The 71,359-nt window shown below is 35.3% G+C and overlaps 4 protein-coding genes, 1 long non-coding RNA gene and 1 pseudogene across 10 annotated transcripts; 3 read left to right on the forward strand and 3 right to left on the reverse strand.

The window, feature by feature from the left end:
* Positions 1–4,037: 4,037 nt before the first annotated feature.
* LOC136200404 (protein translocase subunit SECA2, chloroplastic) lies at positions 4,038–28,010 on the forward strand. Of its 3 annotated transcripts, XM_065990789.1 has the most exons (36): positions 4,038–5,806; positions 6,015–6,070; positions 6,150–6,422; positions 6,504–6,740; positions 7,143–7,262; positions 7,367–7,495; positions 17,016–17,150; positions 17,242–17,311; positions 17,413–17,477; positions 17,635–17,755; positions 18,510–18,601; positions 18,713–18,778; positions 18,913–18,977; positions 19,073–19,160; positions 19,337–19,402; positions 19,523–19,638; positions 19,989–20,079; positions 20,198–20,281; positions 20,380–20,472; positions 20,587–20,682; positions 20,761–20,846; positions 21,983–22,061; positions 22,190–22,303; positions 22,506–22,601; positions 22,679–22,742; positions 22,848–23,137; positions 23,986–24,041; positions 24,569–24,686; positions 24,786–24,866; positions 25,216–25,295; positions 25,673–25,727; positions 25,802–25,871; positions 25,980–26,169; positions 26,269–26,392; positions 26,520–26,594; positions 26,669–26,852. In XM_065990789.1, exons 1-36 carry the CDS (start codon positions 4,192–4,194, stop codon positions 26,831–26,833), a joined length of 5,421 nt encoding a protein of 1,806 aa, XP_065846861.1. In that variant the 5' UTR covers positions 4,038–4,191; the 3' UTR covers positions 26,834–26,852. The 3 variants fall into 3 exon arrangements, with proteins under 3 accessions (XP_065846861.1, XP_065846858.1, XP_065846859.1); XM_065990786.1 differs by lacking the exons at positions 4,038–5,806; positions 6,015–6,070; positions 6,150–6,422; ... (1 more) ...; positions 7,143–7,262; positions 7,367–7,495 and adding exons at positions 16,563–16,928; positions 27,878–28,010 and having other exon boundaries at positions 26,669–26,851; XM_065990787.1 differs by lacking the exons at positions 4,038–5,806; positions 6,015–6,070; positions 6,150–6,422; ... (1 more) ...; positions 7,143–7,262; positions 7,367–7,495 and adding an exon at positions 16,563–16,928 and having other exon boundaries at positions 26,669–26,858.
* Positions 27,543–34,939, reverse strand: LOC136200405 (uncharacterized). Its single transcript, XM_065990790.1, has 4 exons — positions 34,799–34,939; positions 32,660–33,267; positions 29,209–32,566; positions 27,543–28,592 (listed from the first exon to the last, which is right to left on the reverse strand). The coding sequence occupies exons 2-3, from the start codon at positions 33,215–33,217 to the stop codon at positions 32,003–32,005; spliced, it is 1,122 nt and encodes a 373-aa protein (XP_065846862.1). The 5' UTR covers positions 33,218–33,267; positions 34,799–34,939; the 3' UTR covers positions 27,543–28,592; positions 29,209–32,002.
* Positions 34,940–36,573: 1,634 nt separating this feature from the next.
* Positions 36,574–49,869, reverse strand: LOC136200458 (amino-acid permease BAT1 homolog; annotated as a pseudogene).
* On the forward strand, positions 38,930–43,828 carry LOC136200919 (uncharacterized). Its single transcript, XM_065991424.1, has 7 exons — positions 38,930–39,189; positions 39,876–40,775; positions 40,950–41,344; positions 41,444–41,567; positions 41,694–41,768; positions 41,849–42,038; positions 43,194–43,828. The coding sequence occupies exons 1-2, from the start codon at positions 39,013–39,015 to the stop codon at positions 40,005–40,007; spliced, it is 309 nt and encodes a 102-aa protein (XP_065847496.1). The 5' UTR covers positions 38,930–39,012; the 3' UTR covers positions 40,008–40,775; positions 40,950–41,344; positions 41,444–41,567; positions 41,694–41,768; positions 41,849–42,038; positions 43,194–43,828.
* A 2,439-nt stretch (positions 49,870–52,308) lies between the features above and the next one.
* LOC136200920 (uncharacterized) lies at positions 52,309–55,546 on the forward strand. 4 transcript variants are annotated; one of them, XR_010673604.1, is made up of 6 exons: positions 52,309–52,434; positions 52,608–52,729; positions 54,103–54,347; positions 54,825–55,016; positions 55,088–55,202; positions 55,409–55,546. It is a non-coding gene; the product is annotated as an uncharacterized lncRNA (long non-coding RNA). The 4 variants fall into 4 exon arrangements; XR_010673603.1 differs by lacking the exon at positions 52,309–52,434 and having other exon boundaries at positions 52,507–52,729; XR_010673605.1 differs by lacking the exons at positions 52,309–52,434; positions 52,608–52,729 and adding an exon at positions 52,828–52,944.
* Positions 55,262–59,478, reverse strand: LOC136200918 (amino-acid permease BAT1 homolog). Its single transcript, XM_065991423.1, has 7 exons — positions 59,235–59,478; positions 58,974–59,153; positions 57,705–57,824; positions 56,635–56,826; positions 56,247–56,552; positions 55,944–56,126; positions 55,262–55,862 (listed from the first exon to the last, which is right to left on the reverse strand). The coding sequence occupies exons 1-7, from the start codon at positions 59,340–59,342 to the stop codon at positions 55,371–55,373; spliced, it is 1,581 nt and encodes a 526-aa protein (XP_065847495.1). The 5' UTR covers positions 59,343–59,478; the 3' UTR covers positions 55,262–55,370.
* Between the last annotated feature and the right edge of the window lie 11,881 nt (positions 59,479–71,359).

Raw genomic sequence — 71,359 nt, forward strand, 5'->3', positions numbered from 1 at the left:
GCGTTTCATCACTTCAACGGCAGCGTTTTGAAATACGCGGGCTGAGTGATCTTGGGCTTGTTTGACTTGGGCCTTGACTTCCATATAGGGCTTGAGCCTTATGATCTTTATGTCTTATAATAAATTATAAACTCAACATTGAACAAACACATTAGTAACAATAAATCAAAGCATTTAAACTTAGTGTGTTGTAGAATATTTAACTTCACTTAATTAATTTTGTCAAATCAAAATCCTGTGGAAAGGTGTTTCAACAAACACCACCCTAGACAATGCATCCGCAACTGAATTATCATAACCCGATTTATACTGAATCTCATAATCATAGCCCAACAACTTATACACCCACTTTTGCTGTTCATGAGTGGTAATTCGTTGCTCCATGAGATGCTTCAAACTCTTATGATCTGTATAGATGAAGAATTTTTGACACAATATATATAGTCTCCAGGTTTGAACAGATTGGACTATAGCTAGCATTTCTTTTGCATAAATGGACCAATATTTCTTGGAAACTCCTAAGGCACAACTCATATAAACAATATGATGTCCTTGTTGGTTGAGCACTGCCCCTATCCCCACATCAGAGGCATATGTTTCAATCACAAAAGAGTCATTAAAATTTGGCAAAGCTAATGTAGGAGTAGAAGTAATGACCTTTTTGAGAGTTTCAAAGGCAAGGCTAGCTTCCTCATTCCACCCAAATTGACCTTTTTTTAACAGATTAGTAAGAGGCCATGCAATAATCCCAAAATTACAAACAAATTTTATGTAGTATCCGGCCGGACCCAAGAACCCACGCAACTCAGAAGCTTTGGCCAATTCAAAATGGTCCTAATTTTCTCTTGATCAACTTTCACGACATCAGGTTAATTATATGACCAAGATACTCTAACTCTTGCTGCCCAAAAGCACACTTGCTGAACTTGATAAAAAATTTATGTTGATGCAATATCTCCCAACGTTTGTTGAATATGCTCCATGTGCACCTTCCAATCAGGGCTATAGATTAAAATACCATCAAAGAAAACCAAGATGAATTTCGAAGCAAGGGTTGAAAGATAGAGTTTATAATGGCTTGGAATGTTGATGGGGGCATTACAAAGGCCAAAGGGCATTACAAGGTATTTTGTGTGTACGGAAGGCAGTTTTCTATATATTAGGAGGATGTAGTCGTACCTGATGATACCCGGCTCGAAGGTCTAGTTTGGTGAAGTAACGGGCTCCATTGAGTTCATCTAACATATCGTCGATAGTAGGGATTGGAAAACAGTCTTTAACGGTGACTACATTTAAGGCTCAATAATCAGTACAAAAGGCGCCAGGTACCATCTTTCTTTTTTACTAAAAGAATTGGTGTTTGGTTGTATTAGCCTGATTGAAGCATGTTTCACATTTGTTTCTCAATTTCAGACTTTTGGAAATAAGCTATGAAGCACGGACACGGGTGCGGATACGGGTGCAGACACGACAAACAGCATTTTTAGAAAATATGAGACACGGGTGCGGCGGGGACACGGCAAATTTTATATAATTAATTATATATATATTAGATATAAAAATATATAAAAAACATGCTAAATCACAAATCGGAATCGTAATGTTAGGAGAAGAACCCAGGAGAAGAATCGCAACGCATGAGAGGAAAAACCCAGGAGAGAAGAAATTGTTTCTGATTATTCCCAAACAAAAACGAAATCGTGATGTTAGGAGAACTGCGATGTACGCAGCACAGGGGTTGAAATCGCGATTTGCGCAGGAAGGAGAGAAGACCCAATTCTAATTCGTGCGATAGAGATTATAATTTAGGATTTTTGACAAATTGCATAATTGATCCTTAAATTTTATAAAAAAATTTACAAAAAACCCTAATTTTTAACTTTTTTTTTTAGCCAAGCCGTGTCCCTAGCCGTGTCCCCCGTGTCCCCATCCGTGTCCCATTTTCCGGCTGTGTCCCCGTCGTGTCACCACCGTGTCCGGCCTTGTCTCGCCGTGTCCCCGCTGAGTCTCCGAGTCCGACTCGGCCACGGCGACCCCGGGGAAGAGTCCGTGCTTCATAGGAAATAAGCATACATGTAGGGTTGCACGTTTACTGCCTTAGTTCCTTCTTTGAGGATGATTTGATGTTCAATTTCTCGAGCAGGTGGCAAACACTGAGATTCTTAGAATAGATCATTGAATATCTTAATTAACTTCAGCATGTCCTCAAGAGTTGTTGATTTATCTACATTTTCTTGGTTGTAAGTGTCAATAGCCAACAAGATACTTCCTCTATGAACATCTCGAGTGAATTCCTCCATTGCGGTAAGCTGCATAGTATTTTCATCAACCCCTTGTATGCGTTGTGTCTGCTTCTGCCAAATAAACTCCATAGACAATTAATTCCAATCACACATAACTTTGCTAAGTAAAGAAAGCCATTGGATACCTAGTACAATATCTATGCTAAGAGAAGGAAGAGAATATAAAGTAATTGTGAATGGGATACCCTGAACATGAATATGTACTTCTCAAACTTTTCAGTGCATTGCAAAGGATTGCCATCTGCTATTTTTACATTGAAGGCTTTGGTTGACACTCTAGGTAAGTGTAATGATCCTGACATTTTGTTACTAACAAAATTATGAGTCGAACCACTATCAAGGGCTATCACCTCCGTTTGGCCAATCTTAGCCTTTACCCGCATGGTTTTGCACGCACCCCAACCAGTTAAAGCATGCAAACAAACTTCAAATCAGTCTCTCCTTTAGTTGAATCATTCTCTTCGATCTCTTGACTTACCTCTGTCTCCAACAATGGTAGCTGAGGCTTTTTACACCGATGACCTGGAGCAAACCATTCATCGCAATTAAACCAAAGGTCTTGGCTTCTTCTCTTTTGCATCTCATCCCATGTGAGCCTCTTAACTTGTGATCTGGCTTGTGGTGGTATACCCATTGAATGCGTAGTGTGGGCTGCCAGGATAGATCGAGCAAATGATTGTTGTTTGTGCACATTTTCATCTTGCATTCGAGCCAAACCAATGGCATCCCTAAGAGATTTTGGTTTAGACCTCCCATGGATGTTCCAATAAGAGCCTTTTGAGTCCAGCCCCTGATTTAGTTTCCCACAGGCCCAAACCGTGCCCACAACTCATCTTGGAAGATATCCCTTGTAATGTCAATTACATCTTCCTTGTATGCTTCTTTGAGCCACTTCCACCGGTTGTTAGCCTATCCTTCCAAGTGATAGGAAGCTAGAGGTACCATACGATCTTCTCATATTTGCTGGAATTCAAAAAAACTGATCGGCCTTTGTGAACCACTCCGTAGAGTCATCTCTAGAAAAACGAGAGAAATCTAGCTTTCCTGTTTTGGATGAGAACCAAGGCTTTTCCACCTTACAGCTATCATGACTTGTTTCTATGTTGAATTTTGCATGTTTAGAGGAAGTAAAGTGTCTAGTTCATGCTTGGCCTTAACGAATTTTTGTTGTTCCGCGGTATATCCGGAAGTTTGTTGATCAAATCTTCCAATCTCAGGAACTTATCGGCCATGCTAGTGTCCATATGTTGCAAAGGCTTCCAAATCCTTCTCTAAGCTCTTGTTTGGGAGGAGGTTAATGAGAGTAAATGTGAGTAATGGAAGGTTAAGTATTAAGTTAACCTTGTTTGAGAGTTATTTTTTGAGAGTAAATGGAGGTTAATGAGGTTAAATGTTTACTTCCTCTAACCTCCAAACTCTAACCTCCAAATTGGGGGTTAATGGGAGTAACGTAAACTTTTTTAAAATTTCTTATCTCTGCAGAGTAAATTTAACCTTCATTCCCCTCCATATTTAAACTCCCAAAGTTAATTTTTAACTTTCCTTTCCCTTCCATCACTTCCCTTCCCTTCTTTAACTCTCACCTCTATTAACCCCCAAACTCCGAAGGCTAAAGGTTTGATTCTCAACTACTTAGTTGTCATGGTAAAAAATAATAGGTCCCTGTCAGCACCTAAGAACAATTTTAATAACAACTTAACAAGTTCCTACTTAAGTGAAGAAGACCCCATTTGATTAATTTCCAAGAAAAAGGAAATAACTAACTGCTTAAACCACCACCCACTAACCCATGATCAACCACTTCACACTACATATTCATCCCCGATAGAGCTTATTCTTACGGGATGCTCTTTGAGATTTTCGTGGTCGATCGTATCGCTAGTTAGGAATGGAGTTGACGGACTTACCGGAGTGTCCGGTGTGTTTGCAGACCTATTCCGGTGACTGCACTATTCCACGCGTACTCGCCTGTGGACACACAGCCTGCGAGTTATGCCTTAAAAGCCTTCCTCATAAGTATCCACAGACGATTCGCTGTCCGGCGTGTACTCAGTTGGTCAAGTTCCCATCTCAAGGCCCTTCTTATCTTCCCAAAAACATCGACCTTCTCAGACTCATCCCCAATTCGACTCAGCCTCATAAACCCCCAAAATTACCCCACAATAACCTCCATGTTACTAGTCAACATTTTGACTCTGTCTCTCCTTTGTGGTCTGATGAGTTTTATTCCACCTGGAAGAACTGGGTTCTCCCTGAAGACGGTGTTTTGGTTGAAGCGGAAGAGGAAGGGTACGGGTTTCTGAAGGAGAGCAATAGAAAGGTGAGGCTTTTTTATGTTGCTGATGCTTTGTTACCTAGCAATGGAAGTGAGTCTGTTTTTAAGTTGAATTATGTTGCTAGGGTTATGAATTGTTTGTGGACGATGGAAGAGGCAGTGATTGAAGAATTGAGTTCCATTTTGAGAATCTGCTCGAAACATTATAGAATCTGTAAAGCTTATGGCTTGTGGCTTGATTTGAAAGATGGGATTTTATATTTAATTTGTGAGAAACAAAATGGTACTATTTTGAACCAATTGCCCCAATTTGAAAACGGTGTAGGCAAAGAGTTATTGTCTAGTTTTTCAATGATGGGTATGGAGATGTGTGAATCTGTGATTGCTTTGCATTTAGAAAACTTATTTTTAGGGTGCTTAAGTCTTTCTTGCTTTGAACTGGATGATTTTGGACATGTAAATATAACTTTGAGCGAGATTTTGCTTACTGGAAGGAGTGTTCATGAGGCTGTTATGGAAGCTGGTTTTAATGGGAGAGGGATAAGTGAAAACGAAATGGGAATATTACTAAGTGAACTATTTAGAAAAGAGATCTTTATCAGTCCTGAGCTTTTGTTCAAGATGTCGAAGAAAGATGGAGTTGAGGTAGACTGTAGTAGATCAGATGTTTGGTCACTGGCTTCTGTTTTGCTTAGACTTCTTATTGGTAAAGAATTCATCGACGAGCTGGTTGATTACGTGGTGGGATTTACTTCAAAACTGGCTGAAGAGAATTGTTCAGATCTTTATACGGGTTTGGTAGAAAAAGTGAGGTCCTTATTGGGAAGTAAATTAGGTGAGGAATTTGAACCATTGCAGCAGATTCTGTGTAGATGTTTGAATTTCGATCCGAAGAATCGTCCACTTGTGATTGATGTGTGGAAATGTGTTAGGGGATTAATTTTTGGACTGCAGTTTGATGCAATGCTCAGGTTAGATGATTCTATTCATGAGAAGAACAGTGGACATCACTTGGTTCTTGGTGAATCGCCTTTAACTTTCAAGGGAATGTCGAAAATGAATCATAAGTATGGGGTGCAGAGAGCACAAAACGGAAGTGGTGAAAACGTAATTCAAAGTGAGGAAATAGGCGTTAATAAAGATTTTGCTGAGGGGCTTTTCAATGGAAATGTCAAAGTGAAAGATATGAAAGGCCATCTTGATTGTGTTACCGGGTTAGCAATTGGAGGTGTGTTTTTCTTGTTGCAAAATCTACTTTCTTCGTCACAAACTATCAATTGACTGTTTATAATTTACTCAGGTGTTTACCCTTTTCCATTACTTTTGATTTATTTGTTTTTACGATCTCGGAAAAAATTATGCTATGCTCAAAGAAAGTTATGATGCATCTTAGTATTTCATCAACATTTTTCTTAACATATTTGGTACTCTTTTAGGGGGATTTCTCTTCAGCTCCTCATTTGATAAATCAGTTTATGTCTGGTCTTTAGAGGTATGTGCTAAAAAGGCGATGATAAAATTCTCTGCTCCCGTATCTTTTACTTGAGCTTCTTGTTTCAATTTCTGCACAGGATTTCTCTCATTTGCACACATTTAAAGGTCATGAGCATAAAGTCACAGCCGTAGTTTATGTTGATGAAGGAGAACCATTGTGCATAAGTGGTGATAGTGGAGGTGGCATATTTCTCTGGAGCATCACTACGCCTTTGAGGCAAGAACCGTTGAAGAAATGGTTCGAAGAAAAAGATTGGCGATATAGTGGTATTCATGCATTGACCACAGCTGGGAACGGATATCTTTATACCGGAAGTGGAGATAGGTCAATTAAAGCGTGGTCATTGCAGGTAATGACTTGAACTTGTTTATCTAGCTCATGTGTCAACATGGATATAAATGACCGTGTTTATTTTTCTTTTTCCCATTAGGAGGGCATTCTATCGTGCACTATGCACGGCCATAAATCAGTAGTTTCGACATTAGCAGCATTCAATGGGGTTCTGTATAGTGGGAGCTGGGATGGGACCATCAGACTGTGGAGCCTAAGTGATCATAGTCTTTTGACAGTGTTAGGTGAGGACATTCCCGGAACTGTGACTTCTGTCCTGTCTCTTATCGTTCACCAAAACATGCTTGTTGCGGGGCATGAAAGCGGACAAATAAAGGTTACATTTTCTCTCAATCTCTTCAATTTTCTTTTATATATCTCATGGTGATGTGATATCTAATTTGTTATGATTTATTTAGATTCTCATGTTAGGCATATGTGGATGTATGCCTGAATGAGTAAGGTCATATGTATATTGTGTTAAAAAGCAGAAAAGAAGTTGTGCTCGAAGTCGAATTGATGTGAGATTAGATTGCAAATCCTTCATATTTGGTCCAAAGTCATCGAACAATAGACATAGTTGAATCAATATCTAAACGTGTTAGTCGAGCTGTGGAATGATATTTCTTGCTGCTTTTTTCGTGTCTTCTTTATATTCAATCCCAAAAGTCAATGCAAAGTGAACGAGTTCTCTTTCTTGGAGTATAAATTCACCAACAAAATCATTCACCATCTGCAGATATGGAGGAACGATGTATTTATGAAATCGATCCAAGAACACAAGGGTGCGATTTTCGCTATTGGCATGGAGGAGAGACGTCTGTTTACCGCAGGTTTGGACAAGCGCATCAGTGTACAGGTACATGGCAATAATTTTGCGCTGCTATTTCAAATTATTAAATCGTCCAAAAGATGTAGACTTTTCACCTGCTTACAATCTGACGATCTTAGCACCAATGGTAGGAATTATCGGGGGATGATTTTGAAGTAGATACCAAACCGATTGGATCAATAACAAGTAGTTCTGCTGTGAGCTGTTTGGTGTATTGGGAAGGAAAGCTTTTTGCAGGTTACGGTGATAGGACTGTCAAGGTATATTATTATGGAGAGTGATCAAGATCTGTCCAGGTGTTTAATGCACTAATCATGTGGATTTGTTGTTTGTTAATTGAGATAATTTAATTTTTCGATCCCTGTTTGACCTCGGAATTGTATGTTCGACAAAGATCAAACACTCTCTCGGGCTTCAGTTGAAACAAAGTTTCCAAGTACCTGGCTGCAGATAGTACAAATATGTTCAGCATAATATCTGTGCTTGCTGGTTGCTTTCATCCTGCTCTGTAATTTGACTTTGTGTCAATGTTATTTCACATTTTTTTTCTAATCTTGTATCTTGTAAAGCCTTATTTCTTTCTCATTTTTTATAGTGTTTTTTTCTTATTGTATAGCACTTTTAATTGGCATTCAGCCATTTCAGTATAGTAAAAGTGACTGTAAATTTGATGTATGGCAGTATAGAAAGGTCTTTTAGCTTATTTATATTCCATTTTCACCAGGTTTACTAAAATGTAACAAATCAAATACCAATTTGACTTTGAAGTAAAAATTTGGTAATTTTCTTTTAGAGTATAAATTTAGATAAAAATAAGAGTGAATTTGACTGTTTTGGGACTTTACGGGCTTGATTGGATGAAAGGGAGGAAATGGTAAATAAAGGAAGGGCAGAGAAGGGTAGGGAAAGGTAAAGAAGGGGAAGGAAGAGTAATTTCTAATCCTTTAAAACCCACTTAATTGGTGGGTTGAAAATTGGATGGAATTTCTTAAAAACAACTTTCAAAACTCCTCCATTATCTCACCCTTTTAATTTTTTTTTTTGGTGTTCCAAACATGGGTTTGTAAAAACTCTTACTAACCTTTACCCCTCCCAAACAAGGGTTTCTCTATCAACCCTTATTAACCCCTCTAAATCCCCAATCAACCGCTCAACTTGGACCATTGTTGACTTTCTTTGTATGAGTCATTTTAAAGTTTCACTTAATTAATTATAAGTAAAAGCTAAAAAAAATTAAAATAATAAAATTGCTCTTTCAAGAATAAATTTCAGGATAAATATTCTTTTCAGCTGCTTATCTCTTTAGCTAAAATATTTTGTTGCATAGAAAAACTATTCATATTAGAGGTTTAAAAAATAAAATTAAAAGCAATAAAAATAGACTTTATAATTTTACACATTTTTAAAGACATTTCTGTGAATTTTAAGTTTGTAAATATATATTTGAAGTTTTATCCATTTTGAAAAATGGAATTTTCAGTAAACCTAAAATAAACTGGGAGAATATATGGCTGTGAGAAAGAAAGTTGAAGAATGTTAGCCTATTTATATATAAAAAAAAGCAAAAAGTATTATGTGATCTCTTTTTTTTTTTTTTAACTTGTTTGTCAAAAAATATTATGTAGAAAAATATTTTCCTGATTTTTCGTTGTTTGTTTTTTTTATGAAAAATTTTAGGTTAGTCAACAGAAAAATTTATAAAAAAATTGGAGAAAATGTTTTACTTTTTTTTAAAAAGAGTAAATTTTTGGAACCCTACTCAATTTCTTCTTACCTTTTCTAAAATAATTATTTTCCAACACAAAAGTTTTCTTTACCCAATATTTTCCAGCAAATAAATGGACCCTTAGTTATTTAATTTTTATTTGATAATAGAGTGTCAAATTCTGTCTATAAAGAGATCTAAGCGCAAGTCAAGAGAGGTTCCCGATACTCTTGTTATGCATTGATGTAAGGACACGAGGATAATACTTGCTGAATCCCCAACAAGAGGATCTAAGCGCAAGTCAAGAGAGGTTCCCGATATTCGTGTTATGCATTGATGTAAGGACACGAGGATAATACTTGCCGAATCCCCAACAAGAGGATACTTTGATGCCCACGTCAATTTTGGCTTAGATATATAAAACAAGCAGAAAAAAAGTAATTTGTGCTTATAATAGGTAAAAGATAGTGATTGTGGTTGTATCTTCATGAAGGAAATTAAGTCCATTTACAGTAAAACCTTCATAAATTAATACTCGATAAATTAATAACATCTTTAAAATAATAATTTCTTATGGTTCCAACTTAGACCAGTTCATTAAATTAATACTCGATAAATTAATATCTCTATAAATTAATAAAATTTAATGTTCCCAACATTATTAATTTATAGAGGTTTTACTATGTATATGAGTGAAGGCTCCTAGTTTAATTATAAGTAAATTGACTCTCTGTTTGAATCGGAGAAGCACCGAGAATGTAGACTTTCCTTATCTGTTGGCTTTATATATGTGCGCTAAAAGATTCATGTTTAGGAAAAGCTTCCTTAAGCCATGTTAGCATAGTTGAAACTTCTAGAAGCCCGGACGAGACGTCCAGATAGTGTGAGAAGAGGATTTAGATCTGCTTAAAATCGAGTCTCAAATATTCGCTTATATTATCAGAAGCCTCCATAAGCCGAATCTAGCCTTTTAAGGTTAAAGCAAACACTTACTATTCCCTAGGCAACACACAATTTCACTTTTAGGGTCTATCCTACAATAAAATCGCAACACATGCCCGATGAGGGTTCGAGAATGCGAAGTTGTCAAGTCTTTCAAGTTGAAGAATATAAATCAACTTCTGAAAAGACAAATGGCATATTTCTAAAGCAAGCTTTAGGAGGTTGAGGAGATCAAAAGAAAGTTGAAAGAATAAGAGGCTATCAATTTTAAAGCTCGGTAGGATCTGGTGATGCGCTTCGAGCTAACACTCAAAGACTCATTAAGAGATAGAGATAATATATCCCTATCATTTAGCAAGTCTGGGGAAGGAGTTGGTTGACCAAGACCATGATTATGGGCCATAAGAGCTTATTTTCTTCCCAAGGAGTATGCTATGAGATGAAGTTATCTAAATACTCCAGCTCTCTCCACCCTAAAAAAGCTTTTGACTCTATGAATGTTAATCTTCTTTGTCCTCATGAAGTGCAATGATTCTAGAATTCTATTGGAATGGCTTATTTTGGGGCCGTTTCAAGCAGTGCTTTACAGGGCTCACACCAACCATATCCTTCCAATCATGTTCCTTTAACTATAGATTCAATTGGTGACAAGGGAGACCAACCCGAAGCTTAAAAGATTTTTTTCTTTGTATATATACTCTTTTATATATAAAGAAATATTTTTGCTATCTAAATGTTCTACACCCCTCATAAAGTTCACTCTAGAACTTTAGTTCCATTTCTGTTTTTACTTCAAACGAGTTGTGTAGTTTCTTGAAACTTGTGAGAGCTGTTAGAAATCTTAGATTTCATCATAATATTAGATAAACATTAATTGCCCAAATGTTCGAATAAGATGATTTTCACAAACACTTAATAAAAGTCAGAAGAGCGTACCCTGATCCATAAGGATTATAATCGAGTTCTTCTGGAATCACAAGAATTGTGTTTCTCTCACTTAACCCTTTAGACTTTACAGATTTTTTAGATGGAGAGAAAATGACTTTTAGATAAGTTAGAGAGAGGACCAATTCAGATTTATATATTCTATAAATATACATTCCATCAAGGTATCTCTTCATCCATAAAGTACCTTTTTATTAATGAACCAATAGGATTCAACATACATTTTCATTAATCAATCAATATGATTGATCCTACCCTTTCGTGAATTGACCAATAGGATTTATTGTTTTATTTTATCAAACATTAAGTATATAATATACTAGGACCATATTTTAACTTGAAGTAAATTATGAAAAATCCAACATTCTCCCACTTGGTCCATGTAAAATAATATATACGGTTTAATAACAAACATAAGGCGCACATTAAAAATAAATCCATTACCATACTGGTCAAAACATAAAGTCATTGTTAAGCAATAAGACTAATAAGGATCATAGCGGTTGTATGTCAGTTCATCGACATAGTCCCTTCCACGTATCACAATATAAATCTTATACTTAAAATGAACTATAATAAGGTTTTTCATGATGGTCCAACAATAATGTCTTTGTTAGAGACTATATCCTGTTTAATTCTCATAATGCATTCATGTATATATACTATTCATAAGAAACAGGATTCATAAAAATTTATATCAGAAACAATATGTAAATGAGCTCAGAGTGTCAAATACATTATAACATAAGATATAATTATAACATCATTAGTGATATCCGATAAACCCCACTCTTTCAACATGTTCACTAAATACCTTAGGGGATAATCCTTTTGTCAACGGATCCATAACTAAAATATTTGTGCTAATATGTTCGATTGGCACTCTTTGTTTCTGAACTACTTTTTTAACAACAATGTATTTGATTTCCGTATGTTTAGCATCTTGAGAATACTTGTCGTTTTAGAAAAGAAGATTGCTGCAAAATTATCACAATAAATTTTCAGCGGCATGGCAATACTATCGACAATTCCAAGTCCTGAAATGAAGTTCCGCAACCATAATACATGAATCGTGGCCTCAAAACATGCCACGAAGAATCCCTTTAATATATGCTTTCTGACGCAATCCCAATAATCTTTGTGATCTGTCATGAAATATTTCTATTCCAATCACATAAAATGTCTCACCCATATCTTTCATTTCAAATTTCTTTGGTTTGACGTAATAAACCAAGATCGTTAGTTGCAAGTAAGATATCATCAACATACAAAACTAGAAATATAAACTTACTCCCACTGATCTTCAGATATATACATCGATCAACAATGTTTTCCTTAAATCCAAAAGATGTGATGGTATCATTGAACATAAGATACCATTGTCGGGAAGCTTGTTTTAGTCCATATATTGCCTTTTTAAGTTTACATACAACATTTTCCTTTCCTTCAACCACAAATCCTTCTGGTTGAAACGTATAGTTCATATGAAATGGAACATACTCGGGAAGTAAGGAATTAAGAATAAACGTTACTAGGAAATTTTCATTCACTTCCATTCCCATAGACTTTAGTCTTGTAGCAATATTAGACATTTCAATAATATCTTGATGCATGGTACAAGAACCATCAAACTTAATGGTGGTTAAAGTACCCATTAACGTCCCAGCAAGAGACTTATCAGCAGACTTATACTGGGAACATTCTTCCACAAATTTCATAAATTCCTTAACACTTGCAGTTTTATTTATTGTGGACTTGATGTTGTTTGCTACTGTCATTCGCATAAACATTAAGCTTAGTCTATTAGATTTTTCCCGTGCTTTATAAGGAGATCTCTATTCGGCACTACTAGTATCGGTAAGTGCATCAATTAATAGTGCTAAATCAAGAACTAAAACACCAAGGTGAAACTGGATTTGTTCACACCATTTAGAGAAATTAAGCCCATTGAATTTAGTTACAGACGTAGCTTGCGAATGAAGAGAAACATGAACAAATGCTTTAAAGATATATAAATATACCCATCCATTAATGCTTTGAGTAATAAATTTAATTTCAATAATATAGATCCATAATTTTACCATCATCAAATGTATATTGAAATTCTCCTTTGGATAAAATAACAATATACAACAATGAAACAAAACATAATTTGATGCTTAATTTAATTACACGTAATTTGTAATTAATATATTCCAATTAGATATATTTGTTATCTTTGGATATACTAAACATGTCTAACCAAGTATATCAATTAACACGTAATGCTCATAAAATTATAAAATAACTAATCAACCTTTGGGTGATCCATAATATTTTATAACAATGAACGTCAATATACTCAGGATAAAATGTTTTGATATATCATAATATCATCTCAGTTATAAGCATCACATACACTTGAGTAATTGAAATTATTTTGTTATGATACCTACGAAATCTTTCTAATTTGGCCACTTTGGTGACTAACAAATTACACATAATATAGATATCAAATTACACATAATATTATACAATTAAATATGTATAAGACCTTAATATTTAATCACTTTGGTGATTAAATTTATTACTGAATTTCATAAAGTTTAATAAAACAATTTTACTTTAAACTACTTTAATTCAAGTTCGCCTGCCATTAGATATATAAAGACATAATATATATAAAATTATGTGAATGGCCATTTAATCATTTACTTATACAAACTGACTTTTGTTCAGAAACTTGATCCTTGCAAAATAATTCAATTGATAAAATAAGGAGTAAAAAACAATGGCCCATTAACATATTGATTCACAATGGCATGTTCAAAATAATTTCTTTAAGTTTTTAATGGGCAAAACAACATATATTCAGAATCACTGTTAACATATGAAATATTCAATGATTACGAATTCAGCAGCGGCTTAAAACATGAATAAATACATATGAAAAACATTGATTCATAAATTACTGAAACAGTAACTGATATATATATGTTCAATCATAAACGATAATCTAGCATATGTTCATAATAATTTCATTAAACTTGAATTTGCATATGGAGCAAAACATTAATGCAACGGATAAAAACTAAAACATAATCGGAAAATCATCCATTCAAAACCAGGCTCTGATACCACATGTTAGAAATCTTAGATTTCATCATAATATTAGATAAACATTAATTGCCCAGATGTTCGAATAAGATGATTTTCACAAACACTTAATAACAGTCAGAAGAGCGTACCTTGATCCATAAGGATTATAACCGAGTTCTTCTGGAATCACAAGAATTGTGTTTCTCTCACTTAACCCTTTAGACTTTACAGATTTTCTAGATGAAGAGAAAATGACTTTTAGATAAGTTAGAGAGAGGACCAATTCGGATTTATATGTTCTATAAATATACCTTCCATCAAGGTATCTCTTCATCCATAAGGTACCTTTTTATTAATGAACCAATAGGATTCAACGTACCTTTTCATTAATCAATCAATATGATTGATCGTACCCTTTCGTGAACTGACCAATAGGATTTATTGTTTTATTTTATCAAACATTAAGTATATAATATACTAGGACCATATTTTAACTTGATGTAAATTATGGAAAATCCAACAAGAGCTTGTTTCTGGATAGCTTCTATCTTTACGATTTTTAGTAATGTATGTTTTGATCTGATCCTTTAATAAAAAATTGGTCCAAATTTTAAGACCTCAAATTTGACATCTAAAGTTTTGATTGTAGATATACTCAGTTGAGGGGTTCTGTTTTCCCCATTTTGCCTCGAAGTCATCCTTGAGAGAACCCATGAGGGTTCATTAGCTTTCTCATGAGTCATGGCGTTTTTGAGTCTCATGAATATATATTCATTGGTCTCAACCCTCGGGGGGATGTTTCCTATGGCCCGTTGTGATGAAGAAGCACCCGTTTTCCCCTAAAAGCCTCTAGAAGCACTAATATCATCAACTCCCAATAAAGAGGTAGAGTTCCCCCCCTTATGGGTTCAAGGGGGAAGAAAGAAGTGTTGGTGGTTGTAGTCATATTCGCTACATTAGTATCCAAGCCTTAAGAACTTAATGATCTCAGATACCACACTCACTATACTAATGATAATAAGGTATTAAATTATGTCTTTAAAGAGATCCAAATGCAAGTTAAGGGAGGATCCAAATACTCGTGTTCTGCACCGAAGCAAGGAAGCGATCATCGAGGTCTTGATTGATGATGGTATGAGTTCTTGCAAAAAAGAATAACACTTGATCAGATCCTCGATGGGGGATAATCCGACACTTAAGTTGCTTTTGGTCTAGAGAGAGAAAACAAGTAGAAAGAGAGCAGTTTGTGCTTATAGTAGGTAAAAGATAGTATATGCGATTGTACCTAAATGAAGAAAGTTAGATTCTTTTATATATGAGTGAAGACTCCTAATCTTTTTTTTTTGTTACATGAAGACTCCCATCCTAATTAGGAGTAAATCGACTCTTATTTGATAAGTAGAAGGAACTAAGAATGTAGGCTTTCCTTATCTGGTGCCACTATCTATGTGCGTTAAGGATTCTTGTTTAAGGGGAGATTCCTTAAACCGATGTTATGGGAGTTGAAGTTTCGAGAAGCACGAGACATCTAGATAGTGTGAGAAGAGGATCTCGGCTTGCTAAAAAATGAATCACAAATATTCACTTATGTTAGTACACATTAAGTCTCTAATCTTTTATGTTTAGTCACATTTAAGCCCCTGGTGATAAAAAAAAAGTCAATTTTGAACATAAAACTCACTTAACACAATGTTATTCATTTCACGTGCATTCGAAATTTGTATTTTTAACGATGTGAAAATAATTTTTAATGTGTAACGTGACTACAAAAAAACTGTAAAAATCTTATTTCGAATTGTAGAAAATATAATTTCAAACACAAATGAAAGTAACAACGCATGATCATAAGTAATTAGTAATTTAGAAAACAAAAGCTTCACGTGATAAAAAAAAAACTGAGAAGAGTATAATATATTTAAATAAAAGATCAATGATTTAATATAAAAAATTGACCGATCACGGCCTAACGATGCTTTTTACATTAAAAAATGTAAGATTAATTAGTGTTTTGTTATAATTTAAGAATTTAAATTTGCTTAAAAAAATTTAAATGATTACAATTTTGATAAAAAGAAAAAGAATTAAGTAATTACAATAACAACAACTATTTAGTCTAGGAATGAGCATCGGTTCAGTTACTAATCGAACCGAACTGTCGGTTAATCAAATCGAGATTTGTACAATTTTTAAGACCAAACCATACTAAATAACTGAAATAACCGAAATTAGCCGAATCATAATTTTTTGGTTTGGTTCGGTTACCAACCAATTAAACGAAATTTTTATATTTTTAATTTAAATGTTTAAAATGTTATAAATTATAAAATTTTAGCTTTATTAATTTGGAATTTGCAATTTCAAAATCAATTAACCAAATACCTCATATATTACAAATTAATTTAATAATATTTAAAACTAAAATTTTAGGTTTTTTTTTTTTTTTTTTTGTATAAATTGAAGTATGAGGAATAAATAAATAAGTAAAATAACATTTTTTTTTATTTAAACATAAATTCGGTTCGGTTTTCGGTTAAACTGATATTTTTAAAAATAACCAAATACCAAACAAGAAAAATTTAACAATCAAACCGAACCAAAATATTAAAATAACCGAACCAAACAAGAATTTTGGTTCGGTTATCGGTTTTTGGAACCGTTGCAAAATTGTTAATAACATATAGGTGGTTGAGGCTACTAACTTTGGAGTTCAGACCCCGCCATCAGTTTGTCAATTTCATACTCACAGAACGCCATTATTAACGGTCTAGCTTCCGACTATCAAGAAGCGCAGGCACAATCTGGGTGCAGTGCCGAACAAACATCACCTAATGGCTACTGTTCCTGCTGCATTGAATTTGAACCCCTCCTTTCTTGCTCCAAAACCACCTACTAAAAACTCAGCTTTTTTCTACAGAAAACCCATCTTCACTCTCCCTTCCTCTTTATCTTACCCTTCGCCTTCTTTCTTTCCGTTCCAACGGCGACAATTTAGCAGTGGCGCAGTAGCCAGTGCTTCCCTGAAGGTTTCTTTTGTTTTGCCCATTATGTGTTTGATGATATGTCTGTGAGAATTGTTTGGATCATTCTTTGAGTTTCTTTTGTTTTGTTAGGAGAACATTGGTGGTTTGACAAAGAAAGTGACTGACCTTACGAGTTTGAACTACTGGGTGGTGAAAGACTATTATCGTCTAGTGGAGTCAGTTAATGCCTTTGAGCCTCAAATTCAGGGGCTTTCTGATGAGCAGGTTTGTGTGTTTGGTTTATTTCATTAGGTTTGATTTTTGAAGACAGCAATTGTGGTTGTTTTGGATGATGGTGGTTTCTGTTTACCTTCAGTTGAGTGCTAAAACTTTGGAGTTCAGAAGGAGACTAAGACAAGGGGAGACACTGGCGGATATTCAAGCTGGTTTGCAGCTGACTGAGTTTTCTGTTTTGAATTTAATGTTACAAATGAAGGTTTTAAGAAAAAATTATATGAACACTGCCACCCTTCCATTTACTTTTCAGAGGCCTTTGCTGTTGTTCGTGAAGCTGCAAGAAGGAAACTTGGAATGCGTCATTTTGATGTGCAGGTTCTGTCACTCCCTTTGTTATGCTAGTGCATTTGCATAGATTAGCATCTCTGCATAGGCTATGAAGCATATGGATGTTTGTGCATTCTCACACTCATGTGTTCCTGTAGTTATATTGCAGTGCATATTGTATTTACTTCATGTAATGTAATGATAGATTATTGGTGGTGCGGTGCTTCATGATGGATCAATTGCTGAGATGAAAACAGGGGAAGGAAAAACACTGGTTTCTACATTGGCTGCCTATCTTAATGCATTGACTGGGGAAGGTGTCCATGGTATATTTCAAATCCTTAATTTTCATGTAACATGCTTGGATATGCATCACAATCTTGTTCATGTTACTGTACCGAACTTGAAATAGTAATGATAAACAGGTTAAATATAGTACTTTTGTAGCATGAGTTTGCTGTTGTGGGAATTTAAGTCCAAAAGTTTTGTAGCTTTAACAGTCCTGTTTAATCAATGCTGTATATTTGACTTTATGCATTTTCTATGGGTTTCGGTAGCAAAAACTTATTAATTTAGTCTTCATGAAACATTTAAGTTTGGTAGTCATAATATTTATATGTATTTCCTTTGGTCTGACTAGACTTCTATAATTTCCGTCAGAAAACAATTTTTGTTACCTCTTGTTTGGAAAAAATTCCATGAAAAAAAAAATTGAATTTCCTTGCTAAAGTTCAATTCAATTCATTTACAAAATCATTCTTATGTTTGGAAAACATTCTTAATATACAAGAATTCAATTACTAATTGAGAATATGTCCTACACAAACTATTTTCAATTAAATTTTTACAAAATCATGTCATTTTTGGCATGCTTTCCAATTCTCACTCCACAACTTAATCTAATATACTAAAGAATTCAATTCTTTCAATTCTTTTTGTTTCTAAACATGAAATTAAGTAAGTAGAATTGAATTCAATTCCACCCAAAATGAGGTTTCCAAACACACTTTTAGGGTGAGGTTTCATAAGTTGCTTTCATTTAGTCAGATCTAAATATCTGATGATGGTGCTTGTTGGCAGTTGTAACTGTGAACGATTACCTGGCTCAACGAGATGCTGAGTGGATGGGCCGTGTTCATCGTTTCTTAGGTCTCTCAGTTGGTCTTATTCAGGTAAAACTGTGGAATATGCATAATGTTCACATTGGTTCAAAGATTTATTCCAACACATATAATATGTTGCAAGTCTTTTTCAGTTTAATCTCATGTTACTTTGACGTGCAGAAGGGGATGACATCTAAAGAGAGGAGATCTAATTATCGATGCGATATAACATACACCAACAATTCGGTAAGTCACACATGATTTCCTGATACAGTGAGATGCGCACTTCCAATATTGCTCTTGTTTCTTTTGTATTGAGAGTTTTTGCTTGTTTTCTTTCTTGACATTCTTTGGTCACATTTTAATCTGAATGTTCTCAGGAACTTGGTTTTGATTATCTACGAGACAATCTTACTGGAGACAGTGAAAAACTTGTGATGAGATGGTATATTTTTGACAGATTTCAAAGTTCACTTTCCATTTGGTTATTATTCTCATAAATTTCTTTCTTGGACTTCTATATTGGATGTATACAAACAGGCCAAGGCCATTTCATTTTGCAATTGTTGATGAAGTTGATTCAGTTCTCATTGATGAAGGGAGAAATCCATTGTTGATAAGTGGTGAGGTAATATAAGCTCTGATATTCAGGAACTGCAAATCATAATATAGAAATCTCACCAAGTAAATTTTCAAATCACTATTGTAGGTATAGGTTCACAATTAATATTAATGACCAAAAATGTTTCCTGTTGCAGAATAACATCCTAATATGATTTTAATTCTTCTCTTTCCTTATACTAGGCTAATCAAGATGCTGCGAGATATCCAGTTGCAGCTAAAGTAGCTGAACTACTTGTTTGCGGCCTTGTAAGTCCAGTCTGCTTGCTTGCTGAATTTGTAGTTTGCGTTGATCTCATGTCAATTCTTTTATGTAAAGTTTTCATGCATGTTTATATTAATCAACTTAAAAATTAATTTTGGTAACAGCATTACAATGTAGAGCTTAAAGATAATTCAGTGGAGTTGACTGAAGAAGGAATAGCACTTGCTGAAATGGCTCTTGAAACTAATGACTTGTGGGATGAAAATGATCCTTGGGCAAGGTGATATTCTTTTTTTTATCCCACGCACTCTGTTTTCTGTTCTTTCATTGATTGGAAGCTTAAAGGGCATTATCTCCTGGATATCTCTTCCAAAGTTTTAGTTTAGTCCTTTCTTCAGGTGTATTTTAGGTAACTACAAATCCCTGCTTCAATTTTCAGAAAAAAAATGCTTGATTATCTCAAATTACTTATGCTTTTGGTATTTTTCATTCATGAGTTGATTGAATGGGTGTCATCAGGAACCAGCTCTGGTGTCTGAATTATTTAATCTAGACTGTTGGCTGGAAATGGCATACCTGCTCAACGCAATTTTATTTTCACCTCAGCTTGCTGTTTGTTGAAATATGCAGATTTGTGATGAATGCACTGAAAGCTAAAGAGTTCTATAGGCGAGACGTGCAATACATTGTTAGAAATGGGAAGGCGCTAATAATAAATGAGGTATTCCAGTGTGATGCAACATTTGCTGTTTTACGTTATTTTCTTGTTCCAGGGAAAGTTACTTGAACTGTTCAATATGCAAGCGGAAATTGAAGAAATGTAAATATTTTTCATGCAGTTGACAGGAAGAGTTGAAGAGAAAAGAAGATGGTCTGAGGGTATTCACCAGGCTGTAGAGGCTAAAGAAGGTCTAAAGATTCAGGTATATGTACTGATTTGTGGGGTTTATTATGCTACACCATGTCTAACTTTATTTATTTATATTAATTTTAAACTAGTGTCCTTCTCTTTTTCCCTTAGGCAGATTCAGTTGTTGTGGCACAAATAACATATCAATCGCTGTTTAAGCTCTATCCAAAGCTGTCTGGTATGACTGGGACAGCAAAAACTGAAGTAAGATGATATTTCTGTCATGATTTGTACTAATCATTTCTCATTCAATCAGGTTTTTTATGTTATTAGTTGTTTATAGAAATCTCATGCCATAGTTTTCATTATTTGTTGCAGGAAAAGGAGTTCTTGAAAATGTTCCAGGTGCCAGTTATTGAAGTTCCCACAAATTTACGAAATATCCGTAAAGATTTACCCATACAAGCTTTTGCAGTAAGGGATATAATATTTCATTTTTTATCTGATATGTTGGTTGCTTCATATTTATTATTATATTTTTTGTGAAAATAGACTGCTCGTGGGAAATGGGAGTATGTCCGCCAAGAAATTGAATACATTTTCAGACAGGGACGTCCAGTTTTAGTTGGGACGACCAGGTAAATCTCAGGCAATGGGCTGTTTTTATTGGATCTGATGTCTCTACGCTTCCTGTTACTGATCCTATCACTCTGCTCTATATATCAATATTGGCAACGAATTGTGATCGTAATTAGGATATTCTATAAGCTTGCTGAGTTTATATTGTGAGTTTATTTTGTTGTGCTATGATATGACCACTATAACACCTATCAAAATCTTTTCACCTATTTTTCTCTCCTTTGAACCTTAGGGATATTCTAATTTGCATTTAGCATATAAGGTTAAAAATTTATACAAGAACATCAATTTTGATCCTTGGTATGGCAAATCAGTTTGAAATTCATATAAGTTATGAAGTCTGTAAACACATTAACAGTGTTGTGCATTCATGGGGATCATTTAGAAAGTATGTTTGGTGGAATATAGTTCCAAGCCCTAAAAAAGTTTCTTTTTTCGTCTAAGATGAACATTGTTTGGAAGGGAATTTTATTCTCACAATAGGAGGACATCCTTAGAGGGCAAGCCTTGGCGCAACGGTAAACGTTGTTGTCGTGTGACCAAAAGGTCACGGGTTCGAGTCTTAGGAGCGGCCTCTTGCCAAATAAATTGGCAAGGGAAGGCTTGCCCCCAGTACACCCTTGTGGTGGGACCTCTCCCCGGACCCTCGCTCAGCGGGGACGCGTAGTGCGACCGGGCCGCCCTTTAATAGGAGGACATCCTTGTGGTGGGACCCCTCCACGGACCCTCGCTCAGCGGGGACGCGTAGTGCGACCGGGCCGCCCTTTTTTAATAGGAGGACATGTAGAAAGTAGTTCCGTGTTGCTTAATCCTAGCATAGCAATGCTAGAACTAGCCAAAAAGTGTCAATTTCAAATTCATTAAAGCACACAATAGAAGAGAAAATGGAGGGAATAATTACAGGTCAAGCATGCTCCATTCCCAACGACATTTTCCTTGTGACTAAATTTTGCAATTTGCATTCTCTCTCTCTCTCTGAGGTTGGATAACATCTTGAATTATATCTTATTTGTTTGGTGGCTTTTCTTTTGACTTATTCTTACTGATAGACTATTCTCATGAATGTAGAATATCTGTACTCTTTTTACCCCTGGTTATATGTAAACCAACATGACTGATGCGAATCTTGTTTCAGTGTTGAAAATTCTGAGTATTTGTCAGATCTTCTTAGACAGTGGAAAATCCCTCACAATGTCCTGAATGCACGACCCAAGGTTGGCAAACTTTTAATAAGTATTAAATGCTAAAGTTAGTATGTAGATTGATAGGCTAGGTAATCAGATTGAGTTTTCAGTATCTCTTGCCAATATTTTTCTTCTGTTTCTTGGTTTTGTTCTGTCAGTATGCTGCAAAGGAAGCTGAAACTATTGCTCAAGCTGGCCGAAAATATGCCATTACTATTTCCACGAATATGGCTGGCAGAGGCACTGATATAATTCTGGGAGGAAATCCTAAAGTATGCATTCTTGCTCATTGATATGATGTTTTACTCACATGTTTTTTGGTCCATTTTTTGTCTTCCTTTTGTGATAACATCTAAGGCTTGGATGACAAAAATGTGTGAATGATAAAATCTCTAGATTCTTAATCCTTTCTACTTCCATTGGAATGTCCTTTGATAAAGTTACTTCTACTTTATGTGAAACACAATTGTATAGATGCTCGCCAAAGAAATTGTAGAGGACAGCTTGCTTTCTTTTCTAACAAGGGAAGTTCCAGATGCTGAAGCTGATGGAGAATTAATTTCGCAAAAGGTGATTTCTTGAAATTCCCTATGTACTAGATTATTTATTTTATTTTTTTCAATTATCATTGATGTTTTTTTCCATAGGTAATGTCAAAGATAAAAGTAGATTCAACGTCATTAGCTCTGCTGGCAAAGACTGCATTAATGGGTTTGTGACTCTACTTTAAAGCTTTTTGAACTAGCTTTCAATTAATGCATGCCATGCTATAAAACTAATGACTCTTTATCTTTGTTTTCGGTGTAATTTGACCAGCTAAATATGTTGGCAAGAGTGAAGGTAAAAGCTGGACATATCAGGAGGCAAAATCAATGATATCTGAATCTGTGGAAATGAGCCAGTCAATGGATGTAAGGGAGCTGGAGAAGCTTGTCAATGAGCAGTCTGAAATGTACTCTCTTGGTCCAACTATAGCACTTGCTTATCTGTCAGTTCTCAAGAACTGTGAAACACATAGTTATAACGAAGGGTCTGAAGTGAAAAGACTCGGGGGCCTCCATGTGATTGGAACATCCTTACATGAGTCTCGGAGAATAGATAACCAGGTTAGTCATTAAGTAACAGTTTCAGTTGACAAAAAGTATTATGAATTCTATGCTTCGTATCTCTTTCAAGCTTGCAGTAGAATATTACTCAAAATTAAGGGAACTACACATCACAACTGATGCCTAATTTCAAACTATCCTAGCTTTGCCATATGTTTGGGTATGGAATAATTTTTGAATGATGCACATGGATGGGTGATCTCAATCATGTCGCAAAAAATTAAAATGCACATCTAGTTATGTTTCATTTGGTAGTTTTGTTGTTGTGGTTCTCTTTGATCATCCATACAGTGCCACTTGAAAAACATTTTGAACATGTTTTTAGATGATGAGCATGTTGCTAAAGTTTTGGTGAACATACGTGCATCATGACCATCAGTTAATTGTCTTCATTTGATTGTCAGATAGTTTTTGGTGCACATGTGGTATTCCAATTTCTAGTTTAGGAATAGCTCAATTCAATTATTTGATTACTGTACTGGTTATACTGAAGGTTTGTACTTCACTCTACTCAAGACTTCAGATAGAATTAATATGATAAAGGCTTAATACATCAGGAGCCCCTGAACTTGGCCCAAAAAACCTATTGTTGTCTAAGCTCCAACTTGAGGGGGAGTGTTGTAGTACGAACATATGTAAACAAAGCTGGCTGTAATAGAAGAATTTTAAGGAGCAATCAAGGGAGCAATTATAGGGATTAGTATATTTGTCCACTTCCTATCCTTATTCTTGTATATAAACTTTTTATCTTTCAATATATGAAATGGAGTAGTTTTCTCCCAAAGTAACAACTGTTTTATATTCTGTCATTTCAAATTTAACTTATTGCTCAAATTTTTCCAAACTAGCTTCGTGGAAGAGCAGGAAGGCAAGGGGATCCTGGATCTACACGATTTATGGTGAGGTAGTAAATTCTATGCAGATACCTTGTTCTTCTTTTCCAAGTCAATTTTAATTGACTAATTCGATATTTGCCTTTTAAATCTCAACTATATAACTTAGGTAACTAAGTGTACCTTCAAGAAACCATCATATGATGTGGGTTTCCACTACAAGAACTTTTTGTTGACATTGCTATCATCCATTTTGGCGGCCTACTTGTCTAAGGGTCTAGATATGCCAAATGAGCCTGTTTGTTTCATACAAATATAGCCAGGAAAAGAGAGTGAAATGGCAGTTTCCAAGATGCGGACTGTTCCTTCAGGCATCCTCTGAGAGAGAGATATGTCTAGAATAGAACTTGGCTGAAAAATCTGCATCTGCAAACTTGGCACATGTAACATTTGATGTATAGTTCGTGCTCTTAATCGTGTTGTCTAAAAGAAGATTAGATTGCATAATCGATTTTCTAGATTCAAGATAAATTCACATCTGTCTTAGCATGTATTTTCAGAGTGGAAGGCACACGTATATAACCTGTGGATAAAACAGTTTGCAGGATGAAATGTTTCAAAAGTTTAATTTTGACACAGAGTGGGCAGTGAAACTCATCTCTAGGATCACTAATGATGAGGATATACCAATTGAAGGTGATGCGATTGTAAAACAGGTGATGAATGTCAATGGTGGATTGCCTTTTCTTGTGCTTTTGCTTATTTTCTCATTGAATCTTGTTTATGTGCTAACTCACACTTTCATAACTTTTTAGCTTTTAGCCCTGCAAATCAATGCTGAAAAGTACTTCTTTGGCATACGAAAGAGTCTTGTTGAGTTTGATGAAGTATTAGAGGTATTTATATAATAATTATTTTCTCTTTTGATTTTCTGGTGCTACTGTTGACATAACACAAAATTGATTGGTTGCTGTTGAACCTACTATGAATTGCCCACCTTCCTAAAAGAACTCATAATGTTTTCACTTTTAAGTAAGTCTTATATGCTACTACTCCCTCTCTGTATGATGGTACGATATTGAACACATCAACCTTTTATATTACTATTTTCATCAGAGAAAACGAACCTGCATAATCTCATGTAGTGGAGTGCTAATAGTTCCATTTATTTAGTATTCTATTCACAGATTGTTACATGTCTTCTAGCATTTGATCACATCAAACTGTTGGATTTCTTTCCATCAGGTACAAAGGAAACATGTTTATGATCTTAGGCAGTTGATTTTAACTGGTGATGATGAAAGTTGTTCGCAACACATATCACAGTGAGTGCCTCTTTCATTTTCTCTGTTTTCTGTCCTGCTAACTGCATTTAGTACATGATGTTAGAGTGGGATAGATAACTATATTGTGCAAGTAATAAGAAGAAAATGTCCTATGCTAATTTTATTGCGAATGGTCAAGTTCTTACATTGTTAGGTTTGGGATTCTTTGGCCCTGATATATCCAGAATTGGATAACCTAAAAGTATTATATTTTAGTTGATGATTCTGTTTTCTTGTCTCTATGCATGTTCTTGTTCATGTAGGCAGGCTTGTTTCATGTCGATTTATTTTTGCAAAAGGTTAAACCCTCATTCTGTTCATACTTTTATGAATATTTCTAGTGTAACTGTTATGTTTTTTGTTGGCATACTCCTTAGGTACATGCAAGCAGTAGTAGATGAAATTGTTCTGAGCAATGCTGATCCCCTAAAGGTAGTTCATATCTTAGACAATATTGTACACCTCGAAGAACAGTTCTTTTACTCATTGGTTTGATTGCATTGTAGCACCCTAGGAGCTGGAATTTGATTAAGCTTTTGACGGAGTTTGTCTCTATCGGAGGGAAGATATTGGATGGTTAGTTTATTTCAGATCCCTATCCTAGTATGCATTTCCACTTGTTTTGTTATTTATTGGTCATTGCTTGCTGTTTGTGAGATGAATTGTATTCAAATGGAATTTCAGACTCATATACTGGGATCACTGAGGAGGCCTTGCTGAAATCTCTTCTCCAGTTGCATGATTCGAGCCCTATAGATGTTGATGGTTTTTACCTGCCAAATTTACCAAAGCCTCCAAATGCTTTTCGAGGAATCCGCAAGAGGTGTTATTCTTTAAAGCGATGGCTTACTATTTGCTCTGATGAATCAACTAGGTGAGTCAATTCATAGTATCCACACAGGTTCCATCCCTTAACTTTGTCTTCCACAGGTATTAAAGAATGGCACATGATTCTCTGATTTATATAATGTAGGAACGGGAGACACCGAAGAACTACTAATCTTCTCCGGAAGTACCTTGGAGATATTCTAATTGCTTCATATTGGAATCTTGTGCAAGAATCTGGTTATGATGATGCATATATCAAGGAAATTGAGGTGAGCTTCTTTATGTTGACTCAAAGTCCATTCTTTGAATATTTCTGGATATAGTGTCCGAATTCCATGGCTTGAAAATGTTGTTTTGAGGCATATGCTTCTGATCATTTTTTACCTTTGAATACAGAGGGCAGTTCTGCTAAAGACTCTAGACTGTTTCTGGAGGGATCATCTAATAAACATGAACAGGCTCAGTTCTGCGGTATTTGATTTTGTTGCTTTTGTTTTTTATAAATTTTATAGCGGACGCAAACTTATATTTTGACTATCTGGCAGGTAAATGTAAGAAGTTTTGGGCACAGGAATCCCCTTGAAGAATACAAAATTGATGGATGTCGGTTTTTCATTTCAATGTTGAGTGCAACACGAAGGGTAACTGTTGAAACCCTCTTGCAGTATTGGTCTTCACCTACAGAGTCCGAGGAACTCTTTGTATCCTAATTACAGATTGGTCATCAGGTTAAGGTGCATGTCATTTATTTTCTTTCTTGAGATTTGTGCTTAGTTCTGACCTTCTAGGTTTTTGTGAAGGTGTATGTGGAATGAAGAATAAAAAATTAAGCTAAGAATGCTGTATAGTAGTGGCCCAAGGAAAAATAAAGGCATTTCGGGGGAGAGAGGGTGCTGGGGTTACTGAAAATCAAAATTGAAATTCATTTACGAAATAGGATGAGCACTAGGTTGTTTATAGTTTTGACCTTTTCTTATTATATATCGAAATGAAAATTTGATACGAAGTATTCATGCACAGTTATAATTCGACGACTGTAGCTAATATTACATATGGCTAAGATTTTGAAGTCTAATTTGTTTGAATGCGTGATGTTTTTAACAACTTTCTATTTAAGAAAACTTAATAACATACTAAAGAACCAGCCAACTTAATTGAAATTCTAACTTATAAGCTAGATTTAGGAAAACCAATTTTGGGAGTGCATAAAAAATAAACATCTTGGATGAATTCTCTTGGATCAGTAATACATTTGCACCTACAAAATTCGTAGTTTCTAATCAAAGGGTTGCTCCTCACTCACCTATGGAGTTCAACAAAACTTAGATTGCGGTATTTTCTTGTTATTTTGATTATTTTTATCACATATGTGCCTCTTGCTCTGTTGACAAGTTTTTATTGTCTCACCATATGTGTGAATTTTATTTTTATTTCAATTTTTGTAGGAGCAAGTTCTTTGATTCATCTGGTTTTATAACTGATATAACTCTTGATGTATTCTGCATTTCGAAAAATATGAAAATTTCCATTATTATAAAGAAAATGTTGATACTTCCAATAAAAAGAAAAATAAATATGAAGTCAGCAGCTGCACACTTTGTATTGAGTTTTGGAAACTTGTAGAACTGGCCATTTTCTAGAATCACAGCTCTTGCTTTGCTTACATGCTAAAGAAATTTGACCCTATAAGGAAACTAGTACTACTAGTATCCCATATATGACCTCAACCTGAGTATTGTTTGTTCTTTTTGCAGGAAAAAGAATCTAAAACTAAATATCTCCATTTTGGGCATCGATATTTCTGACAGGTTCCTTGAACAATTTCCTTGCATCTAATACCCACCAAAGCATTACCAGAGACAAACAAACCCCAAGGGCAACAGGTGCATAGTTGAAAGTCTTCCATCTGATAGGGTAAACTGTTGGCAACAGAAAAGCCGAACAAGTATAACATATACACAAGAAGGCTACCAAGCAAATTGGCTTACTAGCTCTTCCCAAATAAAAGGGTCCGGCTTTGAAGTTCTTCTCATCCATCATTAATCTTGCAAATATTGGCACAACATATCCTCCTACCCATCCGATTGTACTTACCGATAAAATCGCTGTAAAAACCACATAGGTAGGCCAAGGAGTATGCTAATGACTGTACATAGCCACACTGCATTCCTTGGGACTTTGTACTTTGGGTGAATTTTTCTCCATATTTTTGAATATGGGATTCCATTATCTCTTGCTAGAGCATAAACCTATAGCAGGGAATTGACAAGTAGTCACTGCTTGGATATAATTGGAAATGAAATGAAGCAAGTACACTGTAAACACTTTCTTCAGAAATGGTATGAAATTATGAATTTGTGTTATTTACTTGCCACTCTGACAGCACTTGTAGTTACTGAAAGTCCACAAAAGAAGAAAGATCCCCATATGATGCAGAGGATGACAGCAGCTCCAGCAGAATTGTTATACCTTCCATGAAACATGTCTAGAGTCTTTACCAAATATTTTAAAATTAGAAAATAATATTCATCCTAATTGCAGATAAAGTCATGCATTTAAAGGCAAAATAATAATAATATATATAATTAAGTCTCTGAATTTTATCTGTTTTAAAGATCAAGTTCCTGACTACTTATTTTTCCATATTAAGCTCTTGATCATTGATTTTGTTATGGGTCAGTCCTTTATTTAACTTTTCCGTCGAAGTTTAAACGACAAACGCTGTTAAGAGAGTCAATTTGCTGACGTGGAAATTTTTAATTTCATATGGATAAATTAAAAAAAATAAGTTTCTTGACTAGGATGAGAGAGTACAAACAAAGTAAAGGGCGGCCCGGTCGCACTACGCGTCCCGCTGAGCGAGGGTCCGGGGAGGGGTCCCACCACAAGGGTGTACTGGGGGCAAGCCTTCCCCTGCCAATTTATTTTGGCAAGAGGCCGCTCCTAAGACTCGAACCCGTGACCTCTTGGTCACACGACAACAACGTTTACCGTTGCGCCAAGGCTCGCCCTCAGAGTACAAACAAAGTAAAAAAAGAAATTCAGAAATCGATTACTATTAGAAATCGAGCTTGGAAAAACTTACTGAAAATTAATTTTGGTGTTAGGGGAGAAGATCAATTTGGTGATTCTGATGCTGGAAATCGCAAAATTGGAGAGGAGAAGATCGAGCTTAGAAGAACATACTAGAAATTAATTTCTATAATTTGTTTTTTTTATCTCTCCTAGAATCACCATAACGATGTATGCAATCCAAACTCGACGGAAAAGTTAATCAAAGGTCTGACCCATAATAAAATTAATGTTCAAGGGTTCAATATGGAAAAATAATTGATAAGTATATATATATAAACGTAACAAAAGTTCATGATAATAAATATAAAAGAAAAGATTCAAGTATAAAAGAAAAAAAATTCAAGATAATAAATATAAAAGAAAATAATTTGGAATTGTATGAATTCATTTTAGTTACATGATGCAAAATATATATTTTTAAAGGTAACAAAAAATTCATGATAATAAACATAAAAGAAAAAAAAATCAAGATAATCAATTTAGAACATAATTTTCAAAAATATAAAAATTCAGGACATAATTTTCAATTGTATAAAAGATTCATGATAATAAATATAAAAGAAAATTGAAGATAATAAATATCAAAACAACATAATTTGGAATTGTTTTAAAAATTCATGATTATAAAATATAGGAGAAGTCATTGTATAGAAAAAGGTGATGGTCCAGTTTGGAAGGCTTTGGGCTTGAGTGACATCGGCCCATAAAATATAGTAGAAGGAATTGGACAAAAAAAGTGATGGTCCAGTTAGGAAGGCTTATTAGACTATTTGGGCTTGAGTGGCAACGGCCCGTTTTCCTTCCACTGCTGAGAGAGGGAGGTTATCGTTGCTCTGTGGAACCAGCCTCACGCTGTGCCCTCCACATTATGAACTGGGAGATCCAAGCCTTCGCTCGGAACCCACGGTTCACTCTCAGCTTGGAATGGGCGGGCCAGAGATTAGCCGCATCAGACCTAGCCTAGTAAGCCGTTTCCATGTTCCATCACCCTAGTGCCCTCACATGAGTCACAAGCTCTCGTTACTGAGCTCGGCGAAAGTCTAATGTTTCAGCCTAAGTTATAAAGAATAGCACATATCTCTTTTTAGGCGATGTGGGAAAGAATAAGGAAACTTCCCATGATAGGCAAACATCCCTAAACTTGAGTTTTTTTGAGCGGTTTTATAGTTAAACTGAAGCGCGATGAAAGATGGAAAGAAGCGATATACTGCATACATTAAGCTTTGCCCATATAATGGTGTTCCAGTGAACACTGCGATGCTTGAGAATGTAAGTTCTAGTATTTAAATATGGTAATTGTTGTGTTATAATGAGTGGGTTTCGGGGTTTTCATGGTAAAGTATTTCCATATTCGTGGCTATGATTTTCTTTTTTCCTTTCATAATCCGTACTTGACTTATTTACCTTACCATTACCATACTTTGATAACTACTCATAATTTAATAACGAGAGAGAAGAGAAAGAGAAGATAATTGAGGTAATTGCTGTGTTTTAACCTCATTATTTCCATGGGCTGTTTGTCATGTTTGAGAGGTTAGATTGAATTCTATTTTTGTTTCAGAAGATAATTAGTTTAGGTAGTTTCTTGTATTTTTTCTAGTTCTTAGCGATGTAGAGAGAGATCATCAAAGGGGTTTGGCAGATTAGATGATAAAAGAAACTTTAAGAACAAAAACAAGTTGGGGTAATAACTAAGATGCAATATTATCAATCACTGAATGTGACTGGATTGCTGCAGGTGGTTTAGTGGCTTTAGAGTTTAGGGAATTGGATGTTGTGGTGTTGATTTTGGTATCAGTAATTGCAGTATTGTAATATAAGATCATTTTCTAGGTTCGATTAGTTTGACTAGATTCAGCAACTGAAGGTTTCAGGAGGCTACTAAGCTATTCTCTTGGCATTGTTCTTGTTAAGTTTTATATTAGGTTAACTTATGTATCTGACAGAGCAATGTTATATTCAGCGGATGGATGATGATGAAACTATCGGGGTCTAAGCATACGAGAGAGTAGTGATTATAGTTGTGCTTCATCAGTAACAGATGATGATGGATTTGGGGCTAAGGCCCCTGGAGTAGTAGGGAGGCTTATGGGATTAGATTCCATGCTGACATCAAGTATTTCTGAACCCAACTCTACCCCATTTTTGAATACCCAATCCCATAGGGAGGCTTCTCAATGGAGAAAACATTTTGAGTATTGCCACGACCCTGAGATTATGTATCCCGGAAACCTGCTCATAAGGAGGATGGTCCTCCTTGTAACTTTATGGACCCAAAGCCTCAAAAAATATGAAGCAGACCCATTGAAAAGTTCCAAACTGAAACTTTGCCTCCAAGATCTGCTAAATCAATTCCAATAACTCATCACAAACTCTTATCTCCTATTAAGAGTCCTGGCTTCATTCTGAGAGTAGAACTGCGGCTCACATCATGGAAGCTGCTGCAAAGATTATCGATCCTAGCCAACAAGCTACTGCTAGAACCAGGATGCCGGTGGCTGGATCTTCTTAAGTGCCTCTGAAAGTACGGAATTTTAAAGAAAAATTGGAGGGTTCACAGAAAATGTCACTTGTAGGGCCATCTACTACAGTACCATCGAACAAGTATCTTAAGGGGAAGCCTTTGAACAAGAGATGGAATGGCTCAGTGCAGTGGCGAATCCAGGAATTGAGGGGGGGGGGGGGGGGGGGGGGCGAAACTCTATGTAAAATTTTTTTAGACAAAATAACATTAATTGAAAAAAATACACTTTAGTACATAATTGCTAATCGATACAAAAAGTCTTAAAATTAAAAAAAAAGTTCTAATGATAAGTAGATCGACGATTGCGAGGTGGCAATTGACATCTACGATTTGTCATAGCTTGAAAACGATCTAAAATATCTTCATTATCAATGTTGATGAAGACATCCTTCGAGCTAAATACTACCAAACAGTCATTCAGCCAATCATCTGACATTCGATTTCTCAAATCGGTCTTTACAATATTCATTGCTGAAAATACTCTTTCAACGGAAGCTGTTGCAACTGGTAAAAGCAATGCCAATTCAATTAGGCGATACACCAATGGAAAAGTTTGAGCTTTTCCAGTTGAAACCATCTTCTTGGAAAGACATCCTAAATCTTCAACAGCAGCAAAGTTGATATCTCTTTTAACATCATAAATATACATTTCAAGCTGATTCTTAATCATCAGAACCTCAGTCCATGAGAAATCTTCTGAATATATTTCAGCTAAATGAACTAACTTATCACCATTAAAGTTAGAAAAAGAATCTCTAGGATCAAGACATGCCACAGAAAGAAGCAAATCTGTTGTTAATTCTGGGAAACGATCATGCAACTCAAGTCCGATCTTATCAAGTACCTAGTATTTCAAAAGATAAAGCATTAAAATCAACAAAAAAACGAAAATGTAAACAAAGTTATTTAAAATGGAAAGAAACACTTAATTAATTACCTCATGATAAACTTCATACCGATAATGTTGAAAGTAAGTAACAACATTTCCATCCCTCTTCATTCGAGTACGTGTTGGAACTATATCATCCATATTAACAACATTGATAGAATGAGTCACACAAAAAGACTCAACTTCCAACAAAAATGTCTCCCATCTTCTATCCCGCAACTCTAACAACTGAGTCTTCACATTCTTAATCAAATGCATGGCTTGCACAATATTTTGATCTCTTTTTTGCAACAAATTAGACAAATCATTTGTGTATGCCAATATTTGTTTCATCATCAATGTCCTAGCAAAGCCACTATCATCGCCATCCTCATAGACATTAAAAAGCACGTCTTTTACTGAGGGCCACATTGAATGTAAGCGTAGTAATGTTGTGTAATGTGATCCCCATTTAGTGTCACCTGGCCTAGCTAATCCAGTTTCTTGATTTTTTCCCGTACCACTAGTAATTTCCCCACTCTCAAGACGTTCAACTATTCGATCATGTTGAAGTTGTCTAAGATTGTCGGCTCGTTTACATGATGCTCCACTCGTGTTCACAATCATAGTAACTAAAGCAATGAAATCACCAACAATTTTGTTTGATCCTTTGGCGACTGCAATAATCACCAATTGAAGCTGATGAGCAAAACAATGAACATAGAATGCATGAGGATTTTCTCTTAAAATCAAGGTCTTCAACCCTTTAAACTCTCCTCGCATATTCGAAGCGCCATCGTATCCTTAACCTCTCAATCTAGACAGAGATAATCCATGCTTGGAAAATAATGCATCAATAGAATCTTTTAAACATTGTGATGAAGTCTCTTTGACATGAACCACCCCTAACAATCGTTCAATAACTGCTCCACATTTGTTGACATATCTAAGTACTACTGCCATTTGTTCTTTCACAGAGCTATCACGAGATTCATCAACCAAAATAGTGAAACACTTATCACCAATATCATTTAATACAAGAAGTGTAGTCTCCACAGCACATGCATTAGTCATTTCCTTTTGAATAGTGGGACAAATCATAAGATTATTCTGCGGAGCATTAATTCCAGAAACATTTCCAACACATTTGTTTTTTGAGGTGTACCATTCAAGCAACTCACGAAAGTTTCCTTTATTAAAAGAAGTTGGAGACTCATCGTGTCCACGAAAAGACAAGCCTTGACGCAATAAAAATCTAATCACATCTAAACTAGCAGTCAAACGCACGTGATAATCAACTTCAACCTCTTGACTTTGCTTTGAAATTGAATGGGTTATACTTTGTCTTTGATTTCTAAATGCTTCAAGATTCCTAATAGCACTATGATGCACACCCGTAACTCCACCAACATGTTTATTAAATTTTTCAGTGGCTTTTTTCCAATTGTCAAATCCATTGGTATTAAATACCTCATCTCTATAGCGATCGACATTAGGTGGCTTGAATAGAAAACAACAAAAACAATAAGCAGCATTATTCGATATGCTATATTCTAACCAATCATACTTGTCAAACCATTCACCTTTAAAACTCCTTTTAGATTTACCAAATTGACGTTGAGGAAATGTATGCCCAAGTGGTCGACAAGGACCTCTAGATATGTACTCTCTTCGAACACGATCCCTAAGGTTAACATCAAATTCTTCAATCTGTTTTCTTAGTCCAGGATCACTAATTATATCATCTGGGTTAAACTCAACAACACTAGTATTTGAATTGAGAAGTGTTTGTGCATTAGGAGGACTACTACTGCTAGCTAATTCATCAACCGAACTTCGTGCTCTTTTAAACACAAATTTATCCATTAACCTACATAAATGAATTAAACCAATTCAATTCAAAAATGCCAAATCAATTCAATTAATAATAACAAATCAATTCAATTCAATTCAATAAATTTAAATACCAAATCGATTCAATCAATAATACCAAATCAATTCAAATCAATTCAACCAATTCAATCCATTAACCTAAAATTAAAAATAACCTAAAATAAAATAATAACAATCTATCAATCAATCAGTATCTATTAACCTAAAATTAAAAATAAACAAAATATACTATCAATATCAATTTCCCTAAATTGATTTTAGCCTAAAATTAATTTAACCTAAAATTTAAATTAAAACAGAAAAAAAGAAACTAACCTGGCAGGAAAGACACAGCCGCACGCAGCAGCAGAATGGAGAGGGGCCGGCGCGCCGCGGTGGACGGCCGGCTCGAACGGAGGAGGAGAGGAGGTTGCTGGCGCGAGAAGAGAAGAAGAAGAGAAGCAGGAGAGCGCAAATATGCAGGAGAGCAGCGGAAATATTAATTAACACACAAGGCTTGTCCGCGTCTCTCTCCTTTTAACCAAAACGACGTCGTTTTGGTTCCAACCAAAACGACGTCGTTTTAGTGAAAAAACAATTTCCTTTTGTTTTTTTCGGGTGAAGGGGGGGGGGGGGGGGGGGGGGGGGGGCAAATGCCCCCTATGCCCCCCCTAAATCCGCCCCTGCTCAGTGGACAATGCTACTTCTTTCAGGGCTTTAGAAGAGAGAGAAGAAGGTTCTTCTAGTTCAAAGAATAAGGGAAAGTCTATATCTCTTGCAATACAAGCAAAAGTTATTGATCAAAGAAGAGAAAGTTTGAATGTAAGTAGCAGCGTCTTGGTAGGCCATAAAGAACAGAATGAGGATTTTTGTAAGTAGAAGCCAACCAAATGTTCAAAAAAATTTGCCTAGAAAATCTTCTATGCCTAATGCTTTCGGAACTCTGAGGCAGAATAATCAGAAACAGAATTCCCTTACGGATAGAGAGAAGGCATCATGTTCTTGTTCATGTAGTCAGGCTTGTTCCATGTTGATTTATTTTTGCAAAAAGTTAAACCTTAGTCTGCTCAGACTTTTATAAGTATTTTTAGTGTAACTGTTTTTCTTTTTGTTGGCATACTCCTTAGGTACATGAGTAGATGAAATTGTTCTGAGCCATGCTGATCCCCTAAAGGTAGTTTATACCTCAGACAATATTGTACACCTCGAAGAACAGTTTCTTTTACTCATTGGTTTGATTGCATAATAGCATCCTAGGAGCTGGAACTTGATTAAGCTTTTGACGGAGTTTGTCTCTATTGGGGGGAAGATATTGGATGGTTAGTTTATTTCAGATCCCTATCCGATCTGAGTTTCATTTCCACTTGTATTCAAATGGAATTTCAGACTCATTTACTGGGATCACTGAGGAGGCCTTGCTGAAATCTCTTCTCCAGTTGCATGATTCGAGCCCTATAGGTATTGATGGTTTTTACCTGCCAATTTTACCAAAGTCTTCAAATGCTTTTCGAGGAATCCGCAGGAGGTGTTAGACTTTAAAAGCAATGGCTTACTTTGCTCTGATGAATCGACTAGGTGAGTCAATTCATAGTATCCATGCAGGTTCAATCCCTTTACTTTGTCTTCCATAGGTTCTCAAAGAATGGCACATGATTCTCTGACTTATGTAATGTAGGAATGGGGGACACCGAAGAAGTACTAATCTTCTCCGGAAGTACCTTGGTGATGTTCTAACTGCTTCATATTGGAATCTTGTTTAAGAATCTGGTTATGATGATGCATATGTCAAGGAAATTGAGGTGAGCTCCTTTAAGTTCTTCATGTTGACTCAAAGTCCATCTATTATTATAATAAAAACGTTCGCTACTTTTATAAAAAAAAAAAAAAACTTAAGTCAAGCAGCTGCACACTTTGTTTGTATTGAGTTTGTCAAGAGTTGAAATTCATGGTTAAACTGGGTTTTGGAGAACTTGTAGAACTGGCCATTTTCTAGAATCATAGCTGTTACTGTGCTTACAATCTAAAGAAATTTAATCCTACAAGGAAACTAGTACTAGTAGTATCCTGTATGTAACCCGAGTATTGTTTGTTCTTTTTGCAGGAAAAAAACACTAAATATCTCCATTTTGGGCATCAATATTTCTTACAGGTCCCTTAAACCATTTCCTTGCATGCAATACCCACCAAAGCATTACCAGAGACAAACAAACCCCAAGTGCAACAGGTGCATAGTTGAAAATCTTCCATCTGATAGGGTAAACTGTTGGCAACAGAAAAGCCGAACAAGTATAACATATACACAAGAAGGCTACCAAGCAAATTGGCTTACTAGCTCTTCCCAAATAAAAGGGTCCGGCTTTGAAGTTCTTCTCATCCATCATTAATCTTGCAAATATTGGCACAGCATATCCTCCTACCCATCCGATTGTACTTAACGATAAAATCGCTGTAAAAACCACATAGGTAGGCCAAGGAGTATGCTAATGACTGTACATAGCCACACTGCATTCCTTGGGACTTTGTACTTTGGGTGAATTTTTGAATATGGGATTCCATTATCTCTTGCTAGAGCATAAACCTATAGCAGGGAATTGACAAGTAGTCACTGCTTGGATATAATTGGAAATGAAATGAAGCAAGTACACTGTAAACACTTTCTTCAGAAATGGTATGAAATTATAAATTTGTGTTATTTACTTGCCACTCTGACAGCACTTGTAGTTACTGAAAGTCCACAAAAGAAGAAAGAGATCCCCATATGATGCAGAGGATGACAGCAGCTCCAGCAGAATTGTGATACCTTCCATGAAACATGTCTAGAGTCTTTAGCAAATATTTTAAAATTAGAAAATAATATTTTAGCAGAATTGTGATACCTTCCATGAAACATGTCTAGAGTCTTTAGCAAACATGTCCAGAATTGTGATACCTTCCATGAAAATAATATTTTAAAATTGTGATACCCCATAAAGTCATGCATTTAAAGACAAAATAATAATAATATATATAATTAAGTCTCTAAATTTTATGTGTTTTAAAGATCAAGTTCCTGACTACTTATTTTTCCGCATTGAGCTCTTGATCATTAATTTTGTTATGGATCAATCATTTATTTTAACTTTTCCGTCGAGTTTAGATGACAAATGCCGTTAAGGGTTTCAACCTGCTGACGTGGAAAATTTTAATTTCAATGTGGACAAATTTAAAAAATTAAGTTTCTTTACTAGGAGGAGAGAGTAAAAAGTAAAAAAAAAAAAAAAAAAATTCAGAAATCGATTTCTATAGAAATCGAGCTTGGAAGAACTTACTGGAAATGAATTTTGATGTTAGGGGAGAAGATCAATTTGGTGATTCTGATGTTGGAAATCGCAAAAGAACATACTAGAAATTAATTCCTATAATTTGTTTTTATCTCTCCTAGTTAAGAAACTCTTATTTTTATTTATCTATGTCAACAAGTAGAATCACTATAATGATGTATACAGTCAAAACTCGACGGAAAAGTTAAATAAAGGTCTGACCCATAACAAAATCAATGTTCAAGGGCTCAATATAAAAAAATAATTGATCAGTATATATATATATATACCGGTTTTGATCACATGGACCTTAATGATCATGCACTATTTGGTTATTCACCATTAGTTCTAGACTTATTAGAATCCTAAGATGGAGATTCAAAGCATCCTGCGGCTTATATTTAATAAGCCTGAATATTTCTGATATATATACATGTACTATATATGTGGTTACTTTAGAATTTACCACATATATATTTAAACGTAACAAAAGTTCATGATAATGATAATAAATATAAAAGAAAAGATTCAAGATAATAAATATAAAAGAAAATAATTTGGAATTGTATGAATTCATTTTAGTTACATGATGTAATATATATTTTTAAAGGTAACAAAAAATTCATGATAATAAATATAAAAGAAAAAAAATCAAGATAATCAATTTAGAACATAATTTTCAAAAATATAAAAAATTCATGACATACAATCTATAGAACATAATTTTCAAAAATATAAAAAATTCATGACATACAATCTAAAAAACAAATATAGGAGAAGTCATTGTATAGAAAAAGGTGATGGTCCAGTTAGGAAGGCTTATTAGACTATTTGGGCTTGAGTGGCAACGGCCCGTTATCCTTCCACTGCTGAGAGAGGGAGGTAATCGTTGCTCTGTGGAACCAGCCTCACGCTGTGCCCTCCACATTATGAACCGGGAGATCCAAGCCTTCGCTCGGAACCCACGGATCACTCTCAGCTTGGATTGGGCGGGTCAGAATCTAGCCGCATCAAACCCAGCCTAACGAGCCGCATCCATGTTCCATCACCCTAATGCCCTCACATGAGTCACAAGCTCGCGTTACCAAGCTCGGCGAAAGTTCAGTGTTTCAGCCTAAGTTATAAAGAATAGCATACATATCTTTTTAGGCGATGTGGGAAAGAATAAAGGAACTTCCCATCATAGGCAAACTTCCCTAAACTTTAGTTCTTTTTGAGCAATTTCAGAATTAAATTGAAACGAGATGAAAGATGGAAAGAAGCCATGTACATACGGGGAAAGAAGAACAGATTTCACACATGGCAAGTCCGACAAACCAGGTGAAGAAAGTGACAACAACCCATCCCCAAATTAAAGTTGCTGGCCCTGCATACATTAAGCTTTGCCCATATAATGGTGTTCCAGTTAACACTGCCATGCTTGAGAATGTAAGTTCTAGTGTTTAAATACTGGATATGGTAATTTTTGTGTTATAATGAGTGGGTTTCGGGGTTTTCATGGTAAAGTATTTTCATATTTTCTTTTTTCCATTCATAATCCATACTTGACTTATTTACCTTACCCTTACCATACTTTAATAACTACTCATAATTTAATAACGGGAGACAAGAGGAAGAGAAGAGAATTGAGGTAATTGCTGTGTTTTAACCTCATTATTTCCATGGGCTGTTTGTCATGTTTGAGAGGTTAGATTGAATTCTATATGTGTTTCAGAAGATAATTAATTTAGGTAGATTCTTGTATTTTCCTAGTTCCTGGGTATGTAGAAAATTCATCCAACACTCGTATAGAGAAACTGTGAGGCAAATGAGAGATCAAAGGGTTTTGGCAGATTAGATGATAAAAGGAACTTTAAGAACAAAAACAAGTAGGGATATCAACTCCAATTTAGGGTATAATAACTAGTTTTATCAATCACTGAATGTTACCGGATTGCTGCAGGTGGTTTAGTGGCTTTATAGTTTAGGGAATTGGATGATTTTGGTAGCAGTAATTGCAGTATTGTATTATAAGATCATTTTCTAGGTTCCATTAGTTTGACTAGATTCAGCAACTGAAGGTTTCAGGAGGCTGCTAGGTAATGTATCTGACAGAGCAATGTTATATTCAGCAGATGGATGATGATGAAACTATGCGGGGTCTAAGCATACGAGAGAGTAGTGATTATAGTTGTGCTTCATCAGTAACAGATGGTGATGGATTTGGGGCTAAGGCCCCTGGAGTAGTAGTGAGGCTTATGGGATGAGATTCCATGCCGACATCAAGTATTTCTGGACCCAACTCTACCCCATTTTTGGATACCCAATCCCATAAGGAGGCTTCTCAACGGAGAAAACATTTTGAGTATTGCCATGACCCTGAGATCATGTATTCCGGAAACCTGCTCAATAAGGAGGATGGTCTTCCTCGGAACTTTATGGACTCAAAGCCTTGACCTATTGAAAAGTTACAAACTGAAACTTTGCCTCCAAGATCTGCTAAATCAATTCCAATAACTCATCACAAACTTTTATCTCCTCTTAAGAGTCCTCCTGGCTTCATTCCCGAGTAGAACTGCGGCTCACATCATGGAAGCTGCTGCAAAATTTATCGATCCTAGCCCACAAGCTACTGCTAGAACCAGGATGTAGGTGGCTGGATCTTCTTCAGTGCCTCTGAAAGTACGGGATTTTAGAGAAAAATTGGAGGGTTCACAGAATATGTCACTTGTAGGGTCATCTACAGTACCATCAAACAAATATCTTAAGGGACTGCCTTTGAACAAAAGCTGGAATGGCTCAGTGGGCAATGCTACGTCTTCAGGGCTTTAGAAGAGAGAGAAGATTGTTCTTCTAGTTCAAAGAACAAGGGAAAGTCCATCCCTCTTGCAATACAAGCAAAAGTTAATGTTCAAAGAAGAGGAAGTTTGAATGTAAGTAGCAGCGGCTTGGTAGGCCATAAAGAACAGAATGAGGATATTTTCTAGCCATAGCTTCAGAAGCCAACATCAAAGCCAGCAACTTCCAACATAAAAGTAATATATTTTAGTTGATGATTCTGTTTTCTTGTCTGTATGCATGTTCTTGTTCATGTAGCCAGGCTTGTTTCATGTTGATTTATTTTTGCAAAAAGTTAAACCTTATTCTGCTCATACTTTTATGAGTATTTCTAGTATAACTGTTTTTCTTTTTGTTGGCATACTCCTTAGGTACATGCAAACAGTAGTAGATGAAATTGTTCTGAAGCAATACTGATGTCCTCGAAGAACAATTTCTTTTACTCATTGGTTTGATTGCATTATAGCATTCTAGAGCTGGAATTTGATTAAGCTTTTGAGGGAGTTTGTCTCTATGAGGGGAAGATATTGGATGGTTGCTGTTTGTGAGATGAATTATATTCAAATGGAATTTCAGACTTATTTACTGGGATCACTGAGGAGGCCTTGCTGAAATCTCTTCTCCAGTTGCATGATTCGAGCCCTATAGATATTGATGGTTTTTACCTGCCAAATTTACCAAAGCCTCCAAATGCTTTTCGAGGAATACGCCAGAGGTGTTATTCTTTAAAGCGATGGCTTACTATTTGCTCTGATGAATCGACTAGGTGAGTCAATTCATAGTATCCATACAGGTTCCATCCCTTTACTTTGTCTTCCATAGGTATTAAAGAATGGCACATGATTCTCTGACTTATATAATGTAGGAACTGGGGACACCGAACAACTACTAATCTTCTCAGGAAGTACCTTGGAGATATTCTAATTGCTTCATATTGGAATCTTGTGCAAGAATCTGGTTATGATGATGCATATATCAAGGAAATTGAGGTGAGCTTCTTTATGTTGACTCAAAGTCCATCCTGTTGAATATTTCTGGATATAGTGTCCGAATTCCATGGCTTGAAAATGTTGTTTTGAGGCATATGCTTCTGATCTTTTTACCTTCGAATACAGAGGGCAGTTCTGCTAAAGACTCTAGACTGTTTCTGGAGGGATCATCTAATAAACATGAACAGGCTCAGTTCTGCGGTATTTGATTTCGTATCTGTTGCTTTTGTTTTTTATAAATTTTATAGCGGACGCAAACTTATATTTTGACTATCTGGCAGGTAAATGTAAGAAGTTTTGGGCACAGGAATCCCCTTGAAGAATACAAAATGGATGGATGTCGGTTTTTCATTTCAATGTTGAGTGCAACACGAAGGGTAACTGTTGAAACTCTCTTGCAGTATTGGTCTTCACCTACAGAGTCCGAGGAACTCTTTGTGTCCTAATTACAGATTGGCCATCAGGTTAAAGGTGCATGTCATTTATTTTCTTTCTTGAGATTCGTGCTTAGTTCTGACCTTCTAGGTTTTTGTGAAGGTGTGTGTAGAATAAAGAATAAAAAATTAAGCTAAGAATGCTGTATAGTAGTGGCCCAAGGAAATAAAAGGCGTTTAGGGGGAGAAAAAGGGTGCTGGGGTTACTGAAAATCAAAATTGAAAAATAGGATGAGCACTATGTTGTTTATAGTTTTGACCTTTTCTTATTATATATCGAAATGAAAATTTGATACGAAGTATTCATGCGCAGTTAAAATTCGACGACTGTAGCTAATATTTCATATGGCTAAGATTTTGAAGTCTAATTTGTTTGAATTGGAATTTCGATAATATAATATGAGTGCTTGATGTTTTTAACAACTTTCTATTTAAGAAAACTTAATAACATACTAAAGAACCAGCCAACTTAATTGAAGTTCTAACTTATAAGCTAGATTTAGGAAAAACAATTTTGGGAGTGCATAAAAAATAAACATCTTGGATGAATTCTCTTAGATCAGTAATACATTTGCACCCACAACATTCATAGTTTCTAATCAAAGGGTTGCTCCTCACCTGTGGAGTTCAACAAAACTTAGATTGTGGTATTTTCTTGTTATTTTGATTATTTTTATCGCATATGTGCCTCTTGCTAGAGGGCGAGCCTTGGCGCAATGGTAAACGTTGTTGCTGTGTGACCGAGAGGTCATGGGTTCGAGTCTTAGGAGCAGCCTCTTGCCCAAAAAAATTGGCAGGGGAAGGCTTGCCCCCAATACACCCTTGTGGCCGGACCCTCGCTTAGCGGGGAGGCGTCGTGCACCGGGCCGCCCTTTTTATATGTGCCTCTTGCTCTGTTGACAAGTTTTTATTGTCTCACCATATGTGTGAATTTTATTTTTATTTCAATTTTCGTAGGGGCAAGTTCTTTGATTCATCTGGTTTATTGCTGATGAATCGATCTTGATGGTTCTGCATTTCGAATACATGAAAATTTCCATTATTATAACTTTCATTAAAAAGAAAATCTAAAGTCAGCAGCTGCACGCTTTATATTGAGTTTTGGAAACTTGTAGAAATTTGATCCTACAAGGAAACTAATACTAGTAGTATCCCATATATAACCTGAGTATTTCTTTTGTTCTTTTTGCAGAAAAACCATTTTGGGCATCAATATTTCTTACAGGTCCCTTAAACCATTTCCTTGCATGCAATACCCACCAAAGCATTACCAGAGACAAACAAACCCCAAGGGCAACAGGTGCATAGTTAAAGTCTTCCATCTAATAGGGTAAATTGTTGGCAACAGAAAAGCCGAACAAGTATAACAAGCAAATTGGCTTACATCATATGCACAAGAAGGCTACCAAGCAAATTGGCTTACCAGCTCTTCCCAAATAAAAGGTTCCGGCTTTGAAGTTCTTCTCATCCATCATTAATCTTGCAAATATTGGCACAGCATATCCTCCTACCCATCTGATTGTACTTACCGCTAAAATCGCTGTAAAAACCACATAGGTAGGCCAAGGAGTGTGCTAATGACTGTACATAGCCACACTGCATTCCTTGGGACTTTGTACTTTGGGGGAATTTTTCTCCATATTTTTGAATATGGGATTCCAATCTCTCTTGCTAGAGCATAAACCTATAGCAGGGAATTGACAAGTAGTCACTGCTTGGATATAATTGGAAATGAAATGAAGCAAGTACTCTGTAAACACTTTCTTTCAGAAATGGTATGAATTTATCCTAATTACTTACAACTCTGCCAGCACCTGTAGTTACTGAAAGTCCACAAAAGAAGAAAGATCCCCATATGATGCAGAGGCTGACAACAGCTCCAGCAGAATTGTGATATCTTCCATGAAACGCGTCGTATATTATCTGTGCAGGTACTGATACACCGCCTGTTTCATTGTTGGTGTCATAAATAGCTAGGATCCTGCAATTTACATTGAACTACACTTTGTAGATGTTGCGGGAAACAATTAGTCCACATATATATATTTATATCATGAATTTTCACATGCACCTTAATGAGCAAGTAGAATTTGCTCATTCACGGTTAGATATAGGCTTATTAAATCTAAGCCTCAGGATGCTTTGAATCTCCACCTTAGGATTCTAATAAGCCTAGATCTAACGGTGAATGAGCAAATTCTACATGCTCATTAAGGTGCATGTGATCAAGACTGTATATTTATAGACCTTGATGCTGAAGGTTAGAACTAAGTAATAAGCCCATCCGAAAATGGAAATGATACCAATGCTAGAAAGAATGGCAACAGGACCAGTTGCTTAGTAGTATAGACATATTACTGCATACGGTTTACTGCTAATCTCAGTTGTATCTGGTGATGTTTCGAAATGAGTAAACACGTACGAGGCTGGTTGTGTCACCAAAGGTAGCATTATTATCACTACTAAACTCCCTATCACCTATGGCCAAAGCAAAAACCGAAGAGCTTGAATTCATAAAATATAGAGTTATAAATTGTGTACACCATTAAAGGTTTTAACCTGCCACCAAATGGAGATAATGTCAAGGTATGCAATGACTTGTACAGCAAAAGTGTTGAGTAGTGCCCTTATGATTGTATAACCTATATATACATAAATTAAGAAAAGTTAAGTAGGGAAGCCATGAATTCCTTTTCTAAATTCAACTGCAGCTGTATGAGTCCTTTCCAAGTAGATTAATTAATTACACAATGTAATATTTTACCGTTAATATTTACCGGTAAAAATATACAAGTCATATGTGACATAGTGAGTTAGGCATATAATAAAATTTCTTATAAATTTTTGGACATGTAATGTAATGATACCTGAGCACCAATTCCAGAAATGACACCAACGTTCTCAAGCCGTGCACAACGCCAAGACGCAAATGGCCCCGACTGTAGACACTGAGTCGGAGGACCTGTGACGAAAACCTGACAACAAGACGGTTGAAGCGATTGATTCCGGAAGTTTTGAAAAACAAAAAAAAATATAAAGAATAATAAGCGTATAATAAGGAAAGAAAATTACGGCGGGTCGCTGTTGCCAGTAAGGTGGCTCGCGTATGCTTAGCGGCATGGCGCGGGTGCTTAGCGGCATCCGGCGCGCGGTCGACAATGGTCGAACGCCCGCTCGACGGCACAGGACGTGCGCTCGGCGTCCGTCGGACGCACGCGTCCAACCACGAGTGTCACGTTCTCGACGTCCGAGCAACGCCCGAGTTTGATAGCGCGGGGCACGCTCTCGTTGGCCACTGAGCGTGCGCGCCCGGCAGCGCGGAGCGCGCATTCGGCGGCCGCAACGTGTGAGCGTCCGACGGCGCGGAACGCGCGCTCGGCGGCCGCGGGAGGCGCGCGCCCGACAGCGCGAGGCACGCCTCAGGGGCCGTCGGGCGGGCGCCCAACCGCGTCGGGCAAACGCCCAACGAGCGTTGGGCGAACGCCCAACGTTGGTTGGGCGCGGGCGCCCAACCTTGCGTTGGGCGCTCGCCCAACACCGTTGGGCGCTCGCCCAACAATTGTTGGGCGATCGCCCAACAAATGTTGTGCGGCCGCCCAACAATGTTGGGCGGTAGCCCAACTTAGTGTTGGGCGGCCGCCCAACAAGCCTTGGGCGGCCGCCCAACGACTTTGGGAGACGCCCAATTTTACTTGGGCATCGCCCAAAGTTCCGGGATCCGTTTCCCTATATAAGGGCACGGATCCCAATGCAAGGGGGGGATTTTTGGAGAGAGCTTTCTCACTCTAAACATTTTTAGAGAGAGAGAGTGAATTTTTTTGAGAAAAATATTTTTTTTTCTCAAAAATTCCAAATTTCCTAAAGTTCAATTTTTACTAAATTTTCATTAAAAACGGAAGATCGTGGTTCGTGGAATCAATCGGCTTCGACGGTCAGATACCGAATTTAAGGTATTATCCGAGGACTAGACTCTCTTTTATTTTATTTTATTTATCTTCTTCTCCTATTTATTTTTATGTTATAGTTTTTATTTATTTAGTTATTTATTTATGTTGTCACATTTTATTTAATTAGCGTAGTTATTTAATTTCCATTTCGTGTTGAATAAAATTCGGTTTTGTTTTAAAATAAAAAACCTCGTTTTGATATCCCAATACGAACCGTGATCCGATAAAAAGGTAGTTCGGGTATCGAAAACGTTGTAATTACAAGTTTTTAATTTAAAAGAAATTTCCAAATAATGATTTGAAATAAAAAACGTCGTTTAGGAACTTCTGTTTTCGACTATGATCCATTTTTGGTAGTTCGAAAATCCAAAACGATGGAATTAGATTTAATTTAAAGCTTTCGAATAAATCTGGAGAATATTGGAGTGCTGCTGTAATTTGTCATTTCTGTCAGTAAATGCTGTTTACCGACGGATTTTCCGTCGGTAAATCTGCCAAAACGTAAAAGATGCCATTTTAGTCCCTTTTTCTTAACTTTTAAGCTTTTAATCCTTAATATATATATGTATAGTTATGTAATATATGTTTTTCAAATCATTTTAGACCTTTAGTATATGTAATTATTTTAGAATATTTGTATGCTTTTTTATTATTATTCTATTTTACAATATAAGTATATGTATATATATGTCTTTCTTTTTATTCATTTGGGCTCTATTAGATTCTATTTTGAAGATTATTTACTTGGGTATTTTGAGAAATAATTAATATATATTAGTATATGTTATTTTTGATATTTAAAACTATAATAGATATGTATATATGTAGTTTTGGGATATTTGGATTATTTTAGTGGTTATTGAAGGAAATTATTTTGGGTAAAGTTCAAATAAAACCTATGTGGTTTCACTAATTTTCAGATAAAGTACTGTGGTTTACTTTTTGTCAATACGAGGATTGAGGTTTTTAACTTTAACAAAATAAGGACTTTTTCGATTGATACTATTAAAATCACCTTTGACGACTTCGAAAATGACATATTTTAAGAACTACTAATATTCTAAGCAACTTTAATTCTTCAACTTTTTTATTTTGAGATTGTTTAGATGATGTTTGGTAAAGAGAGAGAAAGTTAGTGTTTAGAGAGAGAAAGTTCCAAAAAAGATGATTTTCGAAAATCGAAAATGTAGTTCCATAGAAAATATGACATTGAACAATTTTAATTCTTGAAAATTTTCATTTTCAGGCCGTTAAAGATGGTTTTAATAGCATTAATCCAAGTTTAAAACCTCAATCCTCGTTTTGACAAAAAGTAAACACAGTCCTTTATCTGAAAATTAGTGAAATCACAGGGGTTTTATTTGAACTTTATCCAATTATTTTTGGATGAATATTATTTTCTTAGTTATAGGATTTACTTACTATTTTCGCATTTTTAAAGTATAGATATATTGTACCTACTATTTTTATATACATATAGTTTCTTTTGTATAAACTTTTATTTTCTTATTCTATTTTTTTGATTTAAATGTATATATATATGCTAGAATTACTTTCTTTATTCCTTTGGACCATTCATGGGTCCATGTTTCAAATGGGCTTTATTTGAGTATGAGTCTTGGTTTAAATGGGTTTATTATTACAAGTATAATAGGTAGAGAGTCCATTAAATAAGGGAGGAAAATAAATCACAAAAAGAGAGCTTTCAATATAATTATTTAAACTAATGAATTTTTAGAGTTTCCTAATGTAAGTAAATAGAGTTGTTTTTGTTAACATTTCAAATCATTTCTCAAAACACCACGTCTTAAAACCTTAGTCCGTTCCAACGGCGGATTAAGCGAACAGTATGATTAAAATCATTTTCTTTGTGAATAATAGAGTTTTAGAATCATTTTCTTAAAGGATTTGTACAACATGATATTGACTTGTATGTTTAACCACGTTTTCTCATTAAAAGGTTCTTATCCTAACGTTTTCAAACACTCGAGTCGTTCCAACGGCGATTCAGGTAAAACTTCATCAAACGGGGTTTTAAAACGCACCTAAGTCGTTCCAACGGTGATTAAGGTGCGAACCATGTAAATAAACTCGTTTTGGGGAAAATAAGTTAGTGTAGAATAAACACACAGCGTGACATGTAAATGAAGTTGTAAATAAATCACTTCTTTCTCCCCATTCTCTGTGTATGTATAACATAAATGGGTGATTCTTTACTAGTATGGCTTTCCAATAATATATGCTCAAAATGGTTTCTGAAAAAAGAAAGAAAAGGGTTTCAAATGAATTTTAAACTTAAAGAAGTATACGATTAGTCCGTTATCGCCTAACATGCTGAGTAGGAGGCCGGTGGTTCATAACCGGGCGATGTCGGGGTGCCTAGTAGTCTTTCTCCGGAAAGGAGCTAGCCTTCTCGGCTCGTACCTAAGTTTCCCGAACCCACACCGGTCTCCCGCAAGGGATCGGTGTTCATTTTCCCATTCGTGGGTGGCGACTCTTCCATATCTCCGAGCTCCGGTCCTGCCGAGCAGCTTGATTCCACGATTGGTTGCTTTTGGCGCCAATCACCGCTTACGTCGCCATGAGGTTGTCCACCCTCCGGTCCGCCCGGGAGATTAGACCGCGGCACCTCGTCTAACACCGACACTGATGAGTTAACGGTTCTAAAGCCTAATAGGCAGGCAGAGATGTTACATCAGCAGAATCAGAAAGAACTGAGTAAAGAGAGAAGAAAGCCGGGCTAGAGGCACTGAATCTTGGGGGGGGGGTTGTTTTGAACATAGGCTCAAACATGATTTGAAGGTCCTAGCTACGCCATGCGTTCAATACAAAATCTGGAAAGCTGCAAGGATGACTAAAAGAGGGCCCTTTCCTGTGTTGTAGCTAAAGAATAGCAGTAGCTGTAGCTTAGCGAAAGACTAGTTGTTTTACTATAAGTAAGAATGAAAGAAGAAATTTTCACTTGGCTTGAAGGCTTACACAAACCAAATCAGTGGAAAAAATCAAATTCGACAGCTTGCGGCCTCTTCTCTGCTCGATGTCTATTCTGTTCCTTCTGTGGCATTTGTCACCTATTCTGCGTTCCTTGCCTTAGGATCTCTTGACTTATGGCATTTCTGCCAAACCTCTCCAACTCAATCGAGCCTCCCCTGGTCGCCTCAAGCCCCCCCCGAGCTAACTCCAGCTATCAGGACGAATTTGCCCATCTCTTATGGATTCCCGCACCGCGGTTTCAACCGCTTTTAGGACATAACATTTCACTGGTGCGCTGCGTGTGGTCGTGTCCTCCCGAGTTATCTGAGTCACAGATTCGATATGAAAAAACATATAAATAAAAAGCAAAACAAAAGTCGTAAAGTCTTGCCCGGCCTCACTGAGTGGATCTGGTGCCCACACCGTAGCTAGTCCTCTTAGCTTTCTTGGAGCAGGTGCCCAAGCTTCTTTGGCTAAAGCACATCTCCTGTCTGGATCGATGAAATAAGCCTTCAAAGGGCTCCGTTCGGGCCTATCTTTTGATAGTCCCTGAACTCGCATTCGTCTTGTCCTTCCTGATTCACCCCAGTCAGGGGTTAGTCTTCGAGGTGAGGCCTTCCTAAGCACCTCCTGATTTATAGGCGTGTTGGATGGCACTTCACTAAGTAGTCTCTGAAAAAACCCCAGTATTTCTTCCGAGGGTCCTTGTCTATACTTTCTTCTCTTATGATATCTTATGATATTTCGAGCTTGGAAAAGCGTTTTCTTTGTCTGTCGTTTTCTTTGTCTGTTAAGCCTCACAGCTATGGTTTTGATTCTTTTCTCGAATCCCCAGAGGCGGGAGAAGCTAATGCCCCAACTACTGCTATCAATGCTTTGGCATCTGCCGGGAACCTGGGAGCTCAGAAGTAGATATTTCTCCATCTCCTGGATCCAATGAGCATCCATCTGCTTTGTCTTCTCCCAGTGATAAATCTAGATTGCTGAGCAATCTAGGTTCAGTAAGCTTTCTTGAATCATCTACGAGATTTTCGTCTTTTCCTGAGGCCGCTAGCGGGCAACGTTCGGGCTTAGCTTCAATGGACAGTAAGTATTCTCGATTGAAGCTCACATCTCGAATGAATTCAAGGACATATTCGAAGAAATTCTGGCTAGCAATGAAAGAGTTAGCAGTACAGATAAGGTTTACGGAAGGACAAGAAAACGAAAGAAGCGAACCAACTCGTAACAAACTTATCTACAGAACAACTTCTTTGAAACTATTTCTCTTTTTTCACTCGAATCGAGGATCAACCCCCTTGGATTACCAGAGGGCGTTTCGGAATAATAAGATTTAGCTTCAACGCTAGCGTCATAGATCTTGATATAACCGCCTGCCTGCCTTGACAAAAGAAGCAGTGCAGTAAGCGTCTCCGGACATAGAAAGTAGGCAATCACTTACCCTTCGTTAGCGCTCTTGCCGCGCTTATTCTTCTGGTTAACGCGCCCCACTAATAAAAGATTCGAGGCTAAGCACATATCCAGGCTGAGGGTCTCGATTAGTCTTATTTGGTTCCTCCTTATGAAGGCTTATTGGGGATGTGGATAGGCCAATTAGCAGCATCGTAGTACTTCATACGAAAGATGGTTAGAGCAAGTGCGGAAACTGTTATCTTGCTTTCTCTGTCTCCTTCGGTAGGATGCTCGCTCACCTCTAGTCCCCACCTCTGGTTACTACGCCTCACCTCAGTAAGAGGTTAGTTCCGGTTTAGACTTCTTCCCTTGAGCGTCAGACTAGACTTCCCTTGAGCTAGAGGCTAGACTTCCCTTTCCCCTAAGACTAGACTTCCCTTGAGCACCCTCTAGTCCTTTAACTTTCACTCAGCTAATAGAATATATCGACTCTCAGGCTAACAGCTAGGAGTTCGCTGTTATTCATTTAGAGCGAATAAGTGTGCATGGGAAAGTCCTTGATTCGGGCAGTAAAGGCATTGAGCCAGTCTGTCTTTGCGCTTTCCTCGTGTAATGAAAGAGTGCGACCGAAGGAAGGAAAGAATGAAGGAGTGTTACGACTCCAAATGGGCAGGACATCCGGGAGCTCACAGAACTTTGGCCTTAGTGGGGGATAGCTACTACACTACTGGCCAAAATTGCGGGATGATGTGGAGTTATATGTGCTGTCTTGTTTGCCAACAAGACGACGATTGAGCAAAAGCAATCTGGAGGGCTGTTAGAGCCCCTTCCTATCCCCTTTGATCTGGATTCACTATGGATTCCTCTGAATTGTCTGAATCAAACAATTTCTCAACAAAAGTCGTTAGGCCTCCCACCAATAGTAAAAGGCTTAAACCCCCTGAAATTTAAAAACAATCTCTGTTCCCTTTACCAATCAACCATTTACTGTAAGTAAACACAAACGGAAGTTGATCCTTCACCATTCTCCAGCAATGAGTGGCATAGCTAGGGCAGGGCTTCTTTTTCAGACATGCGCCCGTTCTGGGAGAGGCTTTTCATGAGATCGATAATCATCTCGAGCTTTTCTGGAGATTTTGAGAAGAGTTGCTCTTTGGAGAGCACAGTACGATGAAAGTTGTAAGCTGTGTTCGGGGGGGAGTTATTATCTATCGTTGGCCTCTATGGTAGAATCAGTCGGGGGCCCGAGGGAATTTTTTTTTTTTTTGAAATATTTGAAATATCAAAAAGGCAATCTATTTTGTCACTTTTACGAATAAAGTATTATATTAATAACTCAACGGGACCCCCTCGAATCAGACAGAGAAGGGGGGGTTTTAAATGAGCAGCTCAAACATAAAGTGAACCTGTTGTCTGGTCTGTTTAGGTTCATTTTCAACAAATATTTTAGAATTAGAAAATAATATTCATCCTAATTTCAGATAAAGTCCTCATTACAGATAAATTGAGTTTTTAGGAAGGTTTATTAGACTATTTGGGCCTAATTTCAGATAAAATCCTCATTACAGATAAATTGAGTTTTTAGGAAGACTTATTAGACGCTTTGAGTGATAAATTGTTGAAAATGGTAATGAGCAGCCCAAACATAAAGTGAACCTGTTGTCTGGTCTGTTTAGGTTCATTTTTAATAAATATTTTAGAATTAGAAAATAATATTCATCCTAATTTCAGATAAAGTCCTCGTTACAGATAAATTGAGTTTTTAGAAAGGCTTATTAGACTATTTGGGCTTTGACTGATAAATTGTTGAAAAAGGTAATGGTCCAGTTAGGAAGGCTTATTATACTATTTGGGCTTGAGTAGCAACGGCCCGTTATCCTTCCACTGCCGAGAGAGGGAGGTAATCGTTGCTCTGTGGAACCAGCCTCACGCTGTGCCCTCCACCACATTATGAACCGGGAGATCCCAGCCTTCGCTCGGAACCCACGGATCACTCTCAGCTTGGATTGGGCGGACCAGAGTATAGCAGCATCAAACCCAGCCTAATAAGCCCTGTCCATGTTCCATCACCCTAATGCCCTCACATGAGTCACAAGCTCGCGTTACCAAGCTCGGCGAAAAGTTAGTGTTTCAGCCTAAATTATAAAGAATAGCGTATATCTCTTTTTAGGCGATGTGGGAAGAATAAGGAAACTTCCCATGATAGGCAAACTTCCCTAAACTTGAGTTTTTTGAGCGGTTTTACAATTATATTGAAGCGAGATGATTGATGGAAAGAAGCGATGTACATACAGGGAAAGAAGAACAGGTTTCAGACATGGCAAGTCCGACAAACCAGGTGAAGAAAGTGACGATAACCCATCCCCAAATTAAGGTTGCTAATGGTGTACCAGTGAACACTGCCATGCTTGAGAATGTAAGTTCTAGTGTTCAAGTACTGGATATGGTAATTGTTGTGTTATAATGAGTGGGTTTCGGGGTTTTCATGGTAAAGTATTTCCATATTCGTGGCTATGATTTTCTTTTTTCCTTTCATAATCCGTACTTGACTTATTTACCTTACCATTACCATACTTTGATAACTACTCATAATTTAATAACGGGAGAGAAGAGAAAGAGAAGATAATTGAGGTAATTGCTGTGTTTTAACCTCATTATTTCCATGGGCTGTTTGTCATGTTTGAGAGGTTAGATTGAATTCTATTTTTGTTTCAGAAGATAATTAGTTTAGGTAGTATCTTGTATTTTCGTAGTTCCTAGCGATGTAAAAAATTTCATCCACGACTCCTATAGAGAAATTGTGAGGCAAATGAGAGATCAAAGGGTTTTGGAAGATTAGATGATAAAAGGAACTTTAAGAACAAAAACAAGTTGGGATATCAACTTAAATTTAGGGAATAATAACTAGTTTTATCAATCACTGAATGTTACCGGATTGATGCAGGTGGTTTAGTGGCTTTAGTTAGAGTTTAGGGAATTGGATGTTGCAGTGATGATTTTGGTAGCAGTAATTGCAATATTGTAATATAAGATCATTTTCTGGGTTCGATTAGTTTGACTAGATTCTTCAACTGAAGGTTTCAGGAGGCTACTAGGCTATTCCTAGCCTATAGAATTTGATTTCATGACTTGCATTCTTGGTCTTATAGGTCGCAGTGATGAATGACAAGAATTTTAAAGACACAAGTTTTAATTATTATGAGTAGTTGAAGAAAATTGATGAAGCACAAGTCATGCCATTTTTTTTAATGTCTTTTATTGTATTTTGTGTTTATGCTGGACATATGTTATACAAAAGAAATTCAACTGAGTTGGAAAATTGAACCATGATGTTGCCGACCCCGAATCATTTCGGGACTAAGGCTTTGTTGTTGTTGTTGTTGATGTTGCAGATGGAAACCCATAAAAAACCATTAACCAAGCACTGATTCTTATCATTATAAAATGGGGGTTGAGAAAGAAAGTTCAAAAAATGGAGGAGGTTATGTAGGTGGTTTATTTCAATTGTTTCCTTGGACTGCAAAATCTAGGAAGAAGTTATTCTTCATGCAAGTCAGAGTTACCAGGTTTTTATCTCTCTTTTGCTATGTTGCATGGAAATGGAAACGGACACCGCGAAACGTTATTTCTAAGAAAATTTAGCTAGGAAACGGACATGAAACGTGGAAACGCTAGTGAAGAAGAGTTTCCGTGCAACACAGCTCTTTTGTGCTCACATTATACAAAATAAATGATAAAATCAGTCTCACTAGGATCACTAATGGCGGGTTTGATTTTCATTCTGCACAGGAAATTCAAGACAAGGAAAGAGAAGGGATAGGAACTTTCCAATGACTCGGCTTCACCTGGTCAGAAGAACAGAATGAGGATATTTCTAGCCATAGCTTCAGAAGCCAACCAAATGTTCAAAAAAATTGCCTAGAAAATCTTCTATGCCTAATGCTTCCGGAGCTCTGAGGCAGAATAATCAGAAACAGAATTCCCTTAAGGATAGAGAGAAGTCATCATCAAAGCCAGCAACTTCCAACATAAATGTAATATATTTTAGTTGATGATTCTGTTTTCTTGTCTGTATGCATGTTCTTCTTAATGTAGGCAGGCTTGTTTCATGTTGATTTATTTTTGCAAAAAGTTAAACCTTATTCTGCTCATACTTTTATGAGTATTTCTAGTATAACTGTTTTTCTTTTTGTTGGCATACTGTACATGCAAGCAGTAGTAGATGAAATTGGTCTGAAGCAATACTGATGCCCTAAAGGTAGTTCATATCTTAGACAATATTGTACACCTCGAACAACAGTTCTTTTACTCATTGGTTTGATTGCATTATAGCATCCTAGGAGCTGGAATTTGATTAAGCTTTTGACGGAGTTTGTCTCTATGTGGTGGGGATATATATTGGGTGGTTAATTTATTTCAGATCCCTATCCGATTATGCATTTCCACTTGTTTTGTTATTTATTGGTCATTATTGCTTGCTGTTTGTCAATTGTATTCAAATGGAATTTCAGACTCATTAGCTGGGATCACTGAGGAGGCCTTGCTGAAATCTCTTCTCCAGTTGCATGATTCGAGCCCTATAGATATTGATGGTTTTTACCTGCCAAATTTATCAAAGCCTCCAGATGTGTTAGTCTTTAAAGCGATGGCTTACTTTGCTCTGATGAATCGACTAGCTGAGTCAATTCATAATATCCATGCAGGTTCCACCTTTACTTTGTCTTCCATAGGTTTTTAAAGAATGGCGCATGATTTTCTGACTTAACTAATGTAGGAATGGGGGACACCGAATCTTTCTCCGGAAGTACCTTGGAGATGTTCTAATTGCTTCATATTGGAATCTTGTGCAAGAATCTGGTTCTGATGATGCATATGTCAAGGAAATTGAGGTGAGCTACACACTTTGTATTGAGTTTGTCAAGAGTTGAAATTCATGGTTAAACTGAGATTTAGAGAACTTGTAGAACTGTATATTTTCTAGAATCATAGCTTTGCTTACAAGCTAAATAAATTTGATCCTACAAGGAAACTAGTTCTAGTAGTATCCTACAAGAAAACTAAATATCTCCATTTTGGGCATCAATATTTCTTACAGGTCCCTTAAACCATTTCCTTGCATCTAATATCCACCAGAGCATTATCAGAGACAAACAAACCCCAAGGGCAACAGGTGCATAGTTGAAATTCTTCCATCTGATAGGGTAGCTTGTAGGCAACAGGAAAGCTGAACAGGTATAACATATCCACAAGAAGGCTACCAAGCAAATTGGCTTACTAGCTCTTCCCAAATAAAAGGGTCCGGCTTTGAAGTTCTTCTCATCCATCATTAATCTTGCAAATATTGGCACAGCATATCCTCCTACCCATCCGATTGTACTTACCGATATAATCGCTGTAAAAACCACATCAAGCTTCAAGATAGGTAGGCCAAGGAGTATGCTTATGGCTGTACATAGCCACACTGCATTCCTTGGGACTTTGTACTTTGGGTGAATTTTTCTCCATATTTTTGAATATGGGATTCCATTATCTCTTGCTAGAGCATAAACCTATATATAGCAAATGATTCCCATAAACACTTTCCTTTCATAAATGAAGCAAATGATACGAATTTATCTTAATTTACTTACCACTCTGCCAGCACTTGTAGTTACTGAAAGTCCACAAAAGAAGAAAGATCCCCATATGATGCAGAGGATGACAACAGCTCCAGCAGAATTGTGATACCTTCCATGAAAGGCGTCGTATATTATCTGTGCAGGTACTGATGCACCGCCTGTTTCATTGTTCGCATCGTATAAATAGCTAGCATCCTGCAATTTACATTGAACTACACTTTGTAGATGTTGCAGGAAACAAATTTCTTGACCCTACATGATTTTTAACTGTTTGGGAAGTTTTAAAACTTAGCACACATATATATATTTATGTACCTTGATGCTGAAGGTTAGAGCTAAGTAATAAGCCCATCCGAAAACCGAAATGATACCAATGCTAGAAAGAATGGCAATAGGACCAGTTCTATCAGCACCCTTAGTTTCCTCAGTTAAATGAGCAGCTGTGTCGTATCCGTATAGACAGTAATTGCTTAGTAGTACAGACATGATTACTGCATAAGGTTTACTGCTAATTCCAGTTGTATCTGGTGATGTTTCGAAATGAGTAAACACGTACGAAGCAGGTTGTGTCGGACGAGCTACCAAAGGTAGCATTATTATCACTACCATACCCCCTATCACCTATAGCCAAAGACAAAATTGAATTCTCAAAATACAGTGTTATGAATTGGAGAAAGCAGATTAGTTTAGTTAGAGTTTTAACCTGCCACCAAATGGAGATAATGTCAAGGTATGCAATGACTTGTAAGGCAAAAGTGTTGAGTAGTGCCCATATGATTGTATAACCTATATATATAGATAAGAATACACCTCTTGAGGCAAAGTAGCCTCCACCATTGTTTGTTCCTGTGGATAAAAGAATGATCATCTGTAGAGATTGTGCTCCTGAATATGCCTGCATTGGATCAATAAGCACACTAACTATTTCGGGATTTAGCGGTTTATCGTATTAAAATGTGTATTGGCTAGTTATAGAGATAAGAAACGAGTGTGAGATGATCATCTTCTTTGTATTAGGTTAGGTCTAAATTTTGTGAAGTTTTATTATACGGTTAGTGTAATATTGTGATTTCTGTTTTTTCAAGCTAGTAATTTGATTCTACACGGTCAATAATTCAGTAATTTTCAACTGGCCAGTGAAGTAAATTTGGTCAACTACCATTAGATTTAAGTTTATTAAAATCATGTGGTCGAGATTAAAAATATCGTAAGATTTAGATTCACACCTCCTAGATCTAATGGTAATTGACCAAATTCATTTGGTCAGGCACTGACCAAATGAAACGAGTTAATAATTAGAGTTTGGGGAATTAACTATACAAATTTAATTTAAGTAAGTTAAGGCGCTACTTGAAATGTGTATTGGCTAGTTATAGAGATAAGAAACGAGTTCGAGATAATCATCTTCTTTGTATTAGGTTAGGTCTATTTTTTGAGAAATTTTATTATACGTTTAGTGTACTATGTGATTCTGTGTTTTTTCAAGATAACAATTTGATTCTACATTGTCAATAATTAGAGTTTGGGGGAATTAACTAATCAAATTTAACTAATTTAATTAAGTTAAGGCACTACTTGATTTAAGATTCAAAGGAAAGAAATCGTAGAGCCGAAGTAATTCATTCAAACAAAGCTCAGTTTTTGTTTCAAATCCTATTACAGTTGTATGAGCCCTTTCTCAGTGGATCAATTAATTATACACTGTTAATATTTTAGTGGTAAAATTATAACGTGAGATTAAATTATTGGAAATGTAATGTAACGGAATGATACCTGAGCTCCAATTCCTGAAATGACACCAATTGTTTCGAGCCATGCACAACACCAAGATGCGAACGGACCCCAGACTGGTCCAGCCAAATGAGCAGCCCAAAAATAAAGTGAACCTGTGGTCTATTCAGTTTCATTTTCAAAGGAAGTCAAAGCAAATTGATCAACTAATATTTTGAAATTAGAAATTAATCTTCATTCTAATTGCAGATTAAGTTTAACACGCTAAGTAATTGTATTTTGACATATTAGATAAAATCTAGTGTTGCCAATGTTGACCAGGCATAGTTTCTACTTTATTACACAATGTTATTGACTTTCTTGGACATGGATATTCCCTAAGATACACATTCAAGCTCAGAATATACCAAGTGCTAAACTAATTGATTTGGTCAAAAAGAACAAAAAATACTAATTTCGCATGGTAAAATACATCTATGGCCCCTAAACTATAGTGCAGCTAAGATTATTATTAACTCTGAACTTCATTTCTTTATATAATTTTTTGAACTTTAAATTCTATAAACTTTTAAATCGGAGTCAACAAATATCCGTTGAAGAATACGAAAAAATGGTGGTTTGCACAATTTTTACATATTTATTAATTTATGTCACCTAAAATAATAATCAAATGTTTATTTGCAAAATAATATATATTATTTTGTTGATTCCGAACAACCATATATAAAGTGAAGAAAATAATATAAAATTTGAATTGAATATGGAAAAAGTGGTCTGTAATATATGTAGGAAATAATGTATAAAGTGAAGAAAATAATATAAAAAAAAAAACAAAAGTGATGGTTCAGTTAGGTAGGCTTATTGGACTATTTGGGCTTGAGTGACAACGGCCCGTTATCCTTCCACTGCTGAGAGAGGGAGGTAGTCGCTGCTCTGTGAAGCCAGCCTCACGCTGTGCCCTCCACATTATGAGCCGGGAAACCAAGCCTTCGCTTAATTCTCACGGTTCACTCACAGCTTGGAATGGACGAGCCAGAGTTCAGCCGCATCAAACCCAGCCCAATAAGCCGAAGCCATGTTCCACCACTCTAATGCCCTCACATGAGTCACAAGCTCCCGTTACAAAGCTCGGCGAAAACCATTTGTCTGAGCCCAAGTTATAAAGTACAGAATAATTCACTTTTTAGGCGATGTGGGATACAATAGCAAAGTTTCCCACGACAGAAAAACTTCCCTAAGCCTGAGTTTTTTTGAGCGATTTCAGAAACAAATTGAAACGAGATAAAAGACGGAAAGAAGCTAAATACATACAGGGAAAGAAGAACAGATTTCAGACATGGCAAGTCCAACAAACCAGGTGAAGAAAGTGACAACAATCCATCCCCAAATTAAGGCTGCCGGTCCTGCATACATCAAGCTTTGCCCATATAATGGTGTTCCAGTGAACACTGCCATGCTTGAGAACGTAATTGCTAGTGTTTTAAACAGTGTCTGCAATTCAATTAACATTATTTTATGTTAAAAAAGCAGTTGATTAAGATGAGTTTTGTTTGAAGTTGAAGAAATATATACCATTTCTCGCCTGAGTTCTTGCTTGTATCCAAGCTCGTTCAGACGTTTCTCGCCGGAATCCATTTCTAATGCTGTTTGAGCAGAGCCATCGTATATTCTTTGAGCCATGGCGATCCACTGAGAAATCTCAAAATATTATGTTTATGTGTTTGATTTGGCCTCTTTATATATATATGATTAAAAGTAGCCATCATTACCGGCGAAAAGCAACACTGTTTTTAATATCATATATGGTAATTGTCTAATTGAGGGTATAATGTTCTTATGTTGGACTGATTTTAAGTTTCATTCAAAAAAAAAATCATATATAATGTTTATGGAGTTTATTTAAATTGGAATAACAAGTAGACTTAAAAAATTATTTAGCACTTCATCTATTCAAAATTTTGTTATTTTGTATTTATCATTTTTGGTCCGTATTCTATTCCAATTAGTGAAATTTCATTAGATATAGACTTCACACAACTGTAATCTCTCTAGCATGTGACGATATTTTAACATATAAACTTGATATATTTTAAATATAAAAATTTATTTTAATTTAATTAATTATTTTTATATAAAAATGTCTGTGACAAAAAAAATGTTAAAACATGTCATGTTGGATAATGATTTGGTCAAGTTTCTATTTAAATTGAGTGAATTTCATTAATTGGATTACATGAGGTGAAATATGACCAAATAATAAATCGAATATTCAAATAATAAAATTTTGAATAAATTAGAAAGAAATGATTTCTTCCAATATTGCTAAAGTTAAATTCTTAATTGCACCACTAATTGAATGATTAGAGGTAATTTTTTCTTTGATGTCAACAAAAAGGTATTTTATGCCTTATTCCTATTGTTAATATAGAAAGAAAGAAAAAAACATCTAGAAGTTTTTAGTCTTTAAATTCAATATATTCGATATTTAAATAGATATTTATTGTCCGTTTGTTTTCAATTTTCATAACTAGTTGGTAAAAATTTGAAACAACTGATTTTTACAGAAAAATCAATTAATATCTACTATCTATCAGTAACAACAAATAGCAACCAACTAACACTAATAGTAAACAATAAACATAAACATATGAAACAAACGAGTCATTAGTTATGAATATCAAATTTGATTAAAAGTGTAAAATTCATTTCATTTGTATTTAAAATTGTCCGCTTACCATTTTTGTATAAACATATTAGATATATAAAAATGATTTCTGAACAATTAAAAATGTATTTTTTTCTAGTTAACAGTATAATTCTAAATATTGATGAAATCGATGTTAACGTAATTCTAACCAAATAGACAAATTTGATGATTACATGTGATTATTTTAGTAATTAAAAATTATTTAATATATAATTGATTATAATTAATCAATTATTTATAATATGTCAAATTGAAAGAGAATTAATTAATAACAACCTAAACAAATGAGAATATTTATTGGTTTAATATAAAGTAGAAGAGTCATAAAAATATCTCTAAGTCCATTCAAAGACTAGAAATTTTGTCACACAATATCAAGGAGATATATATATTTTTTAATTTGGAATATGAATCTTTCTCTTGTCTTTATTTGTAGAATTCTCATGTTGATCACGAAAGAGAAGCCGCACTTGTTGGAAATATTTCAACTTGTGTTTACTCCCACATGAAAAATAAAATAAATAAATTGTTTTTGGTCAAAACTTTCGCATATATTTTGTATTAAATTAAGTCAACAAATTAATAAAAAAATAAAAGCAAAAATTGGTGGACTTGGAATATCATTTGTTCGGTTTCATCCGAGTTTTGAGTTGATTTCATCATTTAATGGATATGTTGAGATGACTCATAATCATACTCTAGTAAATAAAATTGATTGCATCTTGATACTTTGAACATTTAGAGTCATCTGCTCCTGAATTGTAACTATTCAAACTTTGTTGCTTGTATTCGCGTGGTGATGGTCATGATCTCGATAATGGCCCCCCGAATGAGTCAACGCTCTATTTCCCTATTAAAATGATTACGAGTGCATGTGTTTCTGATAAAACTTTGTAGAATTTTTTTTAATATGTTCGACAATTTCTTACGATTGTCCTGCATTATTTTGTTCGAACCCTTCCCTTTGTCCACCACCTTGAATCATTGGAGCTTAAACTCCGTATAATGGGAGTTCTCAAAAAAATGCACTTCCTTTACTTTAAACATGTATAGTTTCCTCTCCAAAAGGGTGCCAATTATTTTTCGATTTTCAACTTGACTATGATTGTCATATTCCATCCACAGAGATTCCCATTTATCATCAATTTGTTTTCCTTTGTCATCTTGAGCATGATCTCAATGAGTTTTGTCTTTCTCTACTTCAACATAGTCAGGAGGATGCTTACTATCATCATATCGCATGAACCTCTGATCCATAACCATTAGTTCTTCGAAAGTTTGAGGTGGGCCAATATAGCTTTTATACCTTAGACATTACCAAATGGTTCCCCTTGTAGAGCTTTAATGACAACCTCTAGAATTATAGATTTAATAGAGAAATCCATTTTAAGAAAACCACGTGAGATAATCAGAAAGAGGTTTCGTGCTCTAGTAGCGGACATTAGGGAGATCATTTTTTAGTCTTTGAGCTTTCACTTCTCTCACAAATCGAGCTACACACATCTTTTAAATTTCGAAATGAGTCTATGAATCTGGCTGCTAATTCCCTCTATCATTCATGTTCCCCCAAGTAGAGTGGTACGAGATATTTTACACATCATGGCATCATCTTGAGTGTGCAAGTGCATCATGTTTATGAATGTCGCACGATGCTCATTTGGATCTTCCACACCTGAATACTGAGGCAACCAGATGGGTTTCGAATGTGGTGGAAAATGAGTGTCGGTAATTCATTACAAAAGAGGAGTGTGAGATGGTATCTGGTAGCATTCTTTATCCAGAAAATGTTTGAAGAGTACTTTCCAATTTTCACGGTAAGATTTCTCGAAATTTCACGAAAGACTCGTATTACAAGAGATCTCTTTGTCTTTTCTTGGACAAGCATTTTGCCTATCATGCTGGGTGTCACTACTAACACTCTAGGCATGGATTTTGGGCTTGTATGTTGGTTTTCATTCACGTGTTCGGGGGGGAATGTCCTATCTTTTGTTAGATAAACTAATAACTATTTGTTTACTTATTGTAATTGTAACTACGTTTTAGTCATCTAGACTTGAGTTTCTTGTATTTCTTTGTAATATGGCGAGTAATATTGCATTAAGATCTACCATGAAGTTCCGAGTTGTATCAAGCTTCTTTGTTGTATTCTCTTCGAGATTTTGAATTTTGAGGTCTTACTCGTCATTGGTTCGGATTCTCTCTTGGTCTCCCAATGTGGAATTGCTTACATCTTTCGAGCCCTCTAATCGAGAGGTGTGACTCTTTCAACTAGAGTCTTCGGACAACTTTCTTTCAATGCTACAAATAAGTGTTTTAAGCTAGGAAAAAGTGAAATTTGAAGATCGAAAAGTAGAATCCATGCTCATCACATAAATTTTTTAGTCTGATCCGAGTTTTTAGTTGGCTTTTTCAACTGGATGTTTGACCTGCGCTAAGGTGGCCCCCTTAGGTACACTCTGATCTCAAAGTCAATAGTTAATCAAAGTAAAAAGACAATTATCTATCATAATAGGGAGAGAGAGAACCTTCTAGTCGTGTGAAAGTATCATTTTACTTTAACTTTGGTGGTGTGGCGATTTTCGTTATGAGCCTCTTTTTCATTAGCAAGTTTCCAAAGTGAAATGAGATTTAAAAAGTGAACTGAGCCCTTATTTGAGTTTCATCCGTTGCAATGTTTATTTTAAAAAAATTGGGAATACAAAATTAATATTTAGAGAGAGAAATCTCCCAAAATGATGATTTCGAAAAATAAAAAATGTGGTTCAATAGTAAATATGATAGTAAACAAATTTAATTCTTGAAATTTTCTATTTTGAGGTTATTAACGGTCAAATTGACAATATTAACATAAAAGCCCTGTAAATGGAAAAAAAACAAAAATTTTGGAAAAAAAAAACACAAACACCCATATGCAAAAACCATAAATTTTTTTTTAAAGTAACCCTATATTTTAAAATTAAAATCTACTAAATTCTAATTCTAAAAAAAAAAAAAATCTACTAAATTCTCTTTTATCACATGAAAAAGAAACATTTGGTGAGTGATACACTCTAACAAATGAAAATTAGGTGATAAGTAGACTAAATTTGAATTTAGAGAATTAGATGGTGTTTGTTTATCCTTTTTCAACCTTATATTTGCTATTTCGTGTTGTACGAAATATAATCAATCCATTAAATATAATCAATCTAACTCAATTCACCTTATATATTTTTATTCTAATGGCTTTATCTAGTGGGTTGAGTTGAGTCCAATCCGTATAAGGGATAGATTGATTAGGTTGAGTTGGATTAGATCTTAATTAAAATATTTGCATGGTTTTTTATTTCTTCTTTCCTTTTCAATTTTGATGACGACACTTTTCCTGAGAGACGCTTTTGACACTCCGATAATAAAGACAATATGATAGTGGAAGGAATAAATAGATATTGAAAAGAGTTCAGAAAAGTGTTATTAACATACCTGTAACATGCCATAGTTGCGGTATATATACTCTCTTATGTAATGTACCTATTAATTAGGCATAATTTGACCATTTCATCATTACTCCCAGTGATTGCCATTATCCTTATTAATTGTCATTGTTCCTCTTTCCAAAAAGAATAACGGTTTAAAAAGGATAATGATTCCATTTGGATTCAGCATAACTGTTCAAGAAGTGTTTGGATTTGACTATGTACATCCTTTGATGCAGACATCTCCAACACGAAACCAAGATAAGGAGGGAAGACGTCTCACATGCCGTGTGCCATCAGCCACACATCATGTGAGACTTGAGCTGAATGGGAGAGTTGGAGGAATTAATTCGCACACGACGTGTCACCAGGGACACATGCCGTGTGGGAAGTTTTCTTAGTCCCTAGATTGGAAAATGGAAATACACGGCGTGTGCCTATAGCCACATGCCATGTGAGCTTTGCTGGATGGGCAAGTTGCTAATGCTTTGAAGAGTTGGACTGGCGGAGAGTTAAGGCGACACGCCGTGTAACACCCGTGTGGCATGGCTTTTTTTAGCAATATTGATAATGAGACAAGACTGCCAGCTTTATAGTCCATCTTCTTAATTTACTATTTTGCCATTGTCTATAATTGTTGTCTTGCCATTTAGGTTTATTATCCCGAATGCCATTTAGCCACTTATCTCCTCATTACCCCTATCTTCTTTTTTTTTTTGTGTTTGTTAACCCTAGTTAGGGTATTTGAGTCTTTTACTTTTTAATTAGGAGAGGTATTTAAGCCTCATTGTTTGTAAAGATGAACAACTTTTCATTAATCAAATATTTCAGGCTTCCATTGGAGCAATGTTCTATCTTAACTCCTTCAAGTATAGCTTGAGAAGAAAACTCTTTCGTTGATTTATGATTAAAATTAACATGTTAGTGATTAATCTGTATCATCCTTTCCCTCTTTCCATCGTCTCCTGGCGAATCCCATATTTGAGCCTTCACGTGTATCTGAGTGCATAGGCGTACCTCTTACTTTGGCGAGTCTATCATGATAAAGACTCTTATAGGCGCTCCTCCTAACGTGGATTCACCCATCTTATTGTGGATGCCTCTTGTTTCCTATCTTTAGCATATTTGCTTATCTGTTGGTGATTGATGACATCCCTTCTGAATCCGAATGTTATCTAAATTTCAAATAATTTTATTACAAAATGTATACATAAATATAGTCTTGTGTGTTTAAGTCTCAAATTATATTATTAAATTATAAAAAATATGAAATATTTTTTTTAGAATTAATTGATATATAACCGGTGCAGAATAAGTTATAAAATATATGCTTTTATAATGATATCTGAAACTGACCAAACTTGTCAACGTTAATGGCAAAATTGTTTTGGATTGTCAACGTTATTAATAAAATTACACTATTTTAGTTTTTGGAGAAAAATTGCTTCTAACCGCTCTACATTAGAGATTTTTTCACACCTTATCTCTATATTTTAATATTTACAAAAGTAAAATGAAAAACCCAGAGAGAAAAAACCAGTTTTTTATATTGCTTTTGTACAAAATAAAAAAATAAAAAACGGTTAGAATTAAAATACATGAATTATATAAGTTTTAGAGGTTTGACATAACAAAAAATTAGTTTCACAAGTTGTTGAATAGGTGAATATTATGTACTATCCCTAATTTAAATAATTAGCTTTCAACTTTGAATTTGTGGTGTGGAGCCTTTGTATTTTATAATTAAAATCTACTGTTTCAAAAAAAAAAAATTAAAATCTACTAAATTCTCTTTTTAGCACATGAAAAAAGAAACATTTTGGTGAGTGATACTCCTACAAGCTAACAAAATGAAAAGTGGGAAAATTACATAGAAATTCATATTTTAAAAACTATTTACAACTATATCAAGTCATAATTTTGCATTATATCAAACTAATAAAATCAGTATTTTTAATATATTTTAATGATTCGATTTATAAATTAGAAGTCTACAATATATTTTTAGGGTTTATGATTTATGAATTGAAGTCTATAATTTTTAAATTATAGTATAAAATCATAATATATAAAGAATAATGACATATTAAGAATTAAGTTTAATGATATGATTTAGTTGTAATTTTGTATTTAATTATGATATTCATGTATTTGACCCATGAAAAGTCTTATGTTTCCATTAATGGCCGAGGCCCAAAGATTTGCCTCTACTGGAGCCCACTGAGTCTTTCGGGCCGAGTGGGAGGACAACTACCGAAGAGGCTCATATGTCCTTTTTCTTAATAAATTGAGAAATTACAAACAAAATGATTTTTTTTTTTTTTTTTTGCAATTCACTAGTATTTTTTATTTTTCTCGTTTATCATCATATCATATTTTCGATTTAAAATATCAGAAAATTAGGTTTTTAACTTTTATTTTATTAAACAGTTAATTTATCTATTTTTTAAAAAATATATTTATTTATATAAAAACTGTTTATTTGACATTATGAATTATTTATCTAATCCACATAAAATCCGATGAATAAATGTTTATTACCATGATACCTAAATTTTGCTAACTCCTCTCCATAGCTTCAATAGTCCTGAAATGAATTCAATCCAAAAAAAATTGAAAATTTTACTTTTTATGTTTTTTTTATTAATTATGAAAAGCTTGAATAAAGAATGAAATATTACAAAGGAAACTTAATAATTTTATAGAAGAATTATATAAAATTATTAATAATTTTATAGAAGAATTCTATCGAAGAATAAGTTTAACACTTTAAAAGTTAAAGAAAAAAAACGGCTGTCTCTCTCATCTTCTTCTTTTCTTTTCACCCTTCCTGTCAAAGTCTCATAATCTATCAAATATACAAACTTTTAACATTTTGTTGATCTACTTTTAGGAGGATGAATCGTCTTTCTTTTTCCTCCTCTCACCGAGTTAGATTAATGTACTTTTTGTTATTGTTATTTTCTGTTTGTCTGTGTTAATATATTTTATCAGACATTCTTTATCTGTCTGAATAGTATCTGCTCTTTATTATTCTATCGTTTATACCTTTCTTGGATTTGGATTTAGCAAGAGCGGAAACAGTATATCTTATCTGTGGATTAATAAATCTGCATGGTTGCAATAAAATAAATTACTCAAATCCGAATGTTCGGAATGACCTAAATAATGAAATTTGGATTGCAGATGTTTTTCTACAAATTTGGATTTACGAGAAATATATGTTTTATTGATGTTTGATGTTTTTAATACCTTTTGTGGTTTTTTTGCTCTTTATAACCGTTTTTATCCTTTCGTGGATCTTGTATTGACTTTAACATGTACTTGTGTTGAAGTTTTATTCCTTACGTTTATCTTTTACTTGTTATACTTATTTTTTAATATACAAACATACTGAAAGAGAAAGGGAAGACTATATAATGATGGGGTGGAGAAGAGTTTTCATATGTTGTATGTTTGAGTTGAAATCAAGCTTTTGATAAATGCAACTCAAATTCTATTAGAATTTTGGTCTTCCACTTTTCATTTTTGCTCAAAATTTTATGACACGTTCTTCTTGACTCGATGGAGCAGCATTCCACGCTCGAAATGTTGGTGCAAGCAGTTAGGGTTGTTGAAAAAATTATTCACTCACTAAACATATTTTCGCATCATCTTGTACATAATTAGTAGAAAAATGGGCTGCCTTCCTCAATGTGTAGTTATGTTTTGGCTCCATGAATAGTCCACAAACTCATAATGATTTGAAGAATCGTGATTTCAAATCAACTCGATAAAGTTCTCTTGGTTTCTAATATGGAAAACTAGATCTTTATCGAAAAGATGATGCTGAAAAGTAGGAACAAACTCACTTATGCTTCACCCATTTCTCCTTAAATCTCTCTATTCTTTTGTTATTTACTCATATATTTTTTTAATCATTTTAGAGATACATAATTTATAATTTTAACAGTTTCATAGACAAAAATAATTAAAATATAATTTTTATTTCATATCCAACATTGGCTAAGCTCGTGAACAAAAGCATACCCAACATCATCAAGTAAATGTTTTGTGAAAACAGTATATGAAGATAATGTTGCTTGTATTAAAAAAGTGCTATATTACATATTTTTTCCAACAAACCAAGTCACCAAGAAACTTTCGTCTTTTTCATCCAGGTTTTGACGTTTTCTTTTGCTTTTTCTTTATTGAATAATTTTTTTGATTGATCTATTATGATAGATTTTGTAGTTTTTCATTCTTTCTCCTTTATGGGTGTTTGTGTTATGTCTCCCTATATGGACAGTTATCGTCTGTCTCCCTATGTGAGTGTTATCATGTTTTTATTCATGGAAAAACAGAAGAGTTTTGCCTATCATCATATAGATCTGGCTCATTGAAAGATCATAAAGTCGTGGAGAAAAAGACTATGACATCGATTCTGGGTGGAGTGTATTTCTCGTTATTGTGCCAAATTAGTTTCAAACACTGTCTTCTGTTGCTCTATCATGATATATGATATTGAAGATGTAAATTCAAACTTCTCTGATATACTTTTAGATTGTAATTTTTTAATTACTTATATCGAGATGTACTATGTTTCCTATAAATGAAACAATTTTCTTTCTTCTAAAGAAAGAATGTTATATTAAAGGAAACAAAATAAACCATATTTAACCAAAATTCTTCTTCACTCACGATTTTCAAAAGAACGATGAAATTAATGTTCAACAATTTCGATAAATAAAAATCTGACAGAACTGTCCACTAAAGCATTACATCCTACAACTTTTACGAAGTTCGTTTATGGTATTAGTGTTGTCTTAAAAATATTTAGTAATATTGTGAATAAGATAGTAAACATTATGTCATATTTCCCTAACCAAAGGTTGCCCCAATGAGTTTTTTGGTATAAGTTTTTAATGAGACAATGTCTTATTTAGAAGGATGTACATCCAAGTGAAAGTGTTATAAAACATGTAAATTAATATACTTCCAACAACTATTTATATAATTATTAAAAGATAATTGTCAGAAAAAATCGACTCGGACATATACTGTCGGTTGATGCACTATTGGAATAGATAAACATGTTTGTTGCTAGCCCAAAAGGATGTGCATGGGCTGCTATTCCGTATAACTGTTGTACTTCTGCATGTATATCAAAGGTGGCCTAACAATCTGGGTCGGTAGCTGCGGGTACAATGGAAAGGGTCAGGGACGGAGCCAGAAGGAAAGGGGAGGGTCGGCCGATCCTCCAACCCTACCGGAAAATCTCAGAAAAGGGGTTTTTTCCCCTGGCTCCGCCAGGGGCAGCGCTGCCATACTGGAGCTCCTCCAGCCATGGCGGCGGTCTTCTTCTTCGCTGAAAAAAGAAAATAGATGGAAGGATATTTTAGCCCTTTCCATCTGTTTCTTTTTTTTTTTTAAATAGACCTGTCCAAAACGACGTCGTTTTAGACAGGTCTATTTAAAAAAAAAAAAAAAGAAACAGGTGGAAAGGGCTAAAATGCCTTTCCATCTGTTTCCTTTCAACGGCTCATTTGGGTCTCTTCTCTCTCTCCTGTGGTTCGGAGTATGGAGAAAAAAGAGAAGAGTCCAAATTATTTTTTTACTTCTAAGTAAAAGGGAAAATTCCCTAAATTACTCATCAATTATTTTTTATTTTCATTCATTCAACTTCTAACTTCCAACTTTCAATTAAATATTTTATTTACCCATTGTTTATTTTGTTTCTAGATTTAGTTTTATGATTTATATACGGATTGCTAAATTGGGGATTTGTTTTTTTTTATGATTTCTAATTTACAATTTTATTTGGAGATTATTAATATGTTATTTTTATTTAGAAATTCTTTAATTTCGGTTGTTTGGGATGTCTAATTTATTTTAATTTTGGTTGTTTGTTTTTATTTTATTTAGGAACAAAATGCATAATTTTTTTTGAAACAGATATGCAATTAGTATAGAATAACGAATAAAATGTGTTTGTTGTATAATGATGTCTAAAATTGATCAAATTTGCTAATATTAGGGATAAAATTGTTATTGTCTGCCAACATTGGAGGTAAATTTATACTATTTTAGACGTTAATGATAAAATTGCTTCTGGATATAAATATTAAAATATTTTTGTAACATATTTTTTTTATAGATATGTTGAAGTAGCATTTAAATTTTTTTTGGCCTACGATCTAGCTCCTGGCTCCGCCACTGGAAAGGGTATATGATGTTGCTCCGTTAGATGTAGTTTTTGCTGCTTGTCCGTCGAGAAGGGTCTCTCAGAATGGTTCGATACCTACTGGCATGTTCAAAATGTCATTTGTTGCTGGTCCGTTAAGTAAGGTTACCTAGGCTCGTTCAGTTATTGCTGGTTCAGGGGAAATGGCACCTGTTGTTGATGCTGGTCCTTTCAAGGGTGTGACTCGAGATGGTTTAGTTGGGAGTTCATATGTTGGTTCATTGGAGAGGTCGACTGTTGTTAATAGCGATTTTCTATTCGCTACATGTTGTACGAGATTATGGTTTTCACTCTATCTTGGTAGCTTCTCATTCTGTATAAATTGGCTAGACGTAATCATTGACGATATCCCTCGACCATTTAGTTAAACTGGTTGTAATACCATCTCATGGAATCGATTGAACTAAAAGTTCAAACTTATAGTTAAAGGTCCACTTCATATTAATATCGGATAACAAGCTAATCCTTTACTATCACATGTTGTCTATCCTGCAATGTCACATAGTATTTAGAAGTTATTTGTTCTAAGTAAGTAAGTTGAGTATGTCACTTGTAATGTTTTGAAATTCAATGTCAATTGTAGTTTTTGAACAAATTGAAGTGACGGAATGTATTAGGTCTTCTCTATTATAATAATCTTCATATAATTATTAATTATTTCATATTTCTTTATATTGTAAAACTATTTGAATATTTAATCATTTTTTATCACCAATTTTTTTACCAAGAAATATTCAAAAAACTGAAAGCGACACCATAATAAATAATATTGCTTCAAGGTCTACATACATGTTCGATTTTCCCTCTTATGTGACATTCAAATTAAATAAATCTACAAGCCATCCTTTTGAAGACTTTATATTTATATAATTTAGTATTGTGATTAATTAATTATATGTATTCTATATTTGGGTTGAATACATAATCAAATTTAATTTTTTAATATTGAAAGCAATTTAATTGTGTTATTTTTTTTAAGAACATAAAAAGAATTAGTAAATCTCGATATAAGTAATTAAATATTATAATCCAAAAATACATTAGAGAAGTTTAAATCTGCATTTTCAATATTATAGATCGTGATAAAGTAATAATAGACGGTGTTTGAAAAGATTTTTGGCACAACAACGAGAAACACACATCTCCGAGAATCAACTTCATAGCCTTTTTTTAGGAATCACTTCACGATCTTTCAATGAATCAGATCTATATGATGATAGACAAAACTCTTATATTTTTCCATGAATTAAAATAAGATTTAAGAAGACAGACAACAATATATCACTCATAAATGGAGAAAGAACAAAAACTA

Source organism: Euphorbia lathyris, chromosome 7, assembly GCF_963576675.1.
Source record: "Euphorbia lathyris chromosome 7, ddEupLath1.1, whole genome shotgun sequence".
NCBI classification, from domain to species: domain Eukaryota; kingdom Viridiplantae; phylum Streptophyta; class Magnoliopsida; order Malpighiales; family Euphorbiaceae; genus Euphorbia; species Euphorbia lathyris.

Excerpts from the sequence above, each read along its gene's own strand:
- LOC136200404 (XM_065990789.1), top strand. The coding sequence starts at position 4,192 with ATGGAGTTGACGGACTTACCGGAGTGTCCGGTGTGTTTGCAGACCTAT. Across the intron at positions 17,312-17,412 it reads ACTGGCGGATATTCAAGCTG|AGGCCTTTGCTGTTGTTCGT; the intron begins GTTTGCAGCTGA and ends TTTACTTTTCAG. Across the intron at positions 19,639-19,988 it reads GAAAATGATCCTTGGGCAAG|ATTTGTGATGAATGCACTGA; the intron begins GTGATATTCTTT and ends TGAAATATGCAG.
- LOC136200405 (XM_065990790.1), bottom strand. The coding sequence starts at position 33,217 with ATGATTGTGAACACGAGTGGAGCATCATGTAAACGAGCCGACAATCTT. Across the intron at positions 32,567-32,659 it reads GGTATGAAGTTTATCATGAG|GTACTTGATAAGATCGGACT; the intron begins GTAATTAATTAA and ends TTGAAATACTAG.
- LOC136200919 (XM_065991424.1), top strand. The coding sequence starts at position 39,013 with ATGGAAAGAAGCCATGTACATACGGGGAAAGAAGAACAGATTTCACAC. Across the intron at positions 39,190-39,875 it reads ACACTGCCATGCTTGAGAAT|ATGGATGATGATGAAACTAT; the intron begins GTAAGTTCTAGT and ends TATATTCAGCAG.
- LOC136200918 (XM_065991423.1), bottom strand. The coding sequence starts at position 59,342 with ATGGCTCAAAGAATATACGATGGCTCTGCTCAAACAGCATTAGAAATG. Across the intron at positions 56,127-56,246 it reads CTCTAACCTTCAGCATCAAG|GATGCTAGCTATTTATACGA; the intron begins GTACATAAATAT and ends TGTAAATTGCAG. Across the intron at positions 55,863-55,943 it reads CTACAAGTGCTGGCAGAGTG|GTTTATGCTCTAGCAAGAGA; the intron begins GTAAGTAAATTA and ends TGCTATATATAG.